This window comes from Physcomitrium patens, chromosome 2, assembly GCF_059467195.1.
Source record: "Physcomitrium patens ecotype Gransden chromosome 2, ASM5946719v1, whole genome shotgun sequence".
In the NCBI taxonomy this organism is placed as follows: domain Eukaryota; kingdom Viridiplantae; phylum Streptophyta; class Bryopsida; order Funariales; family Funariaceae; genus Physcomitrium; species Physcomitrium patens.
In genome coordinates, this window is record NC_143411.1 from 11,784,165 (window position 1) to 11,855,327 (window position 71,163).

The window sequence follows — 71,163 nt, forward strand, 5'->3', positions numbered from 1 at the left end:
ATAAACATAATCCTTCTTGTCGACGATGAGTCTTTTCTTGCTCAGTAAGAGGTTTGAAACGTACTGCATTTATTTGCATATCCTCTACTTTCGAATGTATGTATTGAAGAGGTGTTGGTGTTGCCATTGAATTATAGTAACGTTGAGGTCGGTTCTCAGATCGAAATTCAAAAAGGCGATTGTCGCACTTCACAGCAAAGTCAATTGCTTGATTCAATGTTCGAGGATTAGGTAAGTTGAGCATTAATTTTTTTACCTCATATTGTATTCCATAGAGAAATTGGTTAATAAGTGCAGCATCATCTCACTTGATATCAGTTGCAAGTTGTCAAAATTATGAAGCATACAACGTTACTGATCGATTGCCTTGTCGTAAAATATGGATCTTATTGATTGTAACATGAATTGCATCATGTTCTCCATACATGGATCGAAACTTCGCTAGAAAAGCCTCTAGATTATCCAATATTAGATCTTGTCGTTTAAGAAAAGATGAAAACTACGATAGTGCTGAACTTGAAAGAAGCGTACCAATGAATCTAACTTGCGATCTTGGAGTTGAATAGCTTTGGGGTTGAAGTTCAATCACAAGTTGCACTTAATTGATAAATCCTCGAAACTTGGAACTGGTGCCATCAAACTTCTCGGATAGGGCAATTCTTGGTTCTCTAATATTTGAAGGATGTTCCACCACAGGAGAAAGGACATGGTTTGGTGCAGATGTTGAAGCAGCTCCAACCATTTCTATATCTTCACTTCCTGCCAATCTTGTTGCTCTTTGTGGTGATAAATTGAGTTGATGCATCGCAAGCATTAATTCCATCAATTGATCTTGCATTTGTGCCATTGCACTCTTCATTTCAACAATTTCTGCCATGATAACACTTAGAAAAGAAAAGATGTCTAATATTGCTCAAGACAAATAGAAAAGAGGACTTGGGAATAAAGAAAATACTAAGGACAATATCAGTTTAGAAGAAGGTAATCCGCAACTTCTAATATGCTTATATCTTATCAAGAAAAAGGGGTAATCCACTCTTAATCAAGATTAGATAAAGCACTGATATTGTAGGTGTACTCTTGTCAATCTGTCAAGGACAAGAACTCGATGAAAAAATAATCGAGACAAGTGAGCCTTCAATCAAAGAAAGGTAACAAAATATAAATAAATAAGTATGTATATTGAAAGAGAAACTAGAATGGCTATTGCCAAAAGACAAGAAAATTAGAGACCCTTAAAGCTAGACTAGAAGCAAGAAAGGAGTTGACAAGAGTGAAGAAGGCTTCACTATTGTCTCTATATATACTATCTAAAGAAGGGCTACATGGCGTTGTCTATAAGACCTCCAATATGTGTTGACTTTGTAGGACACATGCCTTGACTTATATGGCAAGTTTTTCTACGTGTGGGCCACATAGTTGGCTTGATCTTCAAGCTAATAACATGTGTGGCACATGGCCAACTTGTTGACGACGTTTCTAATCCAAAAAGTCAATTAAAGACACTTATGAAGTCAAAGCAGCATCTATAAAGCTTCTAAGAAGCTTCCATATTAAATACTATAGAATTATTTGACTTTTACTTACTTTTATTTACTTCTATTTATTTGTATATGTACTTACTAGCTTACATGAGTATGTCCGTGATACAAATAGAAGTAATGAATTAAGTATTAGAATAATATTTGAGATGCATGATCAATTACCCTCAATATAATTAGACTATTCTTTTGCTATTGGTAAAATTTGCTGATAATAATATAGTACATTCATTAACTTAATAATCACCTTTTTATACTAATTATGATTATCATCTACAATTTGATATTTTTGACTTCTTAATTGTTGATTATCTTGTAGGAAAAGATTTAGTAAATGATTTATCAACTCTATATACAATAATGAAGGTACATGTAAGTAAAATTAAAAAACAACAAAAAATCAATACAAATATGTATTGCATAGAACAACTTCAATTCTATGTTGCCCATTGAATATAATTACTCCATTGTTATATCAAGACAACTTTGCCTTTGCCTATAGTTAGATTATTATAGACTTAAATCATTTCCTATTTACAAAGAAATAAATCTAACTGTGTATTACTTATATCTATTAGAGTCCATTAAGATATATTTCATATTACACATATATATATATATATATATATATATACATATATTTTGAGCCATATAAGATAGTGGATATACAAAAAAGAAGACAATTGTCACATCTTCCTATAAAAGTGGACAATAATCAAGAGTTTGAGGTAGAAGATGTCTTGGACTTAAGATAGTGCCAAAATAAGTAAGAATATTGTGTATATTGATGCATATATGAATACATGACCGTACTAAATATTAAATGTGTTACTATCTTGAAATTATTAGATATAATCTTTAAAAAGTCTTTGTTTGAACTTTTAATTAAATCCTTATCTATGTATGTGTATATATATATATATATATATATAGACGTTTTCTACCACCATTTCACTCAAATAGTCATAATATTGTATGACAACATGAGAAATTTCAATAATTTTGTTCATTACTTATTATGTCTCTACTTATTTTCTAAATACAAAAATAAATATTGTTGATGGATATAAATCCAAATTAGCCAATTAACGACAATCTCATGGAAATTTAAACACGTTAATTAATTTCATCAAATAATCACATCTACACTTGGAAGTTCAAAAGCATATACACAAATTATAAAAGAATATGCTTAATTGTAAGTAAAATGAATGAAAAAGAAATTTGTCTGACAAAAGTCAAAAGTCAAAACATACTAATAGAAAGCTCCATGAAATCCTCCACTTTGAAAAATACCCAACCCTCGAAGAAAGTACATCAATTAATACCCACTAGATTTGTAAAAAAAAGGACGGATCCATCCCCTCCATAAATGCCTCTATTTAAGCCTTTGTTCCAACCCGACTATTGGTAGAACACGGCCAGCGTCCTAACTTAGCGCATAATTTCACTGCAAATCCTACAAATATATCACATCCCCAAAATATCAAACCTTATGTTGAAATTCGAGACAGTTAAACTGATTCGCATTTCGCATCATTGATTCGCAACTAATTCGCATCAGTGATAAGAAATTCCCATATTCATATATTCTGCATCAGGTGCTATTCTTTTTGTGTCGTAGGTACTCATGTAGGACAACGTGTGCAACATAACCACCTTCTACTCAGTCAACACCTCGTCACAGTTTCCAACTTAGCTAGATTTTTTTTAGATATCTGTTTACATTTTTGAATACCCACGTGGGTATTGGAAGTAGATACAACGGCCACCCCGTTGACAGTCCGCCAGATCCACAATCCACCCACCTTTGTGCGTGTCAGCCTGATCGAAGTTGTTTTCTTTTTGTCGATTTCTCCAGGAATCCATGATGATGTTGATAGCGAGATGGGAGAGATGGAATCGTGACCGATACTGATTAAGCATGTGCTCGCTGTGCGCTTCACTGTAGAGGACACCCTAGACAAAAGCTTCCAGCAGTGTCCAACTATATTTGGTTCGATAAATCGAGATTCGCGGTAGGAAGGGCTGGTGGTCTGGAGCTGAAATAGAATCGCTGGTATGGCGGTTTGGCAAGTTGCAGTGCTTTGCGGAAGCGATATGAAATATTTTGGGAGAAGAAGGGCTCAGGAAGCTACTCGGCTGGATGGAAGGAAAGTGTTGGCAGTGCAGAGTCAAGTTCCTGCTGCTGGTCTCAGAATTCCAAGGTATTCCTGGGGAAGAGGGAGGAGAAGGGGTCTATGCTTCACAAAGGTAACAAACTACATCTGTCACGGTCTTCCACATCACTGTTCCGCATTTCCGGACTGGACCTAGTGGTGTGGCAGTCTTTACCTGGCACTAGTTTCTGGCAACTGGGTTGATGAAAGGGTGTTAGGTAGTGACCAGGGGCTGTGTGAATAACTTCCTCAAACTTTGGCGAGGTGATTGACCGACGGCTGGAACACCGCGGTCTTGCAGATGAAGAGCAGTCGCCCGCGGAAACTTTTTAGGCCTTTTATATGGTAACTGATTCTACCGGTTGTATCATGACGCGGCTTCATTCGCTGGTGAAGCGACTTTGCTGCGCTAGCCACATTTCTTCACTTTGCGGTTGACGTTCGCAAGGCACATTTCCTCACCATCAGGAGGTGATAGAGGTACCCCCACATTTCTATGGCGGTTACCTGTGCGACAATCTTATGAGTTTGTGCGACAATCTTATGAGTTTGTGCGACAATCTTATGAGTTTGCGCAAACAGATGAGCTTGCTCAGGTTTCCCAGTTGTTTCACAGCCTCTTCGTTGAATACTGGGCGGCTGGAGGGGGGCTCAGCTGGTTACACTGTGGGCCTTGAAAACGTATCAGCATTTGGTTTGGTTTCAAATTTTATAACTTTAGACGTTGACTCGGGACTATTTGGTTTCAACTTCAACACCTAAAGAATTTTTCGACTTGATAGCCACGCGGTGGACGTCATGTCTGGATACGCTCAATAGCACCGGGGGATAGCTTCTAGCTGGTTATTGTCACTGTCAAGAAGCATTCAGATCAGGAAAACAAGGCCGTTGAACTTGAGCGTGCTCACGTAACGATTCAACGCAAGGCGGGGGGGAGTGAGGAAATCGTCTCCTGAGTGTATTTGGCGTCTGCCAGCTTCATTTGTGCCCATTTGCGTGAATCGGGGCATGAATAAGGTTCAAACTGGAGTTTGAGAACTGTCTCTGTGCTTCAAAGTGTGGAGTTTCTGGTTGGATGTGCAGTGCTTGATTTTTCAAGCGATTTGCTTCGCCTATTTCGATACCCATTCGAAGCTGAGCCTCTGGGCAAGTTAGACATTCCAGCATTCGTTTTTTCGGCATTTATCGGAATGTAAGATGCACTACACTAGGATGTCAAGGCGGTCCCTAGCAGTCATTCCGAAGAAGGGATCACTTTGTCAGTCCTATAGGGATCGCCTTTGCGAGTTAGAGGTTGAGGTTGTCAAGTAACTTTTAGTTCGAGAAATTGTTCTGCTAGAATTTCGGAATATACTGGTAGTTTGCAAAGGAGAGATTTTGTGTTTCGGAAACGGAGTCTCACATTGGGACACAGTCAGCGGATGATTTCTCACAGGTTTTACTGGCCTATGGCCTTTGACAACAGCAGGTCCTTTGAACTCCGGTGTGGGAGAAGTTTGTTACGTCGCGGGATACCCAGGCTTTTAGAATTATAACAGGATTGGAGCGTAATCGTTTAGAAGCAAGTGGGCGGCACTAATGGAAGGATCGAACATGAAGCAGATGTTATTCAGACGAGATAGATTTTTAGGAGTGGTGTTCTTTTGTCTCACCGCCGCATTTTTCGGTTACGCCGATGCCGCTCTCAACCCAACTGACTGTAAGTTGTACTCTCAAAGTTCTGAATCATCTGGAATTGCTGGTAACAGAGTTCGCTACTTCCTCGCATACGAGTTAGATTGATTTGCTTTTAAGTACCACCACCAAAATCATCTACAAACCCTAGCAGGATTCATGGACTGTATTCCTTCCAGACGCGGGCCCTTATTAGCGGATGCTATCCAGATACTATGCTGTGCTACAGTACCTTTAGGGATTTATCTAGAAAGATATTCCACATTGTAGAGTCATGAGAGTGATGGTGTTTTGGCTAGGACTCGGCAGTTAGTCAAATGGGGGAATCATGCAACATGCAAGAATAGTGGCCTGCGTAGTGTTTCAAAGCAAAATGCTACTGAATGTTGGCAATTTTTCTCAGAGCTGGGCCCACTTTCAGCCGCTGTGCTTAATCTGTGAAACTTTGTAATGTTGGTTGCGTAGTAAGTACGCTGAACGCATTAGCAAGTCATTGGAGCGGGAACTCGCTGCAATGGGGTTCTGGAGATCCGTGTACGAATGGGTGGACGGGCGTCATTTGCGATCCCACCAACACAAAAGTCACGCAACTGTACGTCCCTGAGGGAATATCTGAACCAAAGTTGTCTAATATGTTTACTACACATCAGCGTGCTTGATAATCCTCATGATGGCTGGACAGTGAAGATTGTGGACGTTCATTTACAATAAGTTGGTTCGATGAACTTGGTGCAGGTTACTGAGCAGCGCCTCTGTTATCGGGACCATTCCCGCAGTAATTGGATCTTTTACAGCTCTGGAACAATTGTAAGATCATTTTTTGGAAATTGGGTGCTCCTGGTGTTTTGGAAATGGGTATTATGTGGGCATGACACTGTGCGTATCTGATCAATGTATGTGTTTATTCCGAATGCCAGGGATTTGTCATACAACCCACAATTGACGGGACCCATACCTCCTGAGATCGGACAGCTGACCACGCTAACTAGTTTGTAAGTTCCCTACCCGGATAATCGGTTAGCGGTTCATTTGCTTACTGTTTTATGAGACATGGTGGCTTTCATATGAACCTGTTATTTTATAATTTTATAATTTTAAAATTAGATTCACTCCGATAATTCTGGCTCCGAAGTAACGACAGAACAAAGTTGGGATGGTTTAGGATGATTGATATAGTTTACCTTCATTTGCTGAGTACCTCATGAATGCTGACAGCTTCGTTTTTCATCATCCAGGATTATTCAATCTTGTTCTTTGACTGGAGACATCCCTTCCACGTTGGGTAATCTGAAGAATCTGACATTTTTGTAAGTTTCTATATGTCTGATTGGCGTGTATTATAATTTGTGTGATACTGTAGCGAAAAATTCCGAATTGCTGTATGCGCATACATCTTGTATATTGGTGATGGTCTGTTTTTTCCGAAGAAAAAATCAGTTTTTATGCAAGGATCCTATCAATTCCAAATCTAATCGGTATCTGAGAATTTTCACTCTTTTGGTCGTGCCGTGACATCTAAATGGGTTGGTATTTTTACTTGCAGAGCCTTGAATAACAACCAGCTGACTGGCCCCATTCCCTCATCGCTTGGTGCTCTTGTCCATGTTTATTGGTTCGACTTGAGCACCAATCAGATGTCGGGCGACTTGCCCGTGTCTTCTAAGAGTCCAGATGGATTCGGTTTGGACACCATGTCAGGCTGTAAGCATTTGTAAGTGTCGAAGATTGTCTTTTTATTCTTTTATTCATTAGTTTCTTTTTGGTGTGTGTGTTCCACTTCATTCGCATGCTTTTCATTGCCCACAAGCTAACCCTCACATTCTCTGTCTATAATTTCATTTCCTGTGCAGTCACCTCAACAATAATTCTTTCACAGGCCCAATTCCTCCCGAACTCGGTGCACCACCAGGAGGAGTAGTAAAATTGACGAAACTAGTCCACTTGTAAGCAGGCGTCTCAAATTCAGACTTCTAGAGTTGTTTTGAAGTTATGATACAGCTCTGAAATGTTCCATCGGCACTATGGCTAAAACCCTGCCAAGTGGATATATGACGTTTGTGCATAGTGAAGTTTTAATACGTGCATGGCCTCGCCACCAACAGGACCTGGGCTTAATGTGGAAATCGAACTCTTTTGCAGGCTTTTCGAAAGTAACATGATGAGTGGAACTATTCCGGATTCTATTGCGAATTTGACGTCATTAGAGATTTTGTAAGTGAACCCAGAGTGTTATTGCTTCTCTATCATTGCTAGTTGAAAGACTGTTGTATTCAATATACTGTATGAAGCATCTATTAACTCCGTGGGTGTGAAACAGGAGTCTATCCAACAACCAGTTCTCAGGCTCAATCCCAGCCAGTCTGAATAGGTTTGCCACAGCCACAGGCTCCAACTTACAGCAACTGTAAGTTCCTCAAATTTTGAATAGACCCTAACAGCCCTAAAAGCCTCCTCCATTTTTCGCAACTTTCTAAATTTAGACTGCCATTGTTTCAGTAGACCTGCGGTGTAGGACTGTTGTGTGGTCATGTAAACATGTTTCTCGTCTGAATGCCCTAATATGTTTTGTGTACAGTGCTTTGCAATGTAACCAGAATTTTTCTCTTAGTTTGACCTTAAATATGTGGTTAATAGGCTGGTATCGAACAACAAGCTCACTGGAATCATTCCCAACTTGACCGCCATAACTTCCAATTTGTCGGTTATGTAAGTTGCCTTTGTCCACATTATCGTCTTTGCTAATAATACATTCATGTGCATGGGTTATGTTTGTTTGTTTCAGTTGTCTGCGTTTAGATCTTAACAACTTGAATTGAATTCTGTGGTTGATACAGTGATTTGAGCAAAAACTCGTTTGATCCGCAACCTTTTCCTTCATGGCTAGATGGTGCACCGAAACTTCAAAGCGTGTAAGTATGATCAGACTTTGCTTTCTTTACGTAGCATCCAACTGTCGGTGATGAGCTCACAACTAGCATTAACAGTTGTGAAATTCTTACACATTTTGAAACTCTTCTGAACGAGCTGTGACCTAGTACTTGTCTGTTTGTTTTTTGTGGATTCGTCAATAAACTTTGGATTTGTGGTTGCTTTCAGGTACTTGGTGGACAGCCACCTCACAGGGCAACTGCCTTCGGAAATTCTATCTAGTGGAATGTTACAAGCATTGTAAGTCTGGATGCTGTGCACATGGTGTTAAAGACTCGTTTCACTTTGACTTTACGCAGTGTTTATCAATCACGTGGTTTGCAACATACCTTTGAGAGGAACATTCTTAAATGTGTCGTTTTTATGCAACAGGTGGGCACGGAACAACTCCTTGAACGGAACGTTGAGGATTCCCTCAACTCTTGGACCCAATCTGAGGGTTATTTCACTCCAAGATAACAAGATAGATAGTATTATTCAGCTGAACAATTCTGTCAACACGAGTGAAATCGACATTCAGTAAGTTCACTTCGCCCTGTACTCCAGAAACTCGTTCTATACACTTGTTTGTTTCTTTAACATATAAACACGACTTACGGTCGATTGTGCTTGCAGATTAGCCGGCAATCCACTCTGTGATCCAAGCAGCTTAGCGAGGCCAGCGAGAGTATGTGATAACGTTCAGGGTGGATTAATGCCCTGGACTTCTCCCTTACAACCAAGCAGCAATTGCAACTCAGGAAGCTGTAGCGACAGCCAAATAATTAATCCTCTCAACTCCGGCAACTGCAATTGCACTACACCTTTGGAAATTGTCTTGGAAGCCCGTCGGCCTACATTCTCCGTCATAACGGATGAAATGATCGAGAGACTACGCCTGCAAATGCAAACGCAGCTGAATTTGCTGCCCAACCAGGTGTGGATCCACTCGGCGTCTTTCACCCCCGACGGACGCGCAGAGATTGACATCGACTTTTTCAACGCTGATGGGGTTTCAGCGTTGGACCGGTCAAGCATCCAGAACATCACCCACAGCTTGACAAGCCAGACGCTCGTTCTTCCAGACGTAAAGCCTTACATTGCTAAGTTGATAACGAGCGGTGAACCTGTTGGTAAGCACATCGACCACTCTACATGCTTCATTTTATATTCTGTTTTTTTCGTAGTAGCCCTTCGAGTAACTCAAAATTCAATGCAAGGGGTTTTATTCGTATAGAACTGATGCATGTGCTGCAGTTACTGACGGTGTGCTGGTTGACGTGGTGCTTGAGCAGTTAGTTCAAAAGTAGCACTCTCAGCAGGGGCTATTGCCGGAATAGTTGTGGGTGTTTTGGCTTTGTTGGCCATGGCTGGGCTGTATGCCTTCTGGCAAAAGCGCAGAGCTGAGAGATTGAAGCACATCACGCAGCCTTTTAAATCGTGGGGAGGAGGCGGCGGAGAAAAGGACGTCGAGGCACCCAAGATAGCGGGAGCAAGATGGTTCTCTTACGCCGAAGTCAAGAAGGTTACCAACAATTTCGCTGAGGCGAATGTGCTTGGCGAGGGAGGTTATGGCAAGGTACTGCAAACGTAACTGACGTGTGGTTGAATGTACAGGCATGTGTGGTGTCCCGATATGAGTTCAGCAAGGTCTCATGACATTGTGGCTGATTATTGCAGGTGTATTCTGGTGTTTTGGCATCTGGGGAGCTTGTGGCTGTGAAGAGAGCGCAAGAGGGCTCTATGCAAGGAGCCGAGGAGTTCAAAAATGAGATTGAACTGCTCTCTAGAGTCCACCACAAGAATCTGGTATAGTCTCTCCTGCTGATGATGACTCTTGTTGTTTTTTATGTCGGAGCTTAGACGCGTTGGCAATCGTGTACATATTTGAAGACACTTTTCTAACCTATTTCTCCTTGCTGTCCAGGTCGGTCTGGTTGGATACTGCTATGATCAAGGTGAACAGATGCTCGTTTACGAGTTCATGGAGAATGGTACAATGCGTGAATGGCTTTCCGGGAAGATGGCATATCCCTTGGACTGGACCAAACGTTTGTCCATCGCTGTAGGATCAGCAAGAGGTTTGACCTATTTGCATGAGATGGCCAACCCGCCGATTATCCATCGTGATATTAAGTCGGCTAACATCTTGCTAGATGGCAACCACGTCGCGAAGGTGGCAGACTTTGGGCTTTCTAAATTAGCACCGGAGGGAGCGGACAAGAAGATTGCCACCACTCAAGTGAAAGGAACAATGGTAAGCAGCACTCATCTCTACTCTTGTCCTTTAGTTTACACAAGACGCTGGTCATGACAGTTGATTCGGAAGCGTCGATTCACGACACATTTGTAATGGTGTCGTAAATCCTAGAATCGTTCAAGAAACTCACCGTGGAGTGTGATGAATATGCGACAGGGCTATCTCGATCCCGAGTACTACATGACGCAGCATCTCTCGGATAAGAGCGACGTCTACGCTTTCGGTGTGGTTCTCTTGGAACTACTGACATCTCGCGCACCAATCGAACACGGCAAGTACATCGTGCGTGAAGTCCGAACTGCCTTAGACAAAGGCGGCATGGATGCTCTCGAACCTTTGCTGGATCCCTGTGTGCTCGAGGCCTCTCGAGAAGACCTGAAGAAATTCCTTGACCTAGCACTCGACTGCGTGGAAGAAAGGGGTGCGGATCGCCCTACAATGAACGAGGTTGTGAAAGAGCTCGAAGCCATCGCTCAACGCAACAAACCTAAGGCCAAAGCCAGTGCTCTTGCCACAGATACAACCTGGTTAAACGATGTGTATGGCGATGACGCGCAGTATGGAGAGACCGAAAACTTCGACAAGATGCCCAATTCTTCATCAAACTTCAAGTATAGCGGGGGCTACACGCCACGAATGCCTGAACCCAAGTAAGATAAAGTAGCTCCGAGTGCCAGCTCGATGGAGCTCCTTGTCTCATTAAGTACAACATCCGTTTCAAAAGAGGTTTGTTTGTACGGTGTTTTCTTTTTACATTTTTTAGGGTTAGGGTTTAGAGTTGGAGCATCGAGGCATCCCGCTGGAAGTCTTATCTCTCTTCACACAAGGATGTTTAATCGAAGCTTTTCGCAGAATTGTCCGCAAAATTTAGTGAAGACGAATGGACAGGTGGGCTTCAGTTGCTGTGTAACAGAATGGTTAGGTACATCACTGTTTGTGATTAGTGTTTTTAACACTTTCCTTCCATGTCATGTTTTGCTCGACACAATTGTCAAATCTAGGTTTTTTTCGTTTTTCATTTATTTTTTGGTCTGATTCACTCGCTTTGACAAACTCACGCTTTGTCAAATGAGTGATGCCATATGTCTAGATCGCTGTTATGGAAGGTACTTTGTTCGCATGGTAAAGTGATTTTGTTCGGTCTGTTTTTTTTTTTTTTTTTTTTTTTTGCTTCTGTGTTTTGTTTTGTGGGTTACAAATGTAGGAATTTCTTTCTAGATAATTAGAGGGTTGTTTTTGTTTATTAAGGTAGCTATTGTTTCATAACTCTATCAAACTAATTTGCATTTGATGATAAACAACCAAGGTTGTGGTTGAAGCTCTTTAAAAATTGGTTCAAATCTTTGAATGCAAAGATTGTTGAAGACATATCAATTCTAAATTGTATAATTATTTATTTCAATTCTTATAAAAATAATACTAAGATTATTTTAAAGATTAAACCAAATTACTTACAAATGTTATTAAAAAATGCATTAGATATTTTATATTCTAGTTTCGCTTATGATTCTATTTCATGGATATTTCCATATTCAGAATCGAAAGTAGAGGTAAAGTAATAATTCTAATTTCATGACTGTTATTGTAATTATATTAAAAGTATCTTTAGACATAGTGATTAGTGCAAAACTAAAGACAACTAATTGGTAAGAATCACATTTTATAAAATTGGTATGTTTTGTGTGTCTTGTTGCTTTGACTTGATTAGAAATGTTTGGTCAAATTGTGACATGTGTTATTTTAGATTAAACATAACCAAAAGAAAAAACGATATCTTATATAAAATTACTAGAGATAAAGACATAATAAAAGAACATAAAAAAAACAGTTGCTAGAAATGTATTGATCTTTGATTTAATATAATATGCTAAAAGACTATAGTTGTACTTCCATCTTTAAAATGGGTTTATGCAAATTGTAGTTAATCTATTCCTTAAGTGTAGAGGTCAACCACATTCTAAAACCACCACAATATTGTAGTATTAGACATACTTAAATTGCTATAACAAGTACTTTTAATTTCAATAATATACTTATCTATGGATACAAAAATGAAGTATTTTTATAGATCTATAGAAGTTTAAAAAATTACCAATGCCACTTACTTTAATTCAAAACCACATTTAAAAGGGGGTGTTCATTTGCAATAATACATATCAATATTGCTAAGGGTAAATATACATATAAATTTTAATGTAAAATTGCTATATACATTATATGTTTAGCAAGGTTTTCTGTTTTGATAAAATTTTCTTGTCATTAGAAAGAATATGATGAACAAAATAATAAAAAAAAAAACTATGTATTTATATAAGAAAGTTGATACTATGTATTTATACAATAAAAGTATAGATAAATACCTTGAACTTGTCAAAACAATGATTTTGCACTATTCTCTCTAAAAAAAGATTATATTAGATGAAAAAAATTAATTATAAACATAAAACGTTTTTTAAGGTTGTCGAATTTAATTAAGATATTTCAGTATTGTCTTTATAATTGTATAATGAATTTATTCAGTTCTTTAAACTATAAATATGTTAATTGTTATGATGCAATTATGTTGATACAAAACAAAAATATAAAAAACATTGAATTATGGATTTTGAAACAATATATAGAAATCTAAATTTAAGAAATTTAAGAAATAGAATTTATTTACTAATAAATATTTACCATAAAATTTTATTTGGTATGTAAAAATAATTTTTAATTTTAAAATTAAAAAAAAATAAAGAGTAATTCCAAAGATATACAATATTTTAATACTTTTTTGTTTTCTAGAAGTTGAAGCTTAGTTTTATTAGAAGAACAGACATACATACACACACACATATATATATATATATATATATATATGTATAAATTCCAAAAAAAAACTCAAATGGCTATTGCCAAAGACTATAAAAGTAGAGACTCTTCAAACTAAACTAGAAGCAAGAAAGAACTTTACAAGAGTGAGGAAGACCTCACTCTTGCTTCTATACATACTATCTAACTTGGAACTATATTGCAACATTCTATACAACCTCCAACATGTGTTCAATTTGCAAAATATTTATACTTGTAAGATAAGTTTTCTATGTGTACGCTTCATGGCTAATTTGTACTACAAGTGGCCAATATGTGCAATACATAGCCAACTTGTTGGCTAAGTTTTCAACCTATCAATCACCTATAAATACATATAAAGGCAAATCTACATTCATGAAGCTTTTAAGAAGCTTGTCTACAAGATATTAACAAATCTACTTACTTCTACTTATTTCTATTTAATTCCTTTGATTTAAGAAAAAAAATTATGTAAATATTTATATATATATATATATATATATATATATATACGAACAAATCATTTTGTTCTTTATTTGTTGGAACTAAGGTGTTTATACAAGCTCCAAAAGAAGAAGATTTATTTGAAATTTATGTAATATCAAGTCTTCATTCATATTGAGGTTGTACCAAAATTGAAGAACATTATTCCTTATAATTATTCAAGATTTTTTTAATTAAAAGAATATCAATATATTTGTTAAATACCAATCACATGATTGTATAATTAATTTTTTTAAAAAATATAATTATAATATTTGCTTATATTAATCAAGTAAATAGAAATAAATAGAAGTAAATAGAAGTAAGTAGAATCAAGTAGATAATATCTTTATTAAGAAGCTTTAAAGAAGTTTTCTAGATATGGATAAGATATTTAGACTTTTGTAGACATGTCATATAGTTTTTAAAACTTGTTTTACAAGCTTTTCATTTTTAAGAATTTGTGTTGAAAGCAATCTACTACTTGATATTTAAGCCACAAATCTTATAGTCTCTCAAAAACTTCTATTGGGCATTCTTTGTAGCTTGTATGTATGGACATAGTAGTGAGGCCATCATCACTCTTGTCAAGGTCTATTTTGTATTTCAATCTTGGTTCAAGACTCCTTAGCTTTTGTATATTTGGCAAATATTCTTCTAGTTCTTTTCTATCTTACATCTTAATATTATTTCTTTATTTTTCTTTCTTAAATAACACATAAATATATTATCTTTTGAATTTTTTTTGGACTCATGTCTTTGATACTTTGACAAGACTTTTACTAATAATTTCAAAGTTTAATCTTTTTTTAAAAAAAATGGATTATTTTTTTCTCTTGAAAGCAACCAATTATTTTAGAAGTTACAAATTATCTACTTCTAAATTGAAATTGTATTTGCAATGTCATTTCTTTTTCTCTTCTTTGTTAGATAGAAATTCTCATGTCATAATAAGTATGAAAAATTTCGAAATAGATAAAGAATATTTAAAATATAGGAATATGAACAAATTAGAGTTTTGATGTTTGTTATGTATCAATTTTGTTTACCATTTCAACCAACATTAAAAGTGATCAATTATAAAATCATAAAGATGACATGAGTTTGTTTAACAATTGCATCATCTCAAATATTTTAAGCAAGTACATTGGGTAGGAAACCAAAATTTGTTCTTCAAAAGATATTTCATAAAACTAGATTTAAGTTTTGAGGATTTATGAACCAAGTACAATTTTTTATTCAACTAGAATCTTTTAGTCATCTAATCTAAGCATCTCATGTCATATTTGTTAAAACTTTGGTTAATAGATTTGTTTATTTTTGTTTATTTTTGTTTATTTTTGTTTATTTTTTATTCTTATTATTTTTAGAATCACAATATCCCACATTAAGCAACTTAGAAGCATATTTTGTGGACTTTTAATCTATATATAAACATAATTTAACTTATAAAACAACCGAAAAAATTCAAATTTTAAATCTAAGAAATTAATTCTTGTCAACATAATCATTATAATGTTGACAATTAACAATTAATGTCAAAAGAGACAGTGTTGTATTTATCAATTTTTTTTTAGAAGTTCCAAAATGATGTGAAGTTTATGTTCAACTTGCAAAATCCTCTAATTTTGAGTTAAGATATTGATTTTGTTGTAAAATGCAACATCCAAATTTTTAATTTAAAAAAAAGAAAAAGAAGATTATATATTTATCCACATCTATTTAAAAATATATTTGCATGTTTAAAAAAAATTATATATATATATATATACGGGAATGTTAAAATGAACCAGAATTTTACTAAAGTGACCCACCCTATCTTAAACATCGTTAGGAAAATGATGGTTCCCAACCCCCCGCTCCCTGCGTTACTAATGAGAGGCCCTGTGCTCGTTCTCGCATTCGCTCCGCACTCCATCGCCGCAAGCTTGTGAAGTTGAATCCTTCACGTCTTCCTGTCTTGACTTTGTGAGTGTGTTTGAAGCGAGGGCTGTGGGGCTCGCTGCAGGCCCATGTTCTTGTTCTTGTATATCATAAATTTGGTCTTGCTTTTTTATGTATTTGAAGTGTCTATTGCGAAATTTTGGTATTAAAGAGTTCGTTAACTTACATTGAAATATGTGGGTAGTAAACACGATTAAGCAGTTAATGAGAGGCCCTTCTGAGGCCTAATCTGTGTGCATTTTATTTCCTCACAATTTCTTCTTCAAGCAAATTAGCCCTCCTCGCAATATGATGCTGATGAAGAAGAAACAATCTCCGCAAGAAAAGCCTATGTTCTCGTTTGGAGTGATTACTGACATTCAATATGCTGACATTCACGATGGGAAATCCTTCTTAGGAGTGCCGCGGTACTACCGGCACGCATCTGAAGTATTGCGGAGAGCTATGGACACATGGAACAAGCACGGGAACCTCGCATTCGCAGTCCATTTTGGTGACATTGTGGACGGATTATGCCCCAAGAAGCAATCCAAACAAGCGTTCGAGCGCATCTTATCAGAGCTCCCTAATTTCGAAAACGGCCCCGTCTATCATATGCTTAGCAACCACGGTTGGGAACTACTTTAACCGAGGCGCATGAAGCGCAACAGAAGGTTATAATTTGCTGCCACTTGCCGATGGATCCAGGCGCATCGTTTTCTTTCGCTCTGCTCTGGAATTATGACGTTGTGTTGGCGGTTGTGCACAAATTCAACTGCGTGGTGGGGTGCTTTGCTGGACACGCCCATCAGGGCGGTCATTCTGTGGACTCTCATAGCGTGCATCACCACGTGCTGGAAGCGGTGCTGGAGTGCCCTCCCGGTTCGGATGCGTATGGCTATGTCAACGTTTTCTCCCACTATCTCTCTCTTTGCGACACGGATTGCAGCGAGCCCCACAGCCCCCGCTGCACACACTTTCACAAAGTCAAGACAGGAAGACATGAAGGATTCAACTTCACAAGCTTGCGGCAATGGAGTGCGGAGCGAATGCGAGAACGAGCACAGAGCACCTGAATGGGAATGGGGTTCCGGATGACAGTTGGGAACCATCATTTAGAACATGATTATGATGGTAAAGATAGGATGGGTCACTTTAACATTCTCCAATATATATATATTTATTTATTTATAAAAAAATAATCTTTAAAAAAAACTACTAAACTAAATGACCAATTATATAGTGAATACACTCATATTGATTATAATAAAAGCCAATTAAGTCATTGTTTTTTAAAAGTTTAAATTTTAGCTCTTTCCATCTTAAATTGATTAGTATTGTAAATACACAATTTTTGGATGAAATATTGTTCAAAATAAAATACACTAATCCAATTTAAAGAAAAGATCTCCAAAGATCTAACTTTGGTTGGAATGTATTGTCTAATATGCAATTACATATATCAAGAATAAATTTGAACATTGATGAAGTTTAAGTTTTATACATTATTCTATAACTACATTAAGAATGAATTTTGAACATTGATGAAGTTTAAGTATCAAAGACACACATATTTATTCTAATATTTATTTATATGATTAAATAATAGGTAAAAGAAGATTTATTTCATAATATTTTTTAGAGAAGCTTTCTAGAAGTTTCATAGATGCTGCTTTGATTTTATATGTGTTTGTATTTGATTGATAGGTTAGAAACTTAGGCAACAAATTAACCACATATTGATAGCTTTGAAAGTAAGCTAACTATCTGGTGTACACATAAAAAACTTGCCTTGCAAGTTAAGATACGTGTCTTGCAAAGTCAACACGTTTTGGAGGTCTTATAGGACACTACCACATAGCTCTAAGTTAAGAGTATATACAGAGGCAAGAGCGAAGCCTTCTTCACTCTTATCAATGTCTTTTTAGTTCTTAGTCTTGTTTCAAGTCTTTCTAGTCTTCTTGTCTTTGATAATAACCATTCTAATTTAATACTATACCATCTTTGAGTGACTTTTTAGTTCTTTTGAGTGATATAAGAATATAATGAGGATTTATTTCTTCAAGCTTGATAGTTTGACAAGAATGAAAATAGATTTGTAACTATTACTGATCCTCAAAAACTTGTCCAAATTTTTAGGATAAAAATTTCATATATCACAAGCGCCAACTATAGTAATACTAATCTTATGCCTATAGAAGAAGTTCAGAGTTTACATTAAGAAGTTATATAGTTGATAGAAGAAAATAAATCAACCTCATAACTAAATCCAAGAAATTTTGCTTCTACAAGTACAATAAAGACAAGGATTAGTATGCCTAAGAAGTTTCATAGAAAAAGATCAAAATTTCAAAGATTTTTATAATAAATCAAACTCTATCTAAGGTTGCATTTCTTCCAATATCTTAATGGATTTACTCAAGTTGGATTTATAGGTATACTTATATCTAGAAGTGCTCTCTCTTGGTTTGCACCTTTGATAGAAAAAGATTCATAATTCTTTTATGATTTGAATTTATTCATACAAGTGTTTATAGCCACATTTGGAAAAAGTGATCAAGAAAGAGTAGTAGAAACCAAGCTCTTATATTACAACAAGGATCATAATAAGTTGCCATATATGCTATTGAATTCCAAAACCTTGCTTATAACATAGATTAGAATGACAAAGCCCACATCAATTAATTTTGATATGGATTGAAGGATAATATCAAAGATTTATTATTGGCAATGCTAAAAGCAAAATCATTGGAATAATTTATTACTCAAGCCATTGCATGCAACAATCAATTATTTCAAAGGTCTCAAGAACAAAGACTTGGTTGAAGAAGAACAAGCTAAGTAATAACTGATATGATACATTTTCAATCTCTCATTGAGCAAGAAAAGACTCAATGTTGTCATAAGGGTTTGTGGTTATATTATAGAAAAGCTAAGCACATTGCTCAACATTGTCGAAACAAGCAATGAAATCTTAAAATGAAGAGCAAGATTGCTAAAGAAGATAATGTGTTGAAAGTCAAGTTTTTCTAGCTACAATAGAGATCGTGTAACTCAAATCATATACAACATCTAATAAAGGTTCTATTCTCTCTTCAAATCCTTCACCTTATTTTATAATAGATGTATATTTAGGACCTAAAAATCATAAAGTCTTTGCATTATTAGATTGAAGAGTCCCAACATATTTTGTAGATGAAGACTTTATCAAGAAACCAGAAATATCTTTAGTCAAGAAAACTAAACTCATACATATAGAAGTCATAGATGGTCATTTGTTATCTTCTAAAGACATTAGTCATGAAACTGTTCTTTTAGATGTAGCAATTGAAGATCATAATAGTATAGTAATATTTAATATGATAAGATCTCCTTCTAATCGAATTATTTTAGGATTATTGTAGTTAAAAAAAAAAAATCCTCAAAAAGATTGGATTTCTTATAACTTTAATTTTTCTTGTAGTTTAATCCAAAATTTTGATAGAGAAGTAAAAATAGATAAGTTTAGTATATTCAAATCCTTATTAATAGGTGTAAGAGCTTTCATGCATGTAATAAAAGAAAGGCAAACTTTTGCTATATATACCACATTCATTTTTTATAGTAGAAAGATGTCAAGTGGTATTCCTAGCCAATACTAAGATTTCCAGGAAATTTTTTAAAAGAAAAATGCAGATATTCTTTCAAATCATATGATTGTTCAATTGATCTATAAAAAAGAGCTCAACCATTATTTAGACCAATCTATAGCTTATTTCAAAATGAGATGGTTGTATTAAATGAGTACATTAATAAGAACTTGGCTAAGAACTTCATACAAAACTCAAAATCTCCAACAAGAGCTCCTATCTTATTTGTGAAGAAAAAAATTTGGTCTTTGCAAATGTACATAGACTATTAAGGACTTAATAAGATCATGATCAAGAATAGGTATCTCCTACCTTTGATTTCAAAACTTCTTGACTAATTCAATTAAACAAAGATATACACAAAAATAGATCTACAAAGAGCATACAATTTGGTTCACATTAAAGAAGGAAATGAATAGAAGACTGCTTTTTGAACTAGGTATGGACATTTCAAATATAATGTCATGCCTTTTGGACTCACGAATACATTAGCTGCTTTTTAACATCTCATGAATGTTATCTTTTGTGAAATTTTTGATGATTTTGTTGTTTGTTATTTAGAAAATATTCTAATCTATTCTAAGAATACAAAAAGAAATAAACTTCATATTTGTTTTGTATTACAAAAACTTTAAAATGTGAGATTATATTCAAAGATAGAAAAGTTTGTATTTTATATTATTTAGGTTGATTTTTTAGGGTACATCATTTCCAATAAAGGATTAATGATGGATCCTAAGAAAATCCATACTATCATGGATTGTAAGGTCTCAAAAATAGTCAGAGATGTGCAATGTTTTTTGGAATTTGCTAATTATTATCAAATCTTCATTAAAAAAAATTCTCAAGTTGCAGCTCTTCTTACACATCTAACATATGAAGATAAAATTGAGTAGAACAAAGAAGTAGAAACATCTTTTAAAGCCTTAAAGATAATATTTATTTCTGCACTAATTTTGTATTGCATTGATTTTTCTAAGGTGTTCTTTATAGAATCAGATGCATTAGACTTTGCTATGGGTATTGTTTTATCATAAATGGAAGTAGATGATAAGATCTACTTGGTTACTTTTCATTCCAAATTTTTTTCAATAGTTGAGATTAACTACAAGATCCACAACAAAGAACTTCATGTAATTAAAGATTCATTTCAAGAATGGTGTTATTATCTGAAAGATGCTTTTAATCTAATTATTGTATATATAAATCACAAGAACCTCAAGTACTTTATATTGATACATATTTTGAATTGTTGCCAAGCCTGTTGGAATATATCTTTATCAAGATTTGATTTCAAGATTACTTATAGATCTGAAAAACAATAAGGTTTATCAAATGTCTTTTCTATATGTTTTTATCTTATACCAAAAGAAAGAGATGCAACTTTTTATCAACAAAAAATAATTTTCTTGAAATTGAAGCATTTTCATATTTGAGTAATAAAATCAACATTGATTGTTGATTCAAGCTTCATGAAACAAATTCAATTAAATATGTCTTTTGATCTTTTTATTCATAATATCAAGAATAATTCTTCTAAGTCTCATGATACTTCTAAGTTTAAGTTTAAAAATAATCTATTCTACTTTGAAGAACAATTATACATTCCAAAAAGTGAAGCACAATTACATGTTCATCAAGCTCATCATGACTTTTCAAAAATCAAATATTTTGGATATAATAAGATTTTGGAGTTAATATCAAAAGATTTATAGTGGCACCAAACGTGAAAGGCAATTAAAGACTTTGTATAATCATGTGATATTTATTCATGATTCAAAACTCCTCTCCATCAATCTTATAGACTTTTTGAGCTATTACTTATTTTAGAATAACTATGGTCTTTTGTTTCTATAGATTTGATCAGAAATCTTCCAATCTCAAGTTAATATGATTCTACATTTATGTTAGTACATCATTTTATCAAGATGATATATTTTATATCACATACAAAATCTATTATAAGTAAGGAAATGGCCAAGCTTTTCTAGACAACATCTATTGCTTTCATGGATTTTTCAAGGATATTATATCAGATAGGAAGATTTAATTTAAATTAAGATTTTAGAGAATTCTTTTCAAGATATTAAAGATGGATATAAATTTTTCTTTGGCTTTTCACCCTCAAATTGATAGGAAAATAGAATAAATGAATTAAATTCTTGAGCAATATTTAATATTTACCATCAAGTATTATAAAGATGATTGAATAATTCTTTTACTATTGATAGAGTTTGCATATAATAATTTGGTTCATTCTTCTATTCAACAAACACTTTTCTTTTCCAATTATGATTATCATCCATAACTTGATACTTTTGACTTTCAAAAGTTAATAATCTTGTGGCATAGATTTAGCAGATTGTTTGTCAAAACTACATACAATAATGAAGGCACAGCTAAAAAAAGCTTAAGAATGAAAAAAGATCAATGTGCATGCCTATCACAAGGAACAACCATAATTCAATGTAGGTGACAAGATATGGCTACTTTGTCACAATATCAAGCCTATTCGTCCTTGTGATAAGTTGGACTGTCATAGGCTTGGACCTTTTTCTATTAGTGAACAAGTCAAACTTATTACTTATTGATTAAATCTACCAAATTCTATGAAGATCCATCCTATATTCCATGTGTCTCTTCTTGAGCTATATAAAACAATAAATATCTTGGAAAGAAGACAAATGTTACTTTCTCTTATAAAAGTAGATAATAATCAAGAGTTTGAGGTGGAAGAGGTCTTAAATTCAAGGTGGCATCAAAATAGGTAAAAATATCTTGTTCATTAGCACAGATATGATATTAGTGAATGCACATAAAAGCCAACAAAGAATCTTGTAAATACAATAATGAAGGTTGAGGTTTTCATTGATAATATCCATCAAAATAAAGATGAAGAATAACAAATCTTTGCTATAAATGAAACAAGATCTAAAAAAAATAACATTCTACCTTCTTTTGTTATTTGGTACTTTTGTGCATTTGTGATGCTAAAGAGATAGAAAATCAACAACCAACAAATTCAACTCAAGAATTATTACTTACTAACTTATCGAATAAAACATTTCAATTTTTACAAGCTTCAAGATGATATAATTAAGATGAAGAGCCTCAAGAACAATACATCCTTCTTCAAATAGATGGCGAGATACAATGTGTTTGATATCACAACCTTGGAAGAAACTCTCGATGTTTGGTGATTTTATTAGAAGATGGAACAATTCTTAACTGTATTCCAAATGTTTTATTTGAAGGAAGTTACAAAGGCTTCAATAACAATCAAATAACAAGGTGGTTTTTCCGCCCTGGTATACAACATAATCGATGGTTGAGAGGACCTATCAACCACCTTTGAAGAAAATAAAGATAAGAGTATGTGACAAATACAATTTGTCACATCTTGGATTTTCTTCAATATATGAAGACCGTTCCTTATAGAACTCATCTCTAAAATGAGAAGTAATGTCAAGAACATACATATTTATCCTAATGTTTATCTATATGATTAAATAGAAGTAAATAAAAATAGATTTATTTCATAATAATTTTTAAAAAAGCTTCCTAAAAGCTTCACAGATATTGCTTTGACTTTACATGTATTTGTAGTTGATTATTAGGTTAGAAACTTAGTCAAAAAGTTAATCATGTGTTTGTAGCTTACTGAACAAGCTAATTATGTAATGTACATGTAAAAAACTTACCTTGCAAATTAAGATACGAGTCTTACAAAGTCAACACATTTTAAAGTTCTTATTGGATATTGCTACGTAGCTTCTAATTAAGAGTATATATGGAGGTAAGAGTGAAGCCTTCTTCACTCTTGTCAATGCCTTTTTAGCTCTTAGTTTTGTTTCAAGACTTTTTAATCTTCTTGTCTTTGGCAATAGCCATTCTAATTTAATACTATACCATCTTTGAGTGACTTTTTAGTTCTTTTGAGTGATATAAGAATGTATTGAAGATTTCTTTCTTCAAACTTCATGTCCTTGACATTAAGTTTTATACGTCATTGTATGACTATATTAAGAAAAATTTTGAATATTAATGAAGTTTAAGATTTATACATTATTATATAACTGCATCAAGTACTGAATGAATTGTTTATTATTTATGATTAAAGATTTAATTGTAAAAATTTAAACAAGTAAAATATAAAGATTTATGTATGTTTTAACAAACACTTGAAATCAATATACTTTTCTCATTGGAAATTTCAAAGTTTCATTGTCCAACTTCTTTGAAAATATATATATATATATATATATATATACAAGAAATGATATGTAAATCATTTGAATAGATTTAGACACTTTTTCTTTATTAATAAAACTTTTTGAAAACATTTGGAATTAATAAACCTTGTAACAATTCACTCTTTCCATTGAAGTTATAAATGTTATAAATCCATATGTGCTTAAAAAGGATTTCTCAATTAGAAGAAAAAAAGAAAAAAAGAAAAAGTGATTATCCATATCTCCACAATGAATTCACAAACCCTTAAAATTCATAATCAAATTTAACTAATACGAAATGCTTCAAGAATTACAACTGGTAAAGAGTAAACAACATCTAAATTCGAAGTGAATAGATGTCGGTGATCAAACCGCCACATTCACTCAAAACCACGCATGTGCCAGGACTGTAGAAACCACCGTGTAAACGCCGCAAGCCAAACATGCGGTCCTGCACAGGAAAACAATCGTCAACAAACCTCCACCTTCTTCGCTACCGACAACACCCAATTGGATGCGGCGGCCGCTCCACCGACAAACGCTTGAATCACACCACAGCACAGCTAAACTTAGATGAGCGAGCGCAGTCTGAAATCGTTCTAGGAATGACACCACTCCATCCCTGTCGCCACAACTCAGCACCCAAAAGGTGCACTGAGAATTTCGGTGACAACGCACATCAGCCATGACCCTCGGTGGAAATTGCACAGTTACGCCTCCTGCCAATTCTGACGTGAACGGACAATGAATAGGTGCACCGTGGCTGTCGAGAATCACTGCGCGAATTCAGCATCACGCCTATCGATCACTCGTGACTATAACAGCCAAGCCAGCATTTGCAATTTCACTCAAGTCATTCAGCAAGATCGTGTGGCATTGTCTTCTGCCTTCGCCGTTGCCCACCACCGCCTCGGCATTTGTCGACCTCGGAAACAGGTTTCTCTGACTGCAGTGGCCGCATCAGCGATGGCATTTGCAGCTGTGGCAAGCAAGGCTGGAGGGATATCACATGCTGCGGTGGTGACCGTCCTGGCGCTGGTTGTCGTCTCCACGCTCTCGGTTGGAGCAGACGCTAGAAGATTTAGACCTGGCAATGACCATTACCACCACCACCACAGTCCTCCAGCACCTCCAGGTTACAATGAGCCAACGACGTCTCCTTCGCCAGTACTCGGCGACGGACCAGCTGGAGCCCCTGCTGACTTCCCATTCGCGCCGGAGAGCTTCTATGAGGGTCCAGCGTATGCCCCGGACAGCTCCTCTGAAGGCCCAGGGTATGCGCTGGGGAGCTTCTCTGAAGGTCCAGGATATACAGCCAACTCTCCGAATCCACTGGATGTTCCTGCACCATATTCTTCGGGGGTTGGATACTGAGTAATCGCCATCGCGTAAAAGCTACGGGTCGTCGACATTGATGAAGATGATCGGCTCTCTTTCAATCAGGAATATAATCTACTAACTAGACAACGAGATACTGTAGTCTTCTAACGAGCGCGGCCGTCTTCGACCTCCGACCTTTGCAAGCGAGGTTGGATAGGAGATTTTCAGAGGCGGAGCTCCAATTAGATAATAGTAGCTTGTCCGTAACCACCTAAGCTGTCAAACAGACCATGTTGGATTTTTGTTCGTGTTTGAGTTGCGACGCGCGGGACAGTGTATGATCGGCCCCGGTCCGAACTGTGCCACAGCTAGAAACTGCGCGTCATGTTCCGAGCGCCGGTAGTTGAATATCTCCTGTAGTGTCGTTTCAGGCTCACTTTTGATGGCGTTTCAATCGCGTCACATGTACAAGTGGCTATAGTAACTGAAGCATTTCGTAGTTGAAAACCTCAATGCACTTCCGGACGTTCTTTCCAAGAGTGTGCAATTCTGTGCAGTGTGGAGGTTTTACGATGGTTGAGGATTCGGAACAGGTTGTGAGAGTCGTGCATTTCTGTAATCGCAACGTTGCATTCGTCCACTTTCTGAAAATGTGCATCGCTCGGATAGAATGCGTGGACGGAAACTTATGGCACTCGGAAGGGTGACGGTATTCTCCTCCTCGCATCGCTGAACACATTAAGCATGATACTGAATGTCTCAGAAACGTGCATGAGGAAGAGGGGGAGAGGGAGAGAGAGAGAAAGAGAGAATCTAGCTCGAGGTTTCGGGTATGTGTGCACGGCGACTGTGATCTTCTGCTTGTGCTTTGTATGTGCAGGCTGCGGCAGGGGCGTTCATGTTTTCGGTGGGCCTAGCGCGACACATCACGGTTCCTTACAGGCAGGGATTCGATCGGGTGCAATGTAGTAGAATCGACACGAAGACTACATGTTTGGTCACGGTCACCACGGACTGTCAAATTGACAAGAAAGATGAGCATATTATCCGTAATCTGTAGCGCCAACCTGCGTTCCATTCATCAGAACGCGTTAGCTTTACCAGTTTCGGATACCGCAAGGATGATTCATTCAGAAGCTGCTATTGTGTCCGGGGTCAGGGTTTAGCATCTAAATGTTGGTCCACTTTACAGTAATGATTTCCCGACTGAGCCTGCACCGGCTTCTGCTGTTGGCTAGTTCTAAACACCATTCCACCACTAAAAATCACACAGCAGTGCGTATCCTTCTAACAGGTTTAGTGATGAGTTGCCCAGGGAACGATGTAGTTGACACCAGCACAAGCCCCCGCGAGGTCAGGAGCAGCGTCGGTGTCAGTATGCGCACTGGTACGTAAAGCTTCTCGCCACTCGTTGTATGCTCCATGTGTGGGACTTAATCAATTCTTTGAGGTGATGAGTAATGGAATGTGGGATCCCGATGGAATCCCTACTCAGTGGGTCAAAATAAGGGGCAGCCTTTCACATCCCGCCACTGCAGATAGACCAAGCCGCCATGGTAGTGAACGTAAGCACCCGCCACGACCAGAACATGAAACAACTGGTGGCTGTTCCCGACGATATCGAAAGTGCCTGGTGTCCATCGTTCGGGGATGCGGGTGGAATATATCAGGGCACTCAATCCATAGATAATGCCCATAAAAATTTCTATATACAATGCTTGGTATGCCATAGGCTCGTCTTGATACATAAAAATCTTGTGAACACACGGGAAGATGCCTGATATTCCCATGATGAAAAACATAGCTGCACGAACCTGACGATACTCTGCTGTCTGAAACACTGGTACCATGGATGTGAGTAAAGTGCCAATCCCCATGCTCGTGATAATTCCGAGGTATAGCTTGCATAAGAAAGGGTTGCACATGAAGCTGTAATATACCTGCAGCATCCAACGAACAAGCGAGTCAATCTCAAAGTCACTGCGTAAAACTATCATTGCATGCACCTATTCTAATCTACACATGTGATAGTTCTACAAAGTGGGCAATATCCAGATATAAAGCCGAGAGTTAAGTGGAATAATCCAACAATTCATTCTGCTTGAAGATTTTTGATCAGCTTAAATTCACAAATACGAAGATGATACTAGAAACACAGTTGCATACGATCTGATTGTCCAAACACACGTTCTGATCGCAAACCATAATCATAATCCCGACGCAAAGCATGTCAGTACTGTCTCAAGCAACAGAGTGATCTAACAATGATCCAGCGTCTTCCACACCATTTTGGCCTTGAAAGTTTGGGACTTAGGGGTTTTTCTTAAGCCTCCAACAGAGGTGTTCTTAAGGAAAGGCTAAGGTCGAGAATTCATTGTCGATTCGTTTGTCATGCAAATGTCCACTTCTTTAAAACATTTGAAGTTTAATTTTTGAGGGCCTTAAGCCGTAATGTAAAGTATCCCATAGACACTCATGTCTTGGCAGCATGCTGCTACCAGTTAGTTGCAAAGCACCATGTACAAGCTAAAGCACAAACACAAGCACAAGACTGGCTAATACAAAAACAACCATAAACAATTATAGGCGATGATGCAGAAACGCACAGGTGGAAAAAATGATGCTGCGATAAGTGTTGCGATCCCTGCATAATCCATCCGCATCAACAAATAGAAAGTTTTAGCTGAACGGCAACCCAGTAGATGACACAATGTGCTTGCCAACATACAAAACATAGCACCTCCTAGAAACACGAAGAAAGGCCAGCGCGTGATAGGTTTCTGCAACAACATCCAACGGCGGCAAGTTGTGATTCAGTACCACTACATTGGCAGATTGGAAACATGCCGTCCTGAAGGAATGCAGAATAATTGATAGCAGATTCATTGGGTCGTAAAGAGGGCTTGCAGTAAGGCTTGGAATTACCACCTGTATACATTGAGTCCCGTCGAAAGTGCCAGGAACGCAACTAGAGAGGGCTTCGTTCAGCTGTAGATAAGAAGGCATCACATCGTTGATTTCAGATTGCCACCTGTGAAGAGTTGAAGGCTCTACAATGGTCGGCACATGCATTGCTGTGTAGATAGTCAGCCCCAAAAACAGAAGAAAACCAATCAAATGCCTGCCAAATCACCAAATCCACAAAGAATTGGCTCAGCACTATCGCAAACCATTTGCGTAGCCCTTCATCGAATAGATTGTTTCCAAAGGAACATAGACTTGTGCTTGCGAAATACTGGAACCAAAACAATTGTTGCCGAGCAATCACGATCATACGGATCTCCCTCAAATGAACAGGAAAGGAGCGAGCGTACGCACGACCAAATGTTGAAAGTTTCGTTGTGCATGGAAAAGATGGAGAGCAGGGAGTGCTTAAGAGGCCAATCCGCACGGTAATGACGTAAAATGAAACTATTGTCTTGGAGGTACTCCGGCAGGGCGGAGAACTCCACGAGCTGGCTCAACCATTCGGTGGCCTTCTCCCTGGGGCTGCTCAAACTCTCAAAACCCTTTTCTCTACCATGACAATCCCTCCTATTCAACTCCTTCAGGTCTTCCATCTTGCTCCTCTTCCTCGCAAAGCCCGCCGGCAGCAATACCCCCTCATCTAACTCCTCTGCTCCCATTATCCTTCCCCAACCGATCAACCAATACACCCCTCTTCCCAAACACCTCAAAAACACCTTGCAAAGCTTCACCAGAGGCGATCACAGCGCTCTCTAACTTCCTGCTTTCAAATCACAAAGAAAGTCTCCCCTCCCCACCTCTACACCCAAGTCCACTACCCCGGAGCTATGACTGGAGATGTCGAGCAAGCAATCTCAAAGTTTTATAGATCACCGAAACAGAGAGCCCACATCTCTCTCTCTCTCTCTCTCTCTCTCTCCCCCCGCAACCAAAATTGAATTCCCTAACAACTTCAGACCTAGAAAAGCAGTGCTCCACATGGCACATTGTACTGCACCAACTCATAAAAACATCATTCCCTTATCTCACAATCCTCGCCCCTAGATTCCATGCCATCCCCCCCACCCCCACCTCCACCCACCTCTAATGGCAATCACGAGCTTCCCTGCGTAGGCCGCAATCCAGCAGTAGGGGAGGAAAAGTACTGGTGGATCACTCCAGTATTATTGTTGTTGTTGCAAATGGAGATGAATCACTCCGTAAGAGTTAAGCTTGAAGTGAATTCCACCAAAAGCACCCAACGGTGGGGAAAATCGCGGGGTCCTGGAATCCTTCACCGGAGCTCCTTCTCCTCCTCCGCGAGGGCTTCATTCGAACCAACACCGCACCGCGTCGACGCCGACACTAGGGCTATTGCGGACCCTGGAACCTCGTTCACACCTGCAAGGGAAGAACTGTGTGGGAACGTCGGGGAACTTACGGGCACTTCGAGAACGTCTCCTCGGTGTTGTGACCATTGTGGAGAACCTCGTCTGTGCTTTTCATGAAGGGAAAGTAGGGAATTATGTTGCTTATTATAAGATGTTATTTTGGTTGTAGAACTGGGTATTTTTTTTTTTACATATATATATATATATATATATATATATATTCCAATTTTTACGTACATTGAATTGATAAAAATCTTACTCCATATGTGTTTTTCTATAACATTTAAATATGTAGAACTCATTGAAAAAAATATCAATTTAATGTAATGGGCATGAATAAAACTGTAATTAATTTAATTCACGTTTTGAATTATAAAAGAAACATGTTATTTTCATTCATAAATTTCTTGCGAAGTTCAAATGTACTGGTGCATATACAGTTCTTGAATTCGAAGTCATTTTTAAAAAATATTCCTAGTCCAAAAAAAAAACAAAAACAAAAACAAAACTCACGGAATTGTTCAGAGTTCAATGAAGCGAGGGTAAGTTCTTAAAATTCCAACATTATATTTGTTTTGTTTTGCATTTTTTTTTTTTTTTTTTTTTTTTTTTTAAACCAACGATTCAAAAGACACACTGCAATAATTCAGTGTTGATCAAATGAATAATAACTAAAATTCAATAAAGACAAGTCCTAATTGTGTGAAAACATATATTTTGTTGAATTTTACAAAAATGCGCTGAATGCCGCGTCCATCATATTCACCCACTAAAAGATATTCGTTGTAAACAACAATTCATGTATCTACTCATTTGAACAATGACTATCATGCATGGAAGTAAGCATTCAAATCAAAACAGTGCAGGAAGATTGTCACAAGTCATTGTGCCAACTCAGCATAAATGCAATGCACAGCAAAGTGGAGCTCTTTCTTCATCATTTATTCACAAACACCCACCAACGCCAACCATAAAAGAGAATCTGTAGCTAACTACCCACATGGAAAATTAAATTCAAAAATCATATAAATAATGTAAAATACCTTCCTTTCTTTATTTCTATCTTGCTCCTCCTGTGTTCAACAAGTTTTACATTATTGTCAACAAAAATGTTAGTTCAAAAGAATGCCAACCCTGTTGAAAAAAGAAAATTGGTGGTGCTTTTGGGAGGCTTCTTTTCCACCTCCTCTAAATGTATGATACATCTTTGTGTGTGGTGGGTACCACAATCGAATGGATACTTTGCTGATGTGGCATGACAAGATTCTCCTCAATACATGTCAAGCTTTTTTATTTTATTTTATTTTCTTATTTTTTTATTTTGAAAAGTGAGTTCACAACTTTTTGAAGAAAAACATTCACATCGACTAAAAGCTTTGTTTTCTTCATTGCAATATTTGAACTGAACACATATACTTCGTAAATTTTTGGTATTTTGTAATTTGAAACATTTTCATTGTAACTGAATTTGTGCATTTTTAATTAAATGGCTTAGATTGAAATTTTTGGACAGGTTAGAGTTTTATGAACTTTGGGTATGTAACATGGTAACTAATCTTGATAAGATTTTTTTGCAAAGAATAAATTCAAATCAAGACCATGAAGATCATTTAATGGTTGCAATATGAAATTTATTGAGTTTGTGACAAAGCTGATCATTTGAAGGTGATTACTAATCTCAAACTGGATGCAAAATATGTAATTGGAAATGAGATCAGAGGAGTCACAAAAGTAATCAAATGTATGTGTATATATATATACACGCATAAATCAATGATCCAACAATAAAACAAATTAACTTTTAAACAAATAATCCATTATTCAAGAAATAAAAATGTTTCAAAATATTTCAAAATGTTATATTTATCTTTAATGTAACATTCATTATGTATCTAGATTATAATAACTTTTATCATAATTTGAATATAATAATATATTTGATGATATTCAACAAGGGATGGCAGTGGTTTCCAACCAATTAATTAGTTTGTGTTTTGTGGGATGAAATTTCAAATGGTTGGTACAATGTTCAATTTGATTGATTTAGTTTTAAAACAGTATAAAACCGGTTAAAATCAGTTAAGTTAGTCCTTAATAGGTAGGATCAAGGTCCTTAAGCATAAGGGAGTGTAGGTAAACTTGATAAGAAAGGTATTGTAAGAAATGTGCATTTTTTTTGTAGAGGATTGCAATGTGCTTTTGCATAGGATTTCTTCATTGTGAAACCAATCTTTGTTACTTCCAAGCTTTGCAAATGCTGGATTTTGGTATAGAATCCAGTAGGTGAAAGGGGATTATTGTTAGCACAATGTATATTTGTCAAATAAGTCCAAAACGATTTCAATGCATTACCGAAATGAAATTTTATTCATTACAGAAAATATATATACACACACAGCTTTAAAATATATGGTTAAAAAGTGGCTAACAGTAGGCATTATGTAAACTTTGCTCACATTTTTACAATGCTTCAAACAATCATCTAGACTGTTGGTGCAAAGTACTGCTTCTCCTTGAAAATAAGTTTCATAATTTCATTTATGAAAACCTCTGCATTTGGTTGTTGCCCCATTCATACCCTGAAACCATTCTGAAATCCTACACCATCATGTTGGAACCATGAAGAAACTATCTGTCAAACCCATTCAATAAAAAATGAACCAAAACGAGCATACACCTCACCAGAAACAGCAATCATCAAACCCAGAAAGAAAGAAAGCTACAAACAAACAAACAAACAAACACCCAATGTCTTCAATGCACCCTCCACATGAACAAACTCATGACCCAGATTACAACCACTACTGTGACTGCAGGGATAACTGAACAAGCCTGCTTTTGCAGAGTATCGCTCTAATATCAGTAGAGCTGTAATCTCTACAGATGAGATAGCTCAAGCAACCCCTCAAGCCAAGACACTGCAGGATAGTTTGAAGATGTGAAGAACCTCAGAAAACCGACGTTGAGTCCTTTGCTTGATTCACATAACATGTACCTCAGAAAATTGGTCGGGTGTCCATTAGAACGGCTGTTCAACCAGACCCCAGTTCAGCACACGACATACTCTCCTATTACCTATTACCTCAACGTTGTAACCTTAACCTCTGCAGCTAATTCATACCTCAACCTTCCAACAGGGTCGTGTTGCTCATACCTCTCCCTTTTCTCATTGCTATCGCCCTACTCCCAACTCCTCAGTAAGTGTATCCCTTCACAAACATTCCCTCCTTCGCTTCCTTGGCCTCGCCCTCCGCGGAGTACTTTCCCAGCTGGGCCAACGAGTTCGCTTTCGCACGCACCAACAGAGCCTTCTGAGCGGCCTCCAAGTTCTCCGGTTGCCCCTTCCAAGTCTTCAGCACCGAGTTCTGCAATGCGCGCGCGTATGAGAACGATACGTGCCATGGGTTCGGGCTCTGGTTCATAGCGTTCAGGTTCAAGGTTGCCTCCACCTCTGACTGCCCCCCGGACAAGAACTGCGCCATCCACACCCAACAAAATCACTTAGCACCTTCATCATCCTCCTCTGGAGGCCCCACATCCATTCATGCATATGCAACAAACCGATGCAATCTAAAGTTCATGAACCTCTCACGCGACTCTGTACACGACACAGTACCACTCACCATGATTCCAGGAACGGCTGGTGGAACACGCCTCCTCAGCATCTTCAGCGTGTACTCAGCAACCTGCTCCGGGGTTGCCCTCTCAGGGCACTCCGCTCCTGGAGTCACCATGCTGGGCTTCAGCAAGATGCCCTCGAAAAGGACGTTGTTCTCAGCCAAAAAGTAGAACACCTTCGACCAAACCCTCTCCGCCACCTCCAAAGTTGTGTCGATTCCATGGCTTCCATCGAGAAGCACCTCGGGCTCCACTATTGGCACCAAGCCGGTATCCTGCAATCACACCAAAATCCACAGTTTAAAATCCGGGCACTGGTATTGACATCCCTGTTACTTGTTTCGTTTGATATTCGCTGGCTTGGCTTTACTATTAACAGGAGAATTTTGAAATTAATGAATTTTCATCGGAAGCACATGTCTTAATCATGTACTGCAGCATGATAAACATACAGAATTCCTCGCCCCAGCGCAGTTCAGGGATTGTAACGGTCCCATGCGGCATCACTACATGAGAAAAATCAACGATACTAGGGTAAATGACCGTCCTTACGAGCGTAAACGCTTCCATAAATAAAGTGATGGCCCAAGTTACTACGGTTTAAGGTTCAGTTATCGTCCACTCTTTTATCCGAAATTTGGTGTAGGTAGGTGAACACTTCTAAAGTAGATGTTTACTAATCCAATTGACTCTAACAAGCATGATGTGTTCAAGCGTTACTTCAAAGTACCTGGCAAATAGCCGCATAACGGGCAAGACCCCACGCTGCCTCTGTCACAGCCAACTCCGAAGGGCCATTGGGAATGCTAACCACTGTCCTCCTACAAGCTCACACACATCCGAAGAAAGAGTCAAACATCAGCACGACACTCGCAATAAGATCTCAATCACTGTTCAAACACGTATCAAAAGACGGTCTCGAACCTAACTTTCAGCATCTATGATTGTCAACAAATCAAAGTTGCAAAACCCGGGGTGATACAAAGTCATTATTTTCTGAGTGTCACCAAACGGCTCGAACGATCATATATCCTTCTCAACGCAGGAAATAGGAATTCGTGATAGGGATGCCCAACAGCAGGTTTCAACCTACCACTTTGCAAACCGCGCTCCCTGTTTGTAATACGCCGCTGTCCGAGAAGCCAAACCGTCCAGGCCTTGGCACCAAGATTCGTCGTTGGATCCTGCCAGAGGCACAAGACCCTTGTCCACCTTGATTCCTGGAATGATCCCTCCCTCTACCAAGCAATCTACCATCTTCCTCCCATCGCTCGTCGACTGATACAGAGTCTCCTCGAACATAATCGCGCCGGAGATGTATTCTCCGAGCCCTGGAGTCGTGCACAACAGCTGTCTGTAGGCCTGCCGATTCACCTCGTTGTTCTCCAGCCCAACCGAGGCCAGCCGCTTGCCACACGTAGCATTCGACTCGTCGATGGCCAAGATCCCGCGCCCGGGTGACGCGATCGTTTTCTGCTCATGTCCACAAACATCGCAACGCATCATTAACTCATAGTTCGATCGCACGAAAAAACCCAAGAGTGCAAAGTCCTCTCTCCAACCGCACCCACGCAAAAAACCAACGCACACGATCACCTACGTCATACATCCCAAAAGTCCCTCCCGGTTCTATCACCCAAACAATCCTCCAACAAACGACGAAACCCAAACTCAATCAATCAAGACATACCGCGGTCTTCACGAGCTCCTCGTCATAACCAGCGGCACGCACAGCGAACGCTACATTCGTCGCCTTAGAAGCGGCAGCGGCCTTCCTCTCCAGCGAAGTCCCACAGAAGCTCCATTTAATACCGGAGGAGGAGACCTGCGACATCCCGACAGCAGCGACCATGATTTCTAAATGCAAACAAAACCGCAACGATCTCGATGCGTTCGCTGCGATCGCGTGTCCAGGGACAACAACTGCCGCTCAGACAAAAGGAGCTCTCAACTCCTGCTGCTCAACTGCCGACTCCCAACTGTTGCTTATTCACTCAACGATGGCGTGGAGGAACGAAAAAAGTGAGTGGAGGGAGACGATGGAGCTAGTCAACTGGCGACTTCGGAATCGGTAATAACACGGGATGGTGGATGGACGCGGTCTTATAAGGCGACCTCCTCGGTTGGATGCGCGTGGGCGGGGTCCAGAAGGGCGTTGTGCTCAGACGGCTCATCGGAGTCGCGACGGGACTTGAAGCCAGCGCCGCTGCTCGCTCGCTTGATTGAGGAGAGGCCGACCTCGTAAGGGGCCAGCCACAGCGACTCGGCGAACCCCTCCTCCCCCGCCGTTCCCATGCTCCCCCTGGGAACGTCCCCTCCCCTTCTGGGGAACGACGGCTTCAGGTCTCCTGCACATCTCCGCGGGGACCCATCACTGTTTGTCGCCTTATGACCACCCCTCCCCCCGTATTAGAGGGATCTTATTTCCCCCCCCTAATTTATGAATCCCTGCTATTGTATTATTTTATAGTTTAATTTATGAAGGGTTTGCTTGGATGTTAAGTGAGGGTGTTCACGAAGCCCTTTCATTGGCTGCATTTTTTCGCTATTGTTCCATGATAATTTTGTAGGTGCTTTTCATTCTTTTAGTTGTGTATTTTATTTTTCATTTTTTTAATATATGTAATGTCAGCACTTGAACGTGGGGTGAGGCAAAAGTGTTCCGTTACAATATACAGCTCTTAAAAACAGAAAAGAATGAAGAAATTGATCTAAATTTTCTTTTTCTTTTTCTTCTATTCGTTAGATGATTTGTCATTGTTGAACAGGTTTTAGAGACAAAAACAATATTATTAAGATTTTTTTGACTTTATGTAATTTATCATTTTCATTGCAAATTGAACACTATAAACCAGTAAATTGTTCAGATTATATAGAAATCTATATATATATATATATATATATGAACACAAATGTGATTGATTAATATAAATATATCTTTCACAAATACAAATACAAATGTGATTTGTGAAAGATCAGTTTGAAAAAAAAATTGATAAAAATTTTAAATGATTATAATGATGCACATGTAAACTATAAATTTGTACAAAAAATAGTTATACAGCTACATTCTATGAACTTAAAAAAAAAAAGTTCCCTAATTCTCATGTTCCCCTTGTTCCCATATTCCCTACATTCCTCAAGTTCTCTTCTTCATGGTCAATTATAAGACATTGTATTATACCCAAGATGTCTTTTATGTATATATAGATATACAATTACATGTTAACTTTAATCTTAACTTTAATTTGAATCTTTTAGAATTTTTATTACATGCAAATAGGATATGTAGTCATTACTTGTTGTCTTTAAACAATTTTAAAATGACCCTGTGACTAGATTTTGTTTCATCAATTGATATTTATGTTACTAAATATGCAATGGCAAAACCAACTCTGTACACTCAATTTTAGCATTTACATATTTTTAAAATAATATGTTTATTTAATTTAGTTTTAGTTTTATATTCATAATTTTTTAATTTTTTAAGCAATAGCCTGCTTAGTTATTAAATCAAAATACAAACCACATGTATTCTGATAAATTATTTCTTATGATATTTTCGAAATAATCAATTACATGCATTTTATGATCAAATTTCATACATGTAAAAAATTACAACAGCCACAATAAACTGCTATTTGGCTTAAATAAATTCAATTATATTGAATTTGAAATTTTGGAACACTTTTAATTGAAAATTAAACTCAAATAGGGTTTAGTTTTATATGAATAAAGTTAATAAAAATTATCAAATTTTTTTAACTTGTTTACATATACCGATGTGTATTTTCATTCATGCACAACTTTGCAGAACAAAGAGGTAGTGAGGCATGGAAGGCCATAGAACACCTTTGGGACAAAACTAATGGAGTTAGGATGGCAATCAAGGAGGTTTCTAACTCACTCTATTTCATTTTATTTTATTTTCTACAAGTTGAGGAGGGATGATGGTGTTGCATTAAAAGAAAGGAAAAAGAAAAGAAGCAACAATTTAATATATGAAAGAGTTTTGAAAGTTTGTTTGTGGGTTTGGGTCGAAAGTTGCTTCAGTTTCCACCGGAATGAGATGTCCACTTCAGGGAGATGGGTAGTGACACACGCTTTGGGAAAATGAAACTGATGTCTAACTCCAGTAATTTCTTCAGAGAATGTGACCGTTTTATTTTTATTTTTATCTTTCACTCAGGTTTAATCGTGAAAGCAGCAAGCTTTTGTAAGTTGAAATAAGATTACTGAGATTACGTGAATTACTTGCGATTGTTGAGGAAGTTCAAGTCCTGTTAACTGTAGCTATTTGGTGCTTTTGACAGGAAATGTCAATCAGCCGCAGTAGGCCAGGATCCTTAAGCAAAAGCTAGCACAATCAATTCACAAGGTGTTTTCTTAGTTCAAATTATCATGTTAACATCAATCTTCGAAGGCATAGCAACCATAAGTGGAGATTCATGTTTAGAATGTTGTCATTGACATTGTAGTACTCCCTGTTGTGACATTACACAGCGTGCTGCCATCCATTTCACCACTCCCCTAGGTTACATTTCTGATTCTCGATGTTGGCATGATGTCACTAGGGATCGTGTACTGCTTCTAGAATATGGCTGCTGAACAAACACCATGCAGTTGTTTAGTCCATGTAGCCAGCATTCAACGGCTGAGTCAAGAAAGTACAGCAATACATTCAGCTCCCTGCCGCCTTGCAACCAAACCACTTGTTTCAGCTCATTAACAAATGACGATGTTTTCCCACACACAGCGGTTCTGGACAGTCGAAATGAATCCTAGTGTGAAATACGTGTGCCCGATAGTGCTGCAGGGTTCTCATGGCATAAGTGTTAATGGTTTTCAGGTGAACGGATTTTTGAAGAGGTAAACTCAAAAAAAAAATTGCTACAGAGTCCGGAAAAATCAGACGAAAGCTTGCTCTAGAACAGCTCGACATTTCCCCAGGAAGCTCAGCTTCATCACCATGATGAGCTAACCACCATGAATGTCTCAACTAAATTTAAGAAATTAGGATACTTCGTTGATTCTTCTAATCCTTCTTCCATAAGTGCTGCATCCTGTTGGCAATGATTTCAACTAGAAATCTACTCATGGCTCGCAATCTGACGACATATGTACGAGAACAAGAGGCTAAATGGTTATTCTTACTGAATTCTACCAAGAATGATGAGGACAAAACTATTATCTCATTGATTGGCGCAGTTTGATCATACGCTTCAAAGCAGTTAACCAAAACCCACATTCGTCCCAGTCGCTTGTTGTCAAGGCCACCTGAGGTACCACGATACGTTGATTAATTTCAAACCGTTTCCTACAAGGAATTATACGACAGATTTTTACACCGAAGATTGAGGGTATGAGTAAGGGCATCCAAGCTCATTAAGCAATGTGTCCAGCATATATATTGCGAAACAACTCTGTTCAAGTGTCAGCAACATTGCACATCATACTGTGAGAAGTACCTGTATTTGCATCGCAGCGGTGTAGTCACGCCCATTTATTGCCTGGCAAAGCTGAACAAGCTTTTTAGAAGCATTATCTGACAAGTCGGCAGAGTTCAACTTAACAAAAAGAGCTCCCAACTTTCGAGAATTATCCTCTATCTCCCGCTTTTTAGCAGGTGGTGCTTTGCCTCCTCCGAGAAAAGTCGAAGTTTCATCGAACAATCTCGTCAATGTAGACACCACTGGTTTCAATTCAGCTGCAAAAACAAAAATAAACCGTCGACAGGCTTTCGAGATGTGATCACAAGTACAGCTAATCTTACAATTATCTGCGCTAAAATTATCACAACTAAAACAAGCTAAAAAGAAGTTGCACATCGATGGAGAACCTGAATTACCTGCAACGTTCGAAATGTCGGCGGTTTGCACTGTGGCAACCGCTGTGAATGATGGAGTAGGGTTAGTATTGCCGGCAGTTTGGGGATTGAGAGGCTCTTGCGCAACTACCTGCTGCTGTGAAGGTGTAGGCACAGGCATGAAGCCTGGTGCCATTGGAACTGGAGGCATGCTAGGAAGCGCTGGGCTTGGCATATTGGAAGGAGCTGGAACTCCTGGTTGCATGGGCTGCTGTGCAGTCATACCAGGAAAAGCACCTGCTGAAGGTACAAAGCGAGATTGCTGCAAGCTCGTACCTATGTATGGTTGCCTTGTTGGTCCCTGTTAAGAAACGGATATTTCACAGGTTCAGACATCTAAACACACTTCCAAACAATTACATTACACAATCTCAAGATTATTAAAGAAGAAAAGAAGGGAAGGACACAAAGAGAGAGAAAAAAGAATAGAACCCTCTACTATGTTCAGATGTGATTTTCATAGTACCAACACGCAGCATGGATTTAACTTATTTGAAAAATTCAGGATTGCCACACCAAACCTGGTAAGATGGAGGGGGAGCATCATATGAAGGCTGAAAAGTAGGTGGTGGAGTTGGAGTGAAGCTTGAAACGTTCTGTGGTGGAGTTGGAGTGAAGCTTGAAACGTTCTGCGGTGGACTTGGAGTGAAGCTTGAAACGTTCTGTGGTGGACTTGGAGTGAAGCTTGAAACGTTCTGTGGTGGACTTGGAACGAACGCCCGAGCTGGTAGATTTGGAGCCGGATGATTTGGCTGCAACAGACAGGGAACCAGAATGTAATGATCTTACTTAAACCCAATGCAGTCGAGCTCTAGATGTGATGTGCGTCAACGATAGTACCACGTTCATGAGACCTAGAAAGAGGAAACTATTTCATGCAAATGGTTGATCAAACTCAACAAGTGTGCGCCAAAGCAGTTGATTCAGCTACCTGTGGCTGATTGTACTGGACTTGTGAAATTGGCTGCATTGGAAACAGATTCTCCATAGGTTGTGAAGGTGGGATATTTTTAGAATATGAAGGTGAACTAGTGGGCTCCCGCCGATAAGTTTCAGGCTGCATTGAGAAACACTTGACAGAGGTACAGTAAGATCTCTAAATTCAAGAGCCATGCGTTGAACGACCACAAAGTTTGATACCCACAACACGCTAAACACTTCACAATCGCAGCTTTATGTTTATACTGACCGGGTAATATGGTGGTTCCTGAACTGGAGTGGGTTCCGAATATGAAGGAACACTCGATTTGATTGCAGCCGCTACACAAAAAAGGACACAACTCAGTAAACTGATGAATTCCTCACACCAGAGCTTCGCTGGCAAGGCTCACAAGAGAAACTTTACACAACTGCCGAGGGCAACCCCGAATAACGAATTCAAAACCTCTCAAAAGATTGGGACTGTTTCAACATCTCTCAAAAGAAACAAAACTCGTGTCTCGTACATAAATACACATACAATCTCCTAAACTATCCAAAAATAACACCATTTAAATGAACATACCTTGACCACTTTGGGTTATGCGTTCCCGTAAAGCTGACAACTCTGGCGACGAGTCATCCGATGGAACAAGTTTTATGTATTCAAGGGCAGTGGATAGAAGTCCTTGGCTTGCAAGAAGCTCTGCGTAGTAACAGACCAACCTAGCCAAAGACATGCTGACCTGTTTCGTGCCAGTAGCCAGTCCCAAAACAACAGACTTCTCCATGATATCCTACATTTCACAACAACATTCATCTTAGTCTGAAATAGATGGATAATAAAATTGATAAAAAAAAAAGGTGAATATTTTCACCAGAAAAGTTGCATGGTTGATTTGCCAACCTGAAGCACATCCACGAATTCTGGTCCACCTTTCTTGGACTTCAAGGCTCTCGACCAAATACCTACAGTTTTGTCGATATTACCAGCACAGATGTAACAGAGAGTAGCCGCTTGAATATTATGGCTAGCATCGAGACGAGCTCCCAAGGCGTCACAAAGAGTTTTCCAATCCTCACTGCGTGCATACTGGTGCAAAAATCTCCTTTGAAATCAGTAATTATACTTCGACCAAAAAAATGGAATTACATAATAAACAAGACAAAAAAATCGGGTCATCAGAGCATCAGTACATCAGTGCCCAGCAAACAAACTTGGAACAGAGGTTTAAGTAATCACGCACGGTGCAAATCAATGCCAAAGTTTCCTTCCAGGCTTTCAGAGGCCGGCTCTCCACCAAACCCTGTAAATCGTCGTTCACTACTGCCGAAACCACCTGAGACAATTCATATCCCCACAGTGGATAATTAGAACTCAATAATGTATTGATTTGTAAAACATCTTCGATAGTTTGACAGCCTAAAGTGCTCTCCATCTTGCACCAAGAAGAAACATCAAGTAGTAGGACAAACAGAATGAAAATGATGGAACCTTCAGATAGGGGCGATTTGTTCTCCGGAAATATTCCTTCTGAGTATTTTCCCAAAGAGCTGTACCACCAACCGCAGCCATGACAAGTGCATCTGCCACACGATCAGAGCGGAGGCATATATCCACTGCGACTTTGAAGTCGCCTGCCACTAATGCACGTTGAATCGCTTCATCAACTTCATTGTCTCCCTCATAATTTGCCTCCTCATTCGCCTCATCATTCACAAGCTCTGTTCCGACATCCTCACTCTTGGCTTCTGGAGTATCTTGTGTGTCATTGATGTGCATAGGTGGGGGATTTGGCTCCGTAGGCGTTGGAGGGATCTCAAGTCTATCAAAAAAGTCTTCACCATCATCTGCACCCTCTAAAATATTATCATCAAGTGAGACCACAGGTGGTACTTTTGGTTCTTCTACAGGAAGAGTCTCCTTCAACTCCAAATTTGCTAGCACTTCACTGACAGGATTCTCTCCCTCTTGTTCCTCAGAGTTTTCCTGTAGCGAAACAGGAGCTGAGAAGCCAAAATGAGCCAGTAGCTCTTTCCGCGCCTCTTCATCAAACATGATTTTAAGAAAACTCCATGTTTCTGCATCTTCTTCAGACCTGCATAAACATTTTCCCATGAGAAAAAGAATTAAGCTGAAACACGTTCGTGGACCCTCAAGACACTGAGCATTTATTTCGTTCGAACAAGATAATACACAAGCGTCACCACTGAAACACAGGAGAATAACTTCTTACGCTGCAGCTGAGGCCTTCGACTCGCAAAAATTGCGTAAGGCTGATCTTTCACCACCAGCGATGGCTTCTTCGAATTGTGTAGATCGTTTAACAAGCCCTTCCTCTGTGAGTAAATGTTGGATGCGGATCTAAGAGCAATAAAAGGCCACGGTTACCCCACGATACTTTCATATGCATAACAAAGCTACCAGCTTGAGCATTGTATTTGAATGATCTCAACACAAAATTTAATATGTTGCGGCGCCTCAGTACCTCCGATCCTGCAGCAGCTGCCCCTGGGGCAGCTTTCTTGGGCGCAAATGACACAAGTTTTCCTCCAAATCCAAATGTTGCGCCAACAGGCCGTTTCAGCCACTTAGGTGCCTTCCTTAAGGCTAGAACAAATAACAGTAAGATTAGAACCCTAAGTCGATAGCAGTAAAATAAGGCATTCTGATATGGGAAATGCAACAAACACGTCAAGGCTTCACCAAAAGACGTACCAGTGGAATACTCTCTCTCACCCACAGTTCCACCAAAAGGGTCACGTGAAGATGGTGCCCTGCTGCAAGCCTGCATACCAAATAGTACTACGTGAGGATTAAAAACTGAATAGATGCTTGAGGGAACAGCGTAGCAACGAGGTAGATCAAGACAAAGAACCACTCGAGACTTACTTCGATGTTGTAAATGCCAATTCTCCCATCATAAGATGACGTTGACAAAACACCAGGAGTGCAAGGTGACCATTGGACATCGAAGTTCCAGTTGTTGCCGGCAGGAACTTCACAAAGGATCTGCAAATGCACGACAATCGCTCGTAACCAAGCTACACTATGCGATATTTTAAACCTAGTCACTTTAAAATAGCAACATACATGTCTAGAAATAAAGTTGATGCATTTTTTATACACATCTTTTGTTGTAAGCTTAGATTTCGGAGCTTTTATTTCAATGAGTTGTAAACCAATAGACCTGGGAAATTCAAATTTTCTAAATAGACGGTCTTTCCTATACCTCTCCGGACGCGGTATCCCAACACAATGTCTGATTGTCTTTGGAGGATGACAACAGTAAAGAGCTGTCAGAAGGACACCAAGCCATTGATAGCACCCCTGCAAAATTTAAAGGCCAGCGGTTAAAATCTTCAGAAAGACATGCAACTATGCTATGAATTATACAAACACTGAGCACATAAGATATTCTTTATGTGAAGTAAGTACCTTTAGTGTGTCCAACAAGCTCCTTAATAGGAGAAACTGAGTTTCGCAAGTCCCAGACCTGGTCACGTCATAGACAATTGTTAATTTAATAAACCAACACAGTGAACTAGCATGTCCTAAATAGGTCTCCAGAGGGAGCTTTGTGTACCTGCAGAGATGGCGACCGATCATCGTCGGATGCCACAATCAACTGTGTGGCAACTTCTGGATTCCACTGCAACGTAGAGCAACGTCGGCGACTGGTAGGGTCCGTAAAACTACAGAACCAACCATGCAAATTCAAAGTTCAATCCAACATGGCTGAATAGGTTACGGAAGTGTCTTTAACCCAAAAGTTACACTAAAAACGAGAAAAAGACTGAAATGGAGTTGTGTACCTAATCACTGGTTTAGCACGTCGCAGGTCCCAAACGACTGTCACCCAATCAGCCAACCAACAAAACCCAAATTTAGAACATTCTTGACATCTGAGATATTCCGGAATTGAACTTCAAGCATGAATTTACAAAGGAAGAGACAATTATTTCGACTGACCAGTGGTCCCGCTGTATGATGTTGAGGCGACAATAGGTTGCACCTTTCGATTCCAGGAGACATAACTGATTTGACTTTGAATGGCGCCCTGAATATTGCAAATCAAGTTGGAAAAAAGAGTTGTTACGGTAGAAGACCTAATACAGTAAAAAGATGAGGAAGCGCCACTTACCTTCAGAGGGGGAAAGGTAGAAGCAGCAGACGGAGTCGACAAGTCCCAGACAAGTAACTCGCCATCCTCCCCGCCAGAAGCCAAAATATTCGGACTTAACGTACTGAACTCCAATCCCCAAACCTGAAGTTTCAACAAAAGAAAAAAACGTTAGTTGTGGTCCGAAGTAAAAATATTCACACGATTAGACACACGCTGAAAACAAGGTCATAATCTACTTACGTTGCCATTGTGCGCTTGTGAGTTTTTGTAAACCGCAGCAACCTCTTGTTCAGCTGGATCCTCGCTGTTAGAAAAGAAACTAAGGCATGAGTATGGAATTACGACGTCAATGTTGGCAGAGAAGTAGTAAGCTCAAAAAAATACTAAACTAAATTAAATTAAATGCACAGGGTAACGAATCAAGTCATCGAAGGCATCGATTGCAGGTGCAGCCTAGACACTAACCTCAGGAGTTTGTGAGGGTTCCAAAAGTGAAGAGAACCATCCGCAAGCCCACCCGCGATCACACCATAAGGGAATTCCTCAGACGACCCGGCCCCGACGTTACTCCACGACAAGCGATTAAAACGTTCCGGCACTCCTGCCGAGCTCAACACGGGCATGTCCAAATCGGTGCTAGCGAAGTCCAGCTTGAGCAACTCCAGATTAGCCGACGAGCTGAAGCTCGAATCTATGGCACCGGCCATGGTGCCGACGGCCATCACTTGCGCCATCGGCGCAAATGCGACCGTGGCCGATCTCTGGATCGATTTCAACGCCATCTCTGCTTCCTACTAGTCCCGATCCGGGCATACGACTTCCACGATTCAAAAACTATCTCCTCCTCTTACTCCACCTCCTCCTCCTCCTGTCACCTACGCTTGATCTCCCCTGTTGCAGCCCTAGCCCTAGCGCATGGGATATCCAGCCAAACCAAAAAAACAACCCAAATTCCAAACAACACAAACACAAGCACAAAAACCTATACAAAGCTCGTCGCAAAAGCAGGCACCGAGGTGCAGGGACAGGGATTCCGTGGCACAACGGCACAGAGAAGTGAGGATGATGACCGACGACGCAGCGACGGAGCACTAGTGTTGGGGTTGTTGGCGCGCGACTTGGTCCCCGTGGATGGACCAGCTAGCTCCACCGTCCTCCTCCCCCTCCCTCCCTACATTTGTCCGCTTCCCCTGTCTGCTGCTGCCTCGTCCATCGTCGTCGTCGTCGTCGTCGTCTTTGCCCGTCTTCGTCGACGATCCCTTCCCTCCTCCCTTCGTCGACGATCCCTTCCCTCCTCCCTTCGTCGACGATCCCTTCCCTCCTCCCTTCGTCGACGATCCCTTCCCGTCCGTCTCGTCTCGTCTCGTCTCGTCGTGTTCCTGTTTGTTCCCCTTCGACCTCTGCCTCATTTTCTCGCGACGCGAGCTCCTCCTCTCGCAGCCACCACCATCGCGACGTCTCCCCGCTTCGCTGCTTCCCAGTTCACACACACTCTCGCGATCGCCTTCGCATTTGCATTTTTTGCTATTTTTTCCTGCCTGCTGAGTTCTGCCCCTTGCACTGCGTGTGATGCAACATGGGTCTTATTGGATTCCTACACGCTTTAACACCTCCCCCTCTTTCTTATTTATTTAAAAAACACATAAAATAATAAATAGTATTAACTAATTAATCAATTATGTACTAGAGAACCCCAATTTTTTTCTTAATTTCTGTAAATAATTTAATTTTTTAGTTTCTTTGCATGCTCAAGTGTTATATTTTGTTGTTTTGATTTAATATTTTTGTGGTAGTGATAAAAAATTATTTATATTTTTCACATTTCAATTTACCTTTTTCATGATTATTTTTTAAATTGTTATAAATTGTTTTACACCAATAATTTTCTTTAATGTATTATTCCTAAAGCAAGGTCTATAATGTTAGTTATAAAAATGATGGTTAATTAATCACTTGTTTGTAGATATTCATTGTATGTGTATCTGTTCATTTTAATGGAAAGAAATATAAACCTCTGCAAGTATATATGTATATATACATTCCAAAGCCACAAGTCTTATCGACAACTTTTAGTCAAATAGGTATTCATGCTTCAAGACTATTTTTATAGAGGAAAAAATAATGTGGTGAAATTATTCTCCGTGTTTCATAATACACCAGTTTGACAAGGGAGGTACTTAGCTTGTATCTTAGAAACTCCACACATGAATAAAAAGTGTAAGTCTTGGTTCTTTCTTCCATGCTATCCATGGATAGCATGCGAGGCAGATTATTTATAAATAATATTAGGTTTTGTATTCAAGTTAACAATTGGGAGAGCCCATGCCATTGGTAGTGGATTGTTGTGGCATGGATGAGGTGTTGGGATCAATATTGGTCATTATTATTGTATTTTAATATAGAAGGTCAGGAACAAACTACTAAAACAACACATTTGTTACTAATGAGTCATAAAAGACAAAATATCATTAGATGTGATTATAAACAGGTATAAACAGGTACAGAAATTATTTTTTATGAAATAATGGATGAATCATAACTTATCTTAAGTGATTTATGTTTTAAAAACATTTTAATACTATAGATACCAAAACTATAGTAATAAAAAAATTCCTCAATCAATAAATAATATTAAAGCTTTGTAAATCTTTGGGATTTAAAAAATCAAGTAGATCATATTTGATTTGAAAAATGTGTACAGATAATATTTTATTTTATGAAAACTATTTCATATATGTAAATACACACACTTTTTGTTTTAATTTCATTCTTGAATTCTTCATGGAATCCAAGGAGATGCTGACAACAAAATACATAAGAAGTTCTCAAATTTTGAAACATTATGTCATTGATAGATTAAAATCACAAGCATGATAATTTTGCTGCATGTTTTTCCAGTTGAAAACTAATTGATTGATTAATCGATAAAATATATATAATTATATCAAATTTTGGGTTAAATTCCAGCTTAAATAATTCAGTAACAACGAAATTTTCAAAAAATCAAGAAATAATTACATAAAACTTTACTTCTAGAAATACAATTTGCAGTATGTTTTCTTGTGTACATAGATTAAATATTTGGTAAAAAACAGTATGATAAGACAAACATATTATTTGTCTCATACCAATCAAAATATAAATTAAAGTTAACAGTAAAAACTGGAAATAATATTAATACCGATAATAACTTACCATACAAACACCGGCATAATTTCAATAATTTTTGTTCAATGTACGCTCTAATTATTACTGAAACTACTTTTCGAATTCAATTTTGTATTTCTTATTATATTTAATCTTATTGGTCACCATGTTCAAAAAATAATAATGATCTTATTTATCAAAAACTGAATTTGACAAAATAGGCTTCTGAAATTTAGTATGAGTTTCAAAGTGCATGTGAAGGTTGATGGTATCAAGTCATGCATGCATTAATAGGAAACGAATTCGGAGGGAATATTTAAGATTCAGAAAGAAAACCTAAAATAATATAAAAAAAAAAAATTATCTGTACAAAGATTTTAAAGAGATATAATTAAGCTGTGGTCACTCAAACATTGTTTGTTTTGTTTTGTTTTTTTTAATCTATGGAAAAGGACACATAATTTGTATCTTCTTGGATGAAAATCAAATTATATATGTATATACATACACACACACATGTTATGTCAACAATAAGTGACTAGAAGAGGATGGTAGTTGTTGGGTGAAGTAATGGACAAGGTGAAGTAATGGACAAGGCAGTGAATTGAATATTATTATGATTGTACATCTATTTTGAGGTGCATGTATGAATCAAGCAAGGACTCTGCATTGGATTACTATGCTTTTTCAAATCTTCAAACCATATTTTTGTGCATTGGATTACTATGCTTCTTCAAATCTTCAAACCATATTTTTGTGTGTTGGCTCCAGGGGTTGCCTAAGCTCTCTTGTTGTAATAGAGCACAGCTTTGCTGAATTGGGAGGTACATCAGAAGCAAGGTTTAGGGGTTTAGGGTTTAGGATTTACCTTAAACCACCACAGTATGGTGGATTGCACCAACAAAGTATCTCTAAAAAGGTGGCAATTCAAAACCCGAATGTAAAATTCCAAACTTGCATCCAATAGGGGTATTGTAATCTTATCAAAGTTTGATGCTTGGTGTAATTGTGATTTGGCATATCTACTAATTGTATATGTCTTTGTGCATATATTATGTTCAATATTACAAGGCATTATATTACTTCTCATCTTATTGATTTCTTTCTTTGGCTCATATAGATCTTATTTTTTTGGATATTAATGGATAATTAAATTTTTTATTTTGAAAATAAGTTATTTTTTTTTCATTTTCTTATATTTTTTAAACATTAACTTATATTTTTTTAATATGGATACAGTTCTACTCCACAATTAATAAAATTTATGGATTTTGACAATTATTTTGGACATCTTTGTGTTGATATTTTGGATTTTAATTTATAAGTATGAATTTAATAGGAGAATTTTTTTTGAGATAATTAGGAAGATTAAAGAAAAGCTTTATTATGTAAAGAAAGGTTAAAGTCTTTGATAAAATCATATCTTTTATTGCAATTGTCTTGCCTTAAGAACAATACACTATTTATAAATTTCTATCTATAATAACAAAAGAGTCATATTTTTTTTAAGTTTTATTTTTTAGCATGGATTTAGCTATTATAAAGTAATTATGTTTTCATATTTCTTACATAATATATACATAAATAATGTAACAAGTTATAATTATTGAATCAATCTTCATAAACTTGAATTCTGAAACTTTGAGGCATATTGGCATACTTTCTTTAAATTCATATTAATAAATCCTTACTATATTTTTGTCTCCAATGATAATATCTATGAAGTATAAATAAACAAGGTTGTATCTTGTTTTTGGTTTCATGTTTGAAATATGAAAGTTAAAAGTGATCTTCTAGTCATTTGCACTAGTTCATAGAAGTATAATTTTTAGAAAACTCATGATGTAACTTGGGTCACATTCATATTTTAATTTTCTTTAATGTAATTACTTGATAGAAGACTAATTAAGATAGATTTAGAATATTTTCAAGCTTCTAAAGCTTTCTTCTTATTAATAATATTTGTAGCTACTTGATTTTATTCTTATATCTTTTTAGGCACAAATTGATGATCTTGTATCTAATGTATAAAATACTTATTATAATATGACATAAAAGTCTCTCTGATATATTTTCATTTTCATGGTCATAGCATTCATGTAGGAATTGATAGACATAGAGCTTGACAAATTAATAGAGGCTATATTTTATTATATTTAAAAAATATACATTAACAATCGCCAAATAATTTTGAATTTTTCAAGTAAATAGAGAAATTTATAAATTTGTGCAAGAGTTAGAAGATGACATCTTTCATAATCATGAATCCTTCATAATATCACTTAATGACATCATTTTCCACCACCTCCATACTAGTTAGTCTCTTTAACAAATAAATAAGTATTTATATAAAATCTATATATTTTATTATAATTATAATATACTTGTAGAAAATTGTAAAGACACAATTATTTGAGTTGAATAAGTATACACATTGTAGCCATGTTCTTTGCAATTTTTGCAAAATTGAACATTTGATGTTGCTTCAATAGCTTTGAACTATGAAGGTGTACATTGTGTAGACAATTCAATACCAAATTATCTTGTATAGTCAGATGTTCCACATGATTGATCTTTTAGATGACTAATTACTGGATTTTCTAACCTTACAATTATCAATTCAAGCTCTAATAGTTAAATACAATTTATTTCCCATTGGTGGAAAAATAATAATCCACATGTTTCACCAACAACATTGAAGATAAGGTGAAGGTCTTTGGAAGATGCAAATTCATTCTATGGTGGTAAAGGAGGTAATATTTGGTATTTTTGAGGATAAAAATCTTACATTGTCAAAATTCATTTATGATGGAATATAATTTGAATCTTTTGCTTAAATAGTATATTTAATATCTTTGTCGATGTTCATGTTCAAGAATTAACATCAAAAAATTCTCTTGTACATTTAAATTTTTCAAAGATAAGATTGAGTACATATATTGACACTCGTATTATAATATTTTTGAAAAACAAATGGCATATACATAACATACATAAGTTCTTTTTGAACTTTCATGTGCACTAATTTTCCTTGTTGTGTTTTTAAAAAAATAAGAGAGACAAATTTGTATCTCTCATAAATCTTTGGTGAAAATTTTAAAATATAATTTGAAAGCTAAATTTTGACCTTCAACTTAAGATGTAATTATACTTTTAAAATAAAAATAACTATTTTTTTAAGCTTTAAATTTTTTTTTTTTTTTTGTGATATCTATGTACTTTGCAATTATATAATAACCACATAGATGGTTGTGGAAGTATATTTAATAAAAAAGATAGTCTATTCTTTATTATTAAGTGCCTCAAAAGAAATATTTATCACATTGGTCCATTTGGCAAGAAATGAAAACCAACCTTCTTCTAATTTGGTAGCAAAATACTTCTTACACTTTCCTAACATGTTTTTTTGAATGTAATATATTGTCAAAGATAAGAACTCAATAAAAATAAATAAATAATTAAGACCTCTTCAAAGAAGTATAACAAAATAAAAATAAAGAAGTATGTATATTAAAAAGAAACTGAAATGGCTATTGCCAAACAATAAAAAAACTAGAGACTTCTTGAAACTAAAGTAAAAATAAGAAAGAAGTTGATAAGAATGAAGAAGGCTTCACTCTTGCCTCTATATATACTACTTATCTAAGAGCTATGTGGTGATATTCTATAAGACTTCTAAGATGTGTTGATTTTGTACAATACGTATTTTAACTTGCAAAGTAAGTTATCTATATAGGCGCCACATAGTTAACTTGTTCTGTAAGCTATCAACATGTATGGCATGTGGTAAACTTGTTGATCAAGTTTCTAACTTACTAATCAACTACAAATACATGTAAAGTCAAAGTAGCATCTATAAAGCTTCTAGGAAGCTTTCTTAAAAAATATTATGAAATTAATCTATTTTTATTTATTTTTATTTATTCATATCATGTAAATAATAATTACAATAAATATATGTCTATTACATTTTCTTCCTTTTTAGGAATGAGTTCCATAAGAAGCTGTAATTACATGTCAAAGAAGTTTAAGATGCAATGAATTGTATTTGCTATATATTTTAGTCTTTGTTTCTTTTGAAGGTAGTTGATAGGTCTTCTCAACTATTGACAATGTGCCATTCTAAGGCAAGAAGACTATCTTGTTATTTAATCATTGTTGAGACCTTTATAACTTCTTTCAAATAAAACATTTGTAATACCATTAGAATCGTTCTTACCTCTAATAAAATCACCAAATATCGAGACTCTCTTCCTAGGTCATGATATCAAACATATTATATCTCACCATCTATTCAAGAAAGAACATATCACTGTTGAAGGTCTTTACTCATATTATATTATTTTAAAAGTTATAATAATCACAATATCTCATCCAATAAGCTAGAAAATAATGACTCTTGAGTAGAATCTATAAGCTATTGATTTTTCATCTAATTAATGCTATAATTATATAAAAACTACAAATAAGAATAGAAGGTAAAATGTAATCTTTTCTAAATTGTATTTCTTTTATAGAAAACATTTGCTATCCTTCATTTTGATTTTGATGGATGTTGTTGATAAAAAACTTTGACCTTCTCTATTGCATTTGTAAGATTTTATACTAACTCCCATGTATGTTTGTTAATATTATATCTATACCAATAAATAAGATATTTCAACCTAAGTCGGCACCAACTTAAATCTAAGACTTCTTCTACCTCAAATTCTTGATTATCATCCATTTTTATAAGAAGAGGTGGTATTTGTTTTTTTTGAGATATTTATTGTCTTATGTGGCTCCAAAAGAAATATGTAAAATACAAGATGAATTTTCATAGACTCCAATAGATATAATCAATAAGTAACTAGATTAACTTGTTCACAAATAAAAAATAGTTGAAGTTTATAGTAGTCCAACTTATAACAAAGGTGAATAGTTTTAATATTACAATAAAGTAACCATACCTTATCACCAACATAGAAATAAGGTTGTTGCTTGCAATAGGCACTTGCATTGCTTTTTTGTTGTTTTTGAGTCTCTTTTAGTCATGCCTTCATTATTGTATGTAGCTCAAATAAATGATTTTTTAATCTTTTATTGCAAGATTATCAACTTTAAAAAATTAAAAGTATCAAATTATGCATAATAATTATAATTAAACATATTTATTGTATAGAAAAATTTATGATTTTATTATAAGCAAACTCTATCAATGATAAAAGAATTGTTCAATCATCTTATTAATAGTTAAAGATACACTTCAAATATTATTCTAAAATTTAATTTATATGCTCTATTTGTCTATTAATTTAAAGATGGAAAGTCAAAGATGGTTTTATACCCACATTTAGAATCTTAATACAAATTAAATTCCTTTATATAATATAATATTATTAGATAATCAATAATAGAAATAGATATTGTCAAAAAAAAACTTAATTATTTCTTCACTTGTGATAGATTTTATACATAGTACAAAATATGCTATCTTAATGAAATAATCTAATATCACAAATATAAAGTAAAAATAATCTAAGACTGAGAAATTTATGATAAAAGCCATAGAAATAAAAGACCATGATTGTTCTAAAATAGATAATGGCTGAAGAAGTCTATAAATTCAATGATGAAGAGTTTTTAATCTTGAGCAAACATCAAAGGATTATACAAAATCTTTGACTGCCTTTCACATTTGGAGCCACCAAAAATCTTTGGATATTAGTTTCAAAGACTTATTGTATCTAAAATGTCATGTTGTTGAAAAGTCATGAAGAACTTAAAGAACACATAATCAAGTTTCACCTTTTAGAACATATAAGCATCCTTCAAAATATAATAAATTATTTTTGAATTTAAACTTAGAAATAACATGAGAATTTAAAGAATTTTCTTTAATATTACAAATAATAAGATCAAAGATATATTTAATTGAAATTGCTTAATAAAAATGAAATCAAAAATTAGTTATGATTCTATTGCTAAAAAATAAAAATACTTTGGCTTTAAGAAAATTATTTGTTGTTAATAAGAAATAACATCTCCTTCTTTTGGTATAAGAAAAGATTATTTAGAAAATACATCTGATAAACCTTATTATTTTTGTCATTGATAAATAATCTTAAATTTGAATCTTCACAAAGACATGCCTTAATAGGCTTAGTGACAATTCAAAATACATATTGACATAAAATACTTAAGATTCTTGTGATCTATATACATAATGATTAAACTAAGAGTGCTTTCTTGAAACAAATCTATAATTACATTTATATTCAAGAATAGATAATGGAACTATTCTTGAAACAAATCTATAATTATAAATTTTTTGTTATAGATCTTGTAATTGATCTTAATTATATTTTTTTTTAAAATACAAAGTTACTAGGTGAAGTTTATCATTTATTTCTATTTTTGACTATAACATCCAAAGCAAAGTTTGATGCATCTATTTCCATAAAAAATGGCTTTGAAAAGTTGATGCAATATAAAATTGGTACAAAAACAAAAGTTTTTGTCAAAGCTTCAATTGTTGCTTCTATTTCTTGATTCCATTGAAGTTTGTCTTTATAAGTTAAACATGTAAGTGAAACTACAACTTCAAAGAAGTCCTTGATGAAGATTCAATATTAGTTGATAAATCTCAAAAAATATTAAACATCTCTTATTATTTTTGGAATCTTCTAATTTATAATAGTTTGAACTTTCTTAAGATCTATCATAAATCCATCATTTGAAATGATGTATCTTAAAAAGTCGACTTGAGTAGTATAAAATATATATATGTATATATATAATTTTGGCATAGAGCCCCGCATCTCTTAATTTTTATAATATACAAAAAATATAAAGTTCAAGTTCTTCTATATTCTTAAAATAGATTAAAATATTATCTTGATAATAAATAATAAAATTGTCCAAAAACTCTCAAAAGACATCATTCATTAGATATTAATAAGCTATTGGTGTATTTATAAGTCTAAAATGCATGATGTTATATTCAAAATATCTATTCCTAACTCAAAACATAGTATTCCATTCATCTTCTTTGTTAATGCATATTAAATTGAATGTCTCTTATAGATTTATTTTTGTATAGATCTTAGCTTGATTCAACTAATCAAGAAGTCCAAATATCAAAGGTAGGGAGTACCTAATGTAATAAGATCATATAATGCCATCATAACATATGAAAACATTTATATTGCCAAAAATAAGAAAGATCTTAGATCTTAAAGATAATCCAGTTCCATTTCATTGGTATCAAAGCGACTATTAGTCTGTACTTTGGTAGTGTATAAATAGCCACTATCTAATTGGAGTTTAGTTATTATAATCACATGAAGTATTATTTTGGGGCTAGCATGAGCTACTTTTAAGAAGTCAACTAAAAAAAGAGAAGATATTGTATTAGTAGAGTTTAGTAAGGAAATTAGAGCATGGAAGATATGGCAAAGAAATTCTAGATGGAGACTCAAATACAACACGTCATAGGCCAAATAGCTACTTTGCAAGGACAAATGGAAGCTTCTAAGACAAGAAAATTGACATCTTCTAAGTTGAAATTAAGTAAGTCGAATACATATTTTAGGACTTCAAAGCAAGAAGATATATGCCAATGGTTCTTTAACATGCAATAATACTTTTAATTATTTAGGGCAAATACCATCAAATGAATTATAAATGCTGTCAGTTATTTGAGAGGTGTAGTAGTCATTTGGTGGCAACATCAATCTCAAAGCTATAGAGCTTAAGATAGATTTTGTGACTGAGTAGAATTTGAGACTGAATTTAGCAGTCAATTTCAATCCATCAATGCAAAGAAGATAAAATACAATCATTTGGAAAACCTTATACAATCTAAAGCAGTGGAAGATTATATCTCTTAATTCAAGTTTCTATGTCTTCAAATTCATAATATTTTAGAGGTGAAGATGATAGATTAGTTTTTACAAGAGTTAAAACTTGTGGTCTAATGCGAAGTGGAATTAAGAGATCTACAAACAGTTAAAGAAGAAATTAAGATTGCAAAGATGATTGATGCTATAAAGTTGAAAAATTGTAAAGCACAACATGTAGTACAAAGTCATATGCCATTATCCAATATTATGGTATAACAATCAATATTGATAAAGATTGATGCCTTATAAAGTTCATTGACACCATAGAGACAATAAATATTGGCACAAAAAAGATTGTGTTTCTATTGTCAAGAGTCAAGCTATTACATTGAAGGTTGTTCAAAACATCAAAATTGAGGCACTAATAAATTAAGGTAAATTTACAATCTTAAGATTTATCAAGTTGATAACGAAATGGAGTAGAAAAATGGAACTTCTCAATAAAGGCACTAAAAGCCAATGGTGAGAATAGTTGTTGTCTCTTGGAGACAAATAGTATGGTTTTAAATAACTATCAAAATAGTTGATTGATGTATCTAACAGATTTACTAAGAAAACACTTATATAGAATGCTTATAGATTTTAGCTCCACAAAAAATTCCATCTTGATTAAAATTGTCAATCAATTTGATACTAAAACCAAGGTTATCAAAAGAAGGAGTATATACCAAGCAGATGATTAAGAGAATATATTAAATGAGACATGTGAAGATAAAACCTTGAGGTTGAGTGACACTTATGCCTTAGAAAAGAAGTTTAGGATAACAAAGTTCAAATATGATGTTATCTTTGGTATGCTATGGCTAAAGGTGAAAAATAAGTAAGTTGATTGGCTAGCAAAGATGATCTTCTTCAAAGATGGTAAATGCAAGGTGTCTCTTTATACTTGTGCATCAAATGAGGTAGAAAAATGATCTGTTGCTAAAGGCTTACTTATAAGGATGACCTTTATAAAAAAAACAAATACAACATAAGCAACTAATATATATAGTGGTTATAAATTTTGCCTTAGTGGTGAAAAAAATAGCAGAAGGAATAGAATGGATAGAGCAGCTCATACGTGAATATTGGAATGTCTTTCCAATCAACTTGTTTAATAGCTTGCCACTTGATTGATGTACCTCTTTCTAAATAGAATTTTTAATTGAGACCAAATCAGTGAGTTGGCCAATTTATTGCCTAACACCAAATAAATTCAAAGAATTATAAAAGATATTGAACAAATTTTTAGAAAAGGGCCTCATTTGAGAAAGCATATTACAATGGAGAGCATCTATATTCTTTGCATCCAAAAATAATGGTAGAATCTAGCTTTGCATCAACTATCGAGGCCTCAATAATTAGATTGTCAAGAATACATATCTACTTTTATGCATGGATGATCTTCTTAACTGACTTTAAGATAAAATCAACTTTAGCAAATTAGATTTTTAGAGTGGCTATTGGCAAAGACCTATTGCAAATGAAGATATTGGAAAGAAGGCCTTTTGTATGTGCTATGGACATTTTCAATGGCTTATTTTACCTTTTGGCCTTACCAATACTCCAATCTCCTTCAAAGATCATATGAACAAATTGTTTGGAACCTTTTAGATAAATATGTAGCTGTCTTTATTGATGATATTCTAACCTATAGTAAAACCTCTAAAGAGTATAAGAAATATCTACAAGAAATATTCGGCCAGCTATAAGATAGTTGCTTCTATTGCAAGCAATCAAAGTGTGAACTTTAGAATTTTAGAGGTCATCTTTTGGAGGCATGTTGTATCTTTGGAAGGTATATACATGGAGTAAGATAAGATAAAAGTGGTGGAAGAATGGCCAACCTTGAAGGATGCTTTTGAAGTTTGCTCATTTTTAGGCATTGTTGGATATTATTGTTATTTTTTTTGGCAATTTTTACATATTGTTACTTCATTGATAAGCTTATTGGAGAAAAGTGCCTCATTTGAGTGGAAACTAGAGCAAAAAAGGGTCTTTGATAAGTTGAAGGATGTACTCATTATTGCTCCAATATTGTAATTGTATTATTTCAACCTTCTTTGTACATTTAATATTGATGCTTTCAACTTTGCTATTAGTGTGGTCCTTGAATAAGACTTTGGTAGGGACCTTCAACTTATTGCATATGAATCATGTAAGTTTATAAAGGCAAAGCTTAATTATTTTGTACGTGATCAAGAACAATTTACAATTGTATATGCCACAAAAGTGTAGCGATATTATATATTAGGGAAGCGAATGATTATTTGGATTGAATAACAGCCTTTGCTTTACAAATTACATTTAAAAAATATAAAATCACAACATCATTGTTGAGAAGAACAATTGCAGTTCTTTGATATTCAGCTTGAATACAAGCAAAGAAAATAACATATCATATTGGATACTTTATTGTGCAAACTAGACTTGAAGTCCATATTGGAGGACAAGACAAAAGTTGCTACCATTAGTAGTGTCATTTCAAATCTAACCAAAGGAGCAGAATAGAAGAAAGCTATGCATTAGGATGCTTATTTTAAGATGATTATTAATTAGCCAAATGTAGGCAATGTGTCATATCAAGATTATCATTGTAGTGATGGCTTAATCTATTTTAAAAAATAGATTTATGTACTTTACAATGCTATACTTTGGACACACATATTTCAAGAAGAAGAAGACGTTCTAATATTTGGACATTTAGGGCATGAAAAGTCTTTAGAATAGATTTCAAAGACATACTTTTAGACAGATTTGGATCATGATGTTCAAGTTTTTGTATATTCCTACAAGTCATGTCAATATAATAAAAGACACAATGCAGCATCTTCTAAACTATTGCAGCCAATTCTACTACCTATGGCATGTTAAAAGTATGTGACTATGAATCTCATTACATGTTTATCCCAAATATCTGAGAATCACATCACGGTTGCTATCTTTGTAAATCAATTCTTGAAGCATCTTCACTTGGCTTTAATGTGCTTTGATATTAATATCCTAGCACTTGCATGAGTCTTCTTTAATACTGTCTTTCATCACTATGGATTACCTCATCTAATTATTTTAGATTAAGATCTATGCTTCACAAGAATTTTCTAACAAGCTTTGTTTAAGCTACTAAGCATATGGCATGTCATATTCATGGCCTTCTATTCTCAAATAGATAGATAAACAAAGCATATAAATTAAATTTTAGAAGATATGTTATAAATATTTGCGACAATTTATCATAATGATTGGAATAAATATTTGTTGCCATTGGAGTTTACTTACAATGATAGTATTCAAATAAGTATTGGTCATTCACCATTCTGTCTTAACACTAGCCAACATCCGATTATGCCAGCAATTCTCTATTGTCCCATTGATACCAACAATTTGACAATGGATGAGTTTATACAATGGCTTATAATAGCCTTGTAAGAGCCACAATATCTCTTTTTTATTGCATAAAATCAATTAAAGCATTATACAAATAACCATTGACAACATAAGACCTTCTGAGAGAGTAACCAATTATTATTCTCCAATGTCAACTTTCTACTTATTATATCAATTCAAATTTGTAAGTTGGTACTTGGTTGACTTCGACCTTTTGCATTTTTGTAGTGATTTTTGATGTTGTATATAACCTTGAGCTTTTGTCTCATATTTAAGTCCATCTAGTTTTTTATATTTTACAACTCAAGGAATTTCATATTGAGCCAAGGTGCTTTTTGAAATGACACCAACCACCACCACTACCACCAATTATGATTGATGAGTAATAAGAGTATGAAGTGGAAAACATTTTGGAGCATTGCTACCTTTGTCGTGGCCATGGGCATCCATGACTTCAATACAAAGTTCTTTGGAAAGATTATCCCATCTACAATGCAAAGTAAGAATCTACATAGAACATCATTCATTGTTAAGAAACAATTTGGAGATACTATTGAGAGCAAAACAAAGACTTTCTACATTAGTAAATGAAGATTCATTGTAATGGAGTATGGATAAGTTATTTGTATTATTGATGCATAGAAATAAGTATTTGGAGCTATATTTAAGAAATTTCTAGAAGTTTTTAAAAGTTTCTAGAAATAGAGCTAAGTTGGTAGTCTATGCAAGATCTACCATGAAACATTCTAGAAAGGGCTTAGAACACTTATCTAAGTAGGTATCATAGACATATACATTTATTCCAATAGTAACTTATATGACTAGGTAGAAGTAGATAAATATAGATTAATTTCATAAAGTCTTCTAGAGGAGCTTTTTAGAAGCTTCATAGATGTAGTTTCGACTTTAGATGTGTTTGTAGGATAGAAACTTTGCCAATAAGTTAATCACATGTTAATAGCTTGTAGAACAAGTTAATTTCGTATAGTAGCTTCTAGAACAAGTTAACTATGTGGCACATACATAGATAAATTGCCTAGCAAGTTAAGACATGTGGCTAAGAAAATCAATATGTTTTGGTGGTCCTATAGGATATTGCTACGTAGCTCCTAATTAAGAATATATATCGAGGCAAGAATGAAGAAGACTTCACTCTTGTCAATGCCTTTCTAGTCCTTAGTCTTTTTTCAAGATTTTTTAGTATTCTAATTTTTGATAATAGCCTTTCTAGTTCAATATTATATCATCTTTGAGTGACTTTTTAGTTCCTTTCAGTGATATAAGAGTCTATTGATGATTTTCTTTTTTTGAGATTCATATTCTTGATAGTTAGACAAGAATATTAATATGTTATTTTTCTTTTATTTTAGAAGTGAATGGATTATCCTACTTCTATTGTTATGTTTTGAAGGTTGCGGCCTACCCACCTTAAAATAAAAAATCTTATTTTTTAACATTGATCTTTTCTTAAAGAGAGTAGATTACCCCTCTTTGTAGAAATTTTTATTAGAGGTTGTAGATTATATTCCTCTAATTTAATTTTTTGGATTTGTATGAGTTAATTATGGAAGGAAAGATTATGGATGCTACTTCTATCGCAAGTGAGAATAAATTTGCATCTATTGCAGATCTTCATAAGCTTTTCAATGCTCTTAAGGCTGAAATTTTACAAATCACCATCATCAACCATGGGAGTATTACTTCTATACCTATGGAAGAAGTTCAGAGTCTATGACAAGAAGTTGTACAATTGAGAGAAACAAGTCAATTAGCCTCACAACCAAATTTAGGAGATCTTACTTCTATGAGCTGAAGAGAGGCAAGAATTAATATGCTCAAGAAGTTTGATGGAACAAGATCAAAATTTCAAGGGTTATTACAATAAGTTAAACTCTACTTAAGATTACATCCTTTCGAATTTTTTAATGGATTTACTCAAGTCGGCTTCATACATGCACTTCTATCTAAAAGTACTCTTTCTTAATTTGTTCTTTGAAAGAAAAGGATTTACAACTTCTTTATAATTTAAATTCATTCTTAGAAGTATTTAAGGCCACATTCAAAGAAAGTGATTAAGAACGAGTAGCAGAGTTTAAATTCTTATCTTTATGACAAAGATTACAATCAACTAGCACATATGCTACTGAATTTCAAAACCTTGCTTGTAATATGGACTAGAATGACAAATCACTAATGAATCAATTTCAATATGGGTTGAAGGATAGTGTCAAAAGTTTGTTATTAACAATGCCAAAAGTAGAATCTTTGGAATAATTTATTACTCAAGCTATTGCATATGACAATTGATTATTTAAAAGGCAACAAGAATAAAGACTTGCCTAGAGAGGAACAAATCAAGTAATGGCAATAGTTCCAAAGTTTTTTGAAATGTATTCATCAAGGTTGGAACTAATGCAAATTGATACAATATATTTTAAACCTCTCGCGGAGTAGGAAAATTTTGACGTCATCAAGAGGATTTGTGTTTATATTGTGGAGAAGCTAAGCACACTGTTCAATATTGTCTAAAGAAGTAATACAAATACAAAATGAAGAACATAATTTCCAAAGAAAATAATATGTCAAAAAATGAGTTTCTTCAGCTACAATTGGAACAGTGCAGTTGAAAACATGTGCAACACCTAATAAAGGTCATATTTTTTTTCTCAAAGCTCTCACCTTTTTTTATAATAGATATGTATTTAAGACCTAAAAATCACAAAATCTTTGACTTATTAGATTCAAGAGGCTTAGCTTTTTTTATAGACGAAGATTTTGTCAAAAATCAAAAAATACTTTTAGTCAAGAAAACTAAACCCATACATGTGGAAGTCATAGATGGTCATTTGTTATCTTCTAAAAATGTTATCTATGAGACTATTTTTTTAGATGTAGCAATTAAAGAACATAACAGCGTAGTAATATTTAATGTAATAAGATCTTTTCAAATTCGGTTATTTTAGGATTATCATGGCTAAAAAAATGTAACCTTCAAATACATTGGATTTTTCACAATCTTAACTTTTTTGGTAGTAAAATCCAAGAATAGTTTAATGAAGTAGAAGTATATAAGTCTAATACCTCCAAATTTTTACTACTATGTATGAAAACTTTCATACATGCTATAAAAGAAGGATCATCTTTTGATATATATGCTATGCCCATTTCTAATGGTGAAAAAATATTAAGTCATATTCCTAGATAATATCAAGAATTACAAGATGTTTTTGAAAAGAAGAATGCAGATATTCTTCTAGAGCATCAACCTTATGATTCTATGATTAATCTACAAGAAAGAGTTCAATCACCAATCAAACCAATCTATAAATTATTGCAGAATGAGTTGGATGCATTAAAGGAGTACATTAATAAAACTTAGCAAAGAACTTCATATGCCATTCTAAATCTCTATCTGACGCTCCTATCTTATTTGTAAAGAAAAAAGACAAATCTTTGCATATAAGTATGGATTATTGAGGATTCAATAAGATCACCATAAAAAATAGGTATCTTTTGTCTTTGATTTCAAGACTTCTTAATCAACTCAATCAAGCAAAGATCTATATGAAAATAGATCTATGATGAGCATACAACTTAGTTTGTATCAAAAAAAGAGATGAATGAAAGTCTGCATTTTGAACTAGGTATAGATATTTTAAATATAATATCATGTCTATTAGACTCATGAATACATCGGCTGCTTTTCAACATCTTATGAATGAAGTTTTTTATGAGTTTTTAGATGATTTTATCATTTGCTATTTAGACAACATTCTAATCTACTCTAAGAACACAGGAGAATATAAACTTCATGTTTGTCACGTGTTACAAAAACTTAGAGATGCAAGATTATATGCCAAGTTAAAAAAGTGTGTATTCTATACTACTCAAGTTAACTTTTTAAGGTACAACATTTACAACAAAGGCCTTATGATGTATTTCAAGAGGGTCCAAACTATAATAGATTGGAAGATCCAAAGAACACTATGAGATGTATAATGCTTTTTAGGCTTTGTCAATTATTATCGAATCTTTATCAAAAACTTTTCTCAAGTTGCAACTCCACTTACATATTTGACTTGTAAAAACAAACTTGAGTGGAATAAAGAAGCCAAAGCATGATTTATTTCTTTGAAGAAAGAATTTACTTTTGCACCAAGTTTGTATTGCATCAACTTTTTTAAGGTATTCTTTATGGAAACACATGCATTTGACTTTGTCTTGAATGCAGTATTGTTACAAATGGGAACAAATAACAAAGTCCATCTAGTAGCTTTTTATTTCAAAAAATTTTCAGAAGTCTAGATTAACAATGAGATCCACAACAAAGAACTTCTTGCAATTGTGGATTCATTTCAAGAATGGCCTCATTATTTAGAAGGTTCTTCAATTCTAATCATAATATATACATATCGTAAGAAACTCAAGAATTTTATATTGGCATGTATTTTGAATTGTCGTTAAGCCCGTTAGAGCATGCCATTATCAAGATTTGATTTCAAGATTATATATCTACTTAGAAAACAATATATCTTTTGATCAACAAAGGATAATTCTCTTGAAGCTTGAGCATTTTCATCTTCGAGCAATGAAATCAACATTGATTGTTGATTCGACCTTTGTGAAAAAAATTCAATTAAGTATGTCCTTTGATCTTCTTATTCATAATATCAGGAATCTTTCTTCTAAATCTGATGATATTTCAAAGTTCAAGTTCACAAATAACGTTCTTTATTTCAAAGAATGCCTATATGTTCGAAAAGAAGAAGCATATTTATGTGTTCTTCAAGCATGTCATGATCTTCTAGTAGAAGGACATTTTAGGTACAACAAGACTTTAAACCTTGTATTGAAAGATTTTTGGTGGCCGCAAATGTAGGAGGCGGTAAAAGATTTTTTTCTATCATGTGACATTTCTTTAAGATTCAAAAGTCCTTACCATCTACCTTATAGACTTCTTCAACCGTTACTAATTCAAAAACAACCATGGTCTTTTATTTCTATGGATTTAATTACAAATCTTTCAAGTTCAAATTCATATAACTCTATATTTGTAATCGTAGATTGCTTCACCAAAATGGCACATTTTTTATTATATATAAAATCTATTTCATGTGAAGAAACAACTAAACTTTTTATTGATAATATCTATGACTATTATGGATTGCCAAAGGATATTATATTAGATAGGAGGACTCAATTTGTATCAAGATTTTGGAGAACCCTATTCAAGATTCTAAAAGTGGATATAAAGCTCTCTTCCACTTTTCATCTTTAAATTGATAGACAAATGGAATAAGTGAAATAAGTTTTGGGGTAGTATTTGAAGTGTACCATCAACTATCATCAACATGATTAGACAACTCTTTTGCCATTGGCAGAGTTTGTATACAATAATTTTGTATATTCTTCTAGTCAACAAATATCTTTTTTTACCAATTATGGTTATCATCCACATTGTCGTAATACGTGAAGTCTTGCTTGAGAATACTCTGAGGAGCTAGCTATGAAAGGAAGAATGGAAATTGCAACAAAAAAATCATAACTCTAATAGAATACTAACTAAATTCTAATTAGACTATAACAATGCTAAGCAAGCTTTAATCAAATTCAAAGCAACCTCAAAAGAATTACAAAGAAACAATAAGAAAACTTAAAAAAATGTTAGAATGATCACAAATATATTTCAAATATATGTCAATTCAATCTTAATTTAATCTTAATTAAAATCCTATTGGATTTCATTCAAACTTTAGGTCAAAAACTAACTAAAGCTTAAACCCTAAACAAATCCTAAAAAATCCTAAACCCTAAATCAAATCCTAATCAAATCCTAAACCCTAAATCAAACTCTAATCAAATCTTAAATCCTAAATCAAATCCTAACCAAATCCTAAACCAAACCCTAAATCCTAAATCAAATCATAGTAATTCCTACAATAGATTTAAACCTCAATTACTAATAAATGAATCATTGATCTTAACTCAAAATTTGCATGCTTTTTAACAATTAAGTTGATAAAAAGTACAAAAAAATTTAAAAATGATCGGAATTACCAAATAGACAATAGCCTCAAAAACGTGGTTGGATATTAGCTAGCCTCCTTCTCCAACCTTGATGCCAATCTCCCAGAGCCAATATCTCTCATTTTCACCATTTCATTGATCTCAAAATTCTCATATACATAGGAAAACTAGTCTAATATCTTCACACATAAATTTTACTCCAATCCAATAAGTAGATTGCAAAAAATCTTAAAAATCCTCACTAGACCTAAAATTCTATTTTTTGAGACCTTGATCCACTTAAACATCAATAACCCTCAATTCAACTCTTAATACGATCTAAGATTCACAACACATATTAAGAACAACTATGACCATTAATCCACAAAATTTTACTCATAGATCTATTCCAAAACTCTTAAAATCACTAGAAATGACAACCCTATTTTATTTCATAAAATCCAAGTCATCTGAAAACAAACTTGACTTTGCAAAGCTCTTACAAAGTCATTACAAATCCAAATCACCTAAAACTAATGCTCATAGAAATCTTATCTAGTTTTCTATCAAATTCCACTCTTCGATTTGCAAAAAAATCCCCGAGTTACTGTAGGTGCTTGATTTTGTGCCTCAAGGTCTGATTTCGATCCAGGTTACTAATTGGCCCTCCTCAGGTATGAATATCTAGTTTTTTTAGGTAATTTTTGTTAGAATTTAATTTTAACTTCTTCTTAAAGATACTTATATTATTTTTTTTCCAATCTACCTTATTTTGGCTTATTTATGGCCCTATAAAGTAAATAGAAGTTACTTTTATAAAAAGGTAGTACTACTACTAAAAATTTTACTATCTTCCTATCTTTTATCAACATTTTTTTTATTTTATCTTTTAACTTGGATCTTCTATAATAAGATCCATATTACCATCTTTTACCATATAGTTGTGTTACAACACGACAACATCTTGATAATTTTGATTTTTCAAAAGTTGATAATCTTCATACAAAAGATTTAGCAAATTGTTTATCAGAGTTGCATGCAACAATAAAGATACAATTAAAGGAAGCTCAAGAAAGACAAAAGTTCAATGTGGATGCCGATCTCAAGGAGCAACTATAATTCAATGTAAATGATAAGGTATAGTTACTTTGTCGCAATATCAAGACTACTCCTCCTTATGATAAATTGGACTATCATAGGTTGAGAACTTTTCTTATTTGTGAACAAATCAATCTTATTGCTTATCAATTACATCTACGTGAGTTTATAAAGATTTATTCTGTATTTCACGTATCTTTTCTTGAGCCGTATAAGACAATGAATATTTTAGAAAGAAGATAAATGCCACCTCTTTCCATAGAAGTGGATAATAATCAAGAGTTTGAGGTAGAAAAAGTCTTAGATTCAAGGCAACGTTAAAATACATTAAAATATCTTGATCATTGGCATAGATATGATATTAGCAAATACACATGGGAGCCAACAAAGAATCTTATAAATGCAACAAAGAAATTTGAGGCCTTTCATCTACAACATCCACCAAAACCAAGATGAAGAATTCCATAGATCTAGGAAAGATGATATTTGCTCCTCATGGAACTCGTCACTAGAATGAGAGGTAATGTCATGGACATATACATTTATTCCAATAGTTACTTATATGATTAAGTAGAAGTAGGTAAATATAATTTAAATTCATAAAGTCTTCTAGATAAGCTTCTTAGAAGCTTTATAGATTCGGTTTTGACTTTAGATGTGTTTATAGGATAGAAACTTAGGCAATAAGTTAACCTTATTTTAATAGATCTGATGGTACAATATCAAAGTTTTGAGGATTCACGAATTAAGTATAATTAACAATTGAACTTCAATCCTAAAACTATCTAATTCCAAGATCACAAGTCAAGTTTATTGAAATATTATTTTTTGACTTTGCATTGTTATGGGTTTTATCCTTATTTAAACAAAATAATTCAATATTGGATAATTTGGAAGCTTTCTTAGCAAAGTTTTGATCTATGTATAGAAAATATGATATAATTTGTGTTGCAACAAACAAGTTCTATATTTTACAAGAAAAAAAATCAATTTGTAACATTATATACTTTACAATTTAGAAAACTTGTAATTGATATCAAATAGAATGATGTTGCACTCATTATCCAATTTTTTTATAGATTATAATATGAAGTAAAGAAATTGATATTGAGTTTATTTAATCTTCAAATATTAAGTCAAATAATTAATTTTGCTGTAAAGTATGATAATTGAATTTTTGAATTTCAATTTGAGAATTATATAAATAAGCCTCAACAATATTATAATTCAATAGAAATACCAACATCTCTTCAATACATACCTTTGAAAATAGAGGATATGCAAGTTGATGTAGTACATTTCAAATTTTTAATTGAGAAAAAAAAGACTTATTGTTGTCAAGAAAGACTATATTTGTATTGTAGAAAACGAAAGTATACTACTTAACATTGTCTAAAGAAACAACACAATTATAAAATAAAAAGTATAACTGTCAAAAAAGATAACATGTCAAAAAATGAGTTTATTTAGCTACAGTTGGGACCATATAATTTGAACCTTGTACAACACCTAATGAAGGCCTTATTCTCTCTTTAGAACCTTCTTCTTGTTTTACAATAGATATTAGTTTAAGACCTAAACATTACAAAGTCTCTATCTTGCTAGATTCAAGAGTCTCAACTTATTTTTTAGATGAAAAGTTTGTTAAAAGACATAACATATCTTTTATAAAGAAAACAAAATATGTTCATATAAAAGTCATAGATAGTCGTCCGTTGTCCTTTGGAAACATTATTCATGAATATTTCTTCTAAAAGTAGTAACTAATGATTATAAAAGCTTTATGGTATTTAGTACCATTAGGTCTTTTTTTAATCTTGTCATTTTAGGTTTATTTTGGCTAAAAAATATAATCCTTGAATAGATTAGGTTTTTCATAGTCATGACTTTTTTGAAAGTATAACTAAGCATATAGTTAATTAAATAGAAAGTCATAAGTCTAATACAATTAAAGCTATATTTGTAGGTGCAAGAACTTTCTTGCATGTTGCAAAAAAAGAATCACTTTATGTCATTTATGCCACACTTGTTTTTAATGGTAGAAAGACTTTAAATGACATTCTTATACAATATTAAGTTTTTCAAGATGTATTTGAGAAGAAAAATGTAGATACTCTTCTAGAACATTATTCTTATGATTGCTCAATTGATTTTCAAGAAGGAACTCAATTGCCATTTGGACCGATCTATAATATATTACAAAATGAATTAGCTGAACTCTAAGAATATATTAAAGAGAATCTAGCCAAGAACTTCATATGCCATTTCAAATCTCCAACAAGAGCTCCAATTTTATTTATGAAGAAAAAAAATTGATCATTGTGGATAAATATTAATTATTGAAAATTCAATAAGATTACCAAAAAAAAGAAGTGAAACAAGACTAGATTATCTTTCAGAACTAAGATCCTTATAATTTATAGTAATATAAATTCTATCACAATATAAAACATGATTAACTTATTGGCCAAAATGCTTTTTTATATCTCAAAAGAATCAAACGTCTCTTCTAATGGAGGAGACATATGCAACAAACTATTGATTATAAAAATCAAATAACCTAAGAATAGACCTTTTGTTTTCTAAATATAAGACATAATATCAAAGATATTACAACAATATAATACAAAGTCATTAACAAAATAACTTAGTACAAAAGAAGATATATTTTTGACAATATAGAATAAAAAAAAGAGATTGCTAATTTTAGCTATTGATAATTTGTTATTGTTATTAGTAATATGACCATCATTGTATCAATTCTATTCTTAAAAGACCACTATTTTTTTATCCAAATGTAAATCATAATAATGATGATATAGATGAGATTAATATTCTATTTGCATTGGGATGATAGATGGATTAATTTTGTAAAATCTTGGATCATTTTAACATTTTTTTAATTTATGTTTACTATACAATGAATGTTTAAAATGATTGTTATTAGAATTTGGTAAAAATGAAAAAGAAATGTTGACCATATTTTTGGGTAGTGTTTAAATTTATTTATTATCTTTTCTCTTATTCATTCATCCATTATCATGGTATATTTTATTTATTTATTTTGGCATAGTATATTAAAAAAAAAGTTACTAACAAACTAACAAATATGATACAAATGTGGCAAAGATGTTAGCAATTAAACAATTAATTGTTACACAATTCACATTCTAAGCTCTAATTTTTTGGCTACACTATGTTCAAATTTAAGCTCAATCTACACAAATAAAAAAGAAATTAAAATTGAAATAAGTCACTACATAATTTCCAAAAATATAAACAATTATCTAAATAAAAAGAAGAAGTATGAACTCAAAACCAAAAGTTATACTCTATACCTCTCCAATGAATATTCTTTTCCAAATTGCTATATTTTCACTTAGTTAGTAAGTTAGTTAGCTAGCAATGAGAATAAAAACATACACACAAGGTATGATTGCTTCACTTGGAAAAGTATGACACGTGCAGAGACATGGGTCAAACCAAATATCCAGATCAAGAAACTGCGGTGTGGACAATCCCCCTGCAACAGAAAGATCTAGAACCTATGACGTCACGACAGTTCCAAACTTGGATTTGCTCGGAAGCAGATGATGATAAACGCTCCGATTGCGCTTAGTCGTCGAACCGTTCGGATGTGGATATGGCGTCCGGAGTATATGCTGAACAGTTTACTGTCGCAGCTCCAGCTGCTCATGGAGCCACTTTTACTGGCCCATGATCCGAGGCTATGCTTGTGTTCTTCTCTTCCATGTTAGCGCTTGGGAGGGAGAGTGAGGCTTGCTGCTTTCTTGACTAAGTCTTAAACTAATTTGGTCCCATATGGCGCTGCATATGCACTCACATGCCCTCGTGAGGAGTAAGACAGTTGCTTGTTGCAATTCGCCGTCGGAATTGAGTCGGCTGACAGATGACAGAAGTGCGAGGTGTGGAGTGGGTCGTCAGAGGGAGAATCACCATGATTCAAGGGTTAGTGGTGAGGAAATGCCGAAGCGCTTTGGTGTCGTCTTTGGTAGAGGTTGGAAGGGACAGTTTAGTTTGAGTTTTGGCCCGGGAGTTCGGGGTTCCGATCCGGGTATTCCTAATGAGTTGCTTGTAGCTCGCTGTGCAAGCTTCGGCAGGGATGTAGAGGGTGTTGATCAAGGGACTAGTTCCCTAGCTCCAGTGCCATGTGAACACTCACAAGGTCGTGTGGCGACTCCGTCTCATTCCTGGACGGCAGTTTTTTCCGAAATTCGGAAGACTTTTGTCTCGCTCGGAAGTGATGGTTTCAGTTTTTGCGGGCCAGCAGGATCGCAGGAACGCTTCAGAAGGTTTTCAGCTGCGTTGCTGTGCAGTTGCGCTGTGATAACGCCAGGTTTAGCGAGCTCTCCTGTAGCGGCAGTCGAATCGCTCCCCGCGTCCGATTTTGTGGCCGCTGTAATCACTCTGGCTGGGGCCCTTGGAGTGCTGCAATTTTTTGACGAGTTAGCGAAGCGTGATCTTCTCGAGAAGGTGACAGTAACTATCTCATCACGCCTCTTCCCTACATTTAAAAAAAAAAATTCCGGGCCCCAACCCCTTCTTTTAACGCCGCATTATGTTGGCAACGTTCTCATCATTGTATTGAAGCTTGATTACTACAACCGTTCGGGGTTTCGATTGTGCCAGCAGATCTGTCTGAGGGTTCCAGTGCTTGTATTTTCACCTCGATGTCCGGAAAAGACAGAATGTTCTGAATGGCCAGGGTTTGGGGGTTTGCGGGTGTTTATAGAAACTAAGTCGGAAGTTATGCCATATACTCTCCGGGATGGTGTTCATGCTGTTATGGCCTTTATTTAGGTAAGACCTTCTAACTTCCTGAAAGAAACTGCCCGACTTTAATGTTTCAATTGCACTCAAATATACTCTTGACCACACTTAGAAGTTGAACGCCAATTTTTTATCTTGTGCCTTCATAACTGCATCTCAAGGCCATCTGTTAAGTTCTGAAGTGTTCCAGTGCACAGCATCCAGGTATGCTTGTCCCTTTTTCTAACCAAATGAGACCCGAAATGGCCTTTCCCTCTTGAATCACGGATACAGATATGGAGAGTATGGAAACTTATTTAAAAGGTTCAATCACAAAGTGGCATAATTATATATTTGCGGAAAGCTATCTGGAGCGGTAGATTGCAAGTTTGTTGCATGATATTCTAGGGCTTCAATACGTGCAACACTTTGTCGTTCATCATGCAGTTCAGCGCCTCAAGCGAAGTGGTTGGCAGCTTTAGCACCGGCTGCCAATGGACTACGTATGATCGGGCTAGGACTTGGTATTTGGAAGAACGAAGCTTTAGTGAAAGCTATAAGCAGAGGAGGCAGCCAGAGGCAAGTAAGCTTTAGACTGGCCCAAAATGGTACAGCTAGTGAATCGATATCGAAAGTTGCTTTATATATACTCCTGTTTTCGGCCCTCTCGCCAGTTACATAACCTTCATGAGTGTTAGAAGTCCTACTTGGTCATTCGTAACGAGTACCTACGTACATTTTGCAGTGAACTGCTGCATGGCCCCCTGTATTATGCAATTACAATAACAATTTCAACACTTTGTTTCTGGCGAAACTCACCTGTTGGTGCAGTCGCAGTCGCAACTTTGTGCGCGGGCGATGGTAAGGACATCCGCCTCATAAAGCACATTGCCTGTCACATTTGTATTGAAACCTGATGCAAGCCCTTAGGTAGCGAGTCTTTGTAATAGGCACCAGTAGGAATTAGATGTATTGGAGATAGAAATACTCTTCTTAACTATCGCGGGTCTACTTTGTCTAGCTCAAGAGTTGATGCTCAGTTGCGGCGTTTGTTTGATGCGGATGAT

At 35.2% G+C, this 71,163-nt stretch overlaps 7 protein-coding genes across 9 annotated transcripts in view; 4 read left to right on the forward strand and 3 right to left on the reverse strand.

Annotated features, from left to right (window-relative positions):
- Positions 1-3,758: 3,758 nt before the first annotated feature.
- Positions 3,759-11,563, forward strand: LOC112275507 (leucine-rich repeat receptor protein kinase HPCA1). 2 transcript variants are annotated; one of them, XM_024505913.3, is made up of 19 exons: positions 3,759-4,892; positions 5,169-5,399; positions 5,840-5,966; positions 6,110-6,181; positions 6,292-6,366; positions 6,610-6,681; positions 6,918-7,085; positions 7,225-7,317; positions 7,514-7,585; positions 7,692-7,778; positions 8,009-8,080; positions 8,209-8,283; positions 8,471-8,542; positions 8,675-8,821; positions 8,918-9,414; positions 9,577-9,860; positions 9,962-10,090; positions 10,209-10,538; positions 10,698-11,563. In XM_024505913.3, exons 2-19 carry the CDS (start codon positions 5,279-5,281, stop codon positions 11,193-11,195), a joined length of 2,991 nt encoding a protein of 996 aa, XP_024361681.1. In that variant the 5' UTR covers positions 3,759-4,892; positions 5,169-5,278; the 3' UTR covers positions 11,196-11,563. The 2 variants fall into 2 exon arrangements, with proteins under 2 accessions (XP_024361681.1, XP_024361689.1); XM_024505921.3 differs by having other exon boundaries at positions 3,919-4,892; positions 5,166-5,399.
- Positions 11,564-16,088: 4,525 nt separating this feature from the next.
- On the forward strand, positions 16,089-17,064 carry LOC112278996 (manganese-dependent ADP-ribose/CDP-alcohol diphosphatase-like). The gene has a single exon (XM_024513007.2). The coding sequence runs from the start codon at positions 16,089-16,091 to the stop codon at positions 16,425-16,427; it is 339 nt and encodes a 112-aa protein (XP_024368775.2). The 3' UTR covers positions 16,428-17,064.
- On the forward strand, positions 16,478-17,064 carry LOC141044362 (manganese-dependent ADP-ribose/CDP-alcohol diphosphatase-like). Its single transcript, XM_073532163.1, has one exon. The coding sequence runs from the start codon at positions 16,478-16,480 to the stop codon at positions 16,853-16,855; it is 378 nt and encodes a 125-aa protein (XP_073388264.1). The 3' UTR covers positions 16,856-17,064.
- Positions 17,065-25,953: 8,889 nt separating this feature from the next.
- On the reverse strand, positions 25,954-29,258 carry LOC112293404 (heptahelical transmembrane protein 4). The gene is made up of 4 exons (XM_024542744.3): positions 28,279-29,258; positions 27,889-28,081; positions 27,567-27,740; positions 25,954-26,900 (listed from the first exon to the last, which is right to left on the reverse strand). The coding sequence occupies exons 1-4, from the start codon at positions 28,584-28,586 to the stop codon at positions 26,460-26,462; spliced, it is 1,116 nt and encodes a 371-aa protein (XP_024398512.1). The 5' UTR covers positions 28,587-29,258; the 3' UTR covers positions 25,954-26,459.
- Positions 29,259-32,223: 2,965 nt separating this feature from the next.
- LOC112279073 (fructose-bisphosphate aldolase 1, chloroplastic) lies at positions 32,224-34,982 on the reverse strand. The gene is made up of 5 exons (XM_024513175.3): positions 34,606-34,982; positions 34,009-34,388; positions 33,646-33,736; positions 32,921-33,190; positions 32,224-32,770 (listed from the first exon to the last, which is right to left on the reverse strand). Exons 1-5 carry the CDS (start codon positions 34,765-34,767, stop codon positions 32,492-32,494), a joined length of 1,182 nt encoding a protein of 393 aa, XP_024368943.1. The 5' UTR covers positions 34,768-34,982; the 3' UTR covers positions 32,224-32,491.
- A 2,762-nt stretch (positions 34,983-37,744) lies between these two features.
- LOC112276713 (protein transport protein SEC31 homolog B) lies at positions 37,745-44,905 on the reverse strand. 2 transcript variants are annotated; one of them, XM_024508307.3, is made up of 22 exons: positions 44,292-44,905; positions 44,067-44,130; positions 43,845-43,967; positions 43,673-43,760; positions 43,516-43,552; positions 43,287-43,395; positions 43,139-43,196; positions 42,933-43,030; positions 42,593-42,712; positions 42,419-42,488; positions 42,189-42,310; positions 41,937-42,064; positions 41,195-41,798; positions 40,947-41,039; positions 40,607-40,792; positions 40,286-40,496; positions 39,971-40,041; positions 39,713-39,838; positions 39,303-39,533; positions 38,764-39,082; positions 38,384-38,622; positions 37,745-38,192 (listed from the first exon to the last, which is right to left on the reverse strand). In XM_024508307.3, exons 1-22 carry the CDS (start codon positions 44,606-44,608, stop codon positions 38,103-38,105), a joined length of 3,504 nt encoding a protein of 1,167 aa, XP_024364075.1. In that variant the 5' UTR covers positions 44,609-44,905; the 3' UTR covers positions 37,745-38,102. The 2 variants fall into 2 exon arrangements, with proteins under 2 accessions (XP_024364075.1, XP_024364065.1); XM_024508297.3 differs by having other exon boundaries at positions 43,673-43,967.
- Positions 44,906-69,073: 24,168 nt separating this feature from the next.
- LOC112279064 (putative phytol kinase 2, chloroplastic) overlaps positions 69,074-71,163 on the forward strand; it is a 2,877-nt gene continuing 787 nt past the window's right edge. The window contains exons 1-4 of the mRNA XM_024513153.3: positions 69,074-69,820; positions 70,080-70,147; positions 70,544-70,675; positions 70,842-70,957. Of these exons, the coding sequence (XP_024368921.1) occupies positions 69,149-69,820; positions 70,080-70,147; positions 70,544-70,675; positions 70,842-70,957 (988 nt within the window). The 5' untranslated portion in view covers positions 69,074-69,148. The remainder of the gene's footprint in view (positions 69,821-70,079; positions 70,148-70,543; positions 70,676-70,841; positions 70,958-71,163) is intronic.

Excerpts from the sequence above, each read along its gene's own strand:
- LOC112275507 (XM_024505913.3), top strand. The coding sequence starts at position 5,279 with ATGGAAGGATCGAACATGAAGCAGATGTTATTCAGACGAGATAGATTT. Across the intron at positions 9,415-9,576 it reads AACGAGCGGTGAACCTGTTG|TTAGTTCAAAAGTAGCACTC; the intron begins GTAAGCACATCG and ends GTGCTTGAGCAG. Across the intron at positions 9,861-9,961 it reads GCGAGGGAGGTTATGGCAAG|GTGTATTCTGGTGTTTTGGC; the intron begins GTACTGCAAACG and ends TGATTATTGCAG.
- LOC112278996 (XM_024513007.2), top strand. The coding sequence starts at position 16,089 with ATGATGCTGATGAAGAAGAAACAATCTCCGCAAGAAAAGCCTATGTTC.
- LOC141044362 (XM_073532163.1), top strand. The coding sequence starts at position 16,478 with ATGGATCCAGGCGCATCGTTTTCTTTCGCTCTGCTCTGGAATTATGAC.
- LOC112293404 (XM_024542744.3), bottom strand. The coding sequence starts at position 28,586 with ATGGGAGCAGAGGAGTTAGATGAGGGGGTATTGCTGCCGGCGGGCTTT. Across the intron at positions 28,082-28,278 it reads GAAACTTTCAACATTTGGTC|GCATTTGATTGGTTTTCTTC; the intron begins GTGCGTACGCTC and ends GTGATTTGGCAG. Across the intron at positions 27,741-27,888 it reads ACGGGACTCAATGTATACAG|AAACCTATCACGCGCTGGCC; the intron begins GTGGTAATTCCA and ends ATGTTGTTGCAG.
- LOC112279073 (XM_024513175.3), bottom strand. The coding sequence starts at position 34,767 with ATGGTCGCTGCTGTCGGGATGTCGCAGGTCTCCTCCTCCGGTATTAAA. Across the intron at positions 33,737-34,008 it reads GGAGCGCGGTTTGCAAAGTG|GAGGACAGTGGTTAGCATTC; the intron begins GTAGGTTGAAAC and ends GTGAGCTTGTAG. Across the intron at positions 33,191-33,645 it reads GTTATGCGGCTATTTGCCAG|GATACCGGCTTGGTGCCAAT; the intron begins GTACTTTGAAGT and ends GTGTGATTGCAG.
- LOC112276713 (XM_024508297.3), bottom strand. The coding sequence starts at position 44,608 with ATGGCGTTGAAATCGATCCAGAGATCGGCCACGGTCGCATTTGCGCCG. Across the intron at positions 43,553-43,672 it reads ATCATACAGCGGGACCACTG|TCGTTTGGGACCTGCGACGT; the intron begins GTCAGTCGAAAT and ends ATTGGGTGACAG. Across the intron at positions 40,042-40,285 it reads CATAACCCAAAGTGGTCAAG|CGGCTGCAATCAAATCGAGT; the intron begins GTATGTTCATTT and ends TTTTTTGTGTAG.